At 39.7% G+C, this 60,948-nt stretch overlaps 7 protein-coding genes, 3 non-coding genes and 1 pseudogene across 14 annotated transcripts in view; 4 read left to right on the top strand and 7 right to left on the bottom strand.

Annotated features, from left to right (window-relative positions):
* The first annotated feature begins 1,280 nt into the window (after nt 1–1,280).
* On the top strand, nt 1,281–6,801 carry LOC130134897 (ethylene response sensor 1-like). Of its 5 annotated transcripts, none has more exons than XM_056302783.1 (7): nt 1,281–1,794; nt 1,883–2,348; nt 2,580–2,757; nt 3,754–3,845; nt 4,847–4,964; nt 5,501–5,628; nt 6,081–6,801. In XM_056302783.1, the coding sequence occupies exons 3-7, from the start codon at nt 2,743–2,745 to the stop codon at nt 6,274–6,276; spliced, it is 549 nt and encodes a 182-aa protein (XP_056158758.1). In that variant the 5' UTR covers nt 1,281–1,794; nt 1,883–2,348; nt 2,580–2,742; the 3' UTR covers nt 6,277–6,801. The 5 variants fall into 5 exon arrangements, 1 of the variants encoding a protein (XP_056158758.1); XR_008814426.1 differs by adding an exon at nt 4,253–4,307 and having other exon boundaries at nt 1,285–2,348; nt 3,791–3,845; nt 5,423–5,628; XR_008814424.1 differs by adding an exon at nt 4,253–4,307 and having other exon boundaries at nt 1,283–2,348; nt 3,791–3,845; nt 4,847–5,628.
* A 4,324-nt stretch (nt 6,802–11,125) lies between these two features.
* On the bottom strand, nt 11,126–12,990 carry LOC130134955 (protein FAR1-RELATED SEQUENCE 5-like). Its single transcript, XM_056303012.1, has 2 exons — nt 12,379–12,990; nt 11,126–12,286 (listed from the first exon to the last, which is right to left on the bottom strand). The coding sequence occupies exons 1-2, from the start codon at nt 12,391–12,393 to the stop codon at nt 11,126–11,128; spliced, it is 1,176 nt and encodes a 391-aa protein (XP_056158987.1). The 5' UTR covers nt 12,394–12,990.
* Nucleotides 12,991–15,498: 2,508 nt separating this feature from the next.
* Nucleotides 15,499–17,705, bottom strand: LOC130134954 (proline-rich receptor-like protein kinase PERK14). The gene is made up of 3 exons (XM_056303011.1): nt 17,651–17,705; nt 15,978–16,484; nt 15,499–15,891 (listed from the first exon to the last, which is right to left on the bottom strand). The coding sequence occupies exons 1-3, from the start codon at nt 17,703–17,705 to the stop codon at nt 15,764–15,766; spliced, it is 690 nt and encodes a 229-aa protein (XP_056158986.1). The 3' UTR covers nt 15,499–15,763.
* A 1,141-nt stretch (nt 17,706–18,846) lies between these two features.
* On the top strand, nt 18,847–20,341 carry LOC115671468 (1-aminocyclopropane-1-carboxylate oxidase homolog 4-like; annotated as a pseudogene).
* Nucleotides 20,342–27,984: 7,643 nt separating this feature from the next.
* On the top strand, nt 27,985–29,658 carry LOC115671470 (1-aminocyclopropane-1-carboxylate oxidase homolog 4-like). Its single transcript, XM_030593040.2, has 2 exons — nt 27,985–28,877; nt 29,272–29,658. The coding sequence occupies exons 1-2, from the start codon at nt 28,032–28,034 to the stop codon at nt 29,530–29,532; spliced, it is 1,107 nt and encodes a 368-aa protein (XP_030448900.1). The 5' UTR covers nt 27,985–28,031; the 3' UTR covers nt 29,533–29,658.
* A 7,249-nt stretch (nt 29,659–36,907) lies between these two features.
* Nucleotides 36,908–40,303, bottom strand: LOC115665457 (40S ribosomal protein S14). Its single transcript, XM_030587340.2, has 6 exons — nt 40,170–40,303; nt 39,880–39,999; nt 39,733–39,778; nt 39,153–39,238; nt 38,842–38,971; nt 36,908–37,223 (listed from the first exon to the last, which is right to left on the bottom strand). Exons 1-6 carry the CDS (start codon nt 40,170–40,172, stop codon nt 37,156–37,158), a joined length of 453 nt encoding a protein of 150 aa, XP_030443200.1. The 5' UTR covers nt 40,173–40,303; the 3' UTR covers nt 36,908–37,155.
* Nucleotides 37,636–37,730, bottom strand: LOC115665458 (small nucleolar RNA Z266). Its single transcript, XR_004003756.1, has one exon. It is a non-coding gene; the product is annotated as a small nucleolar RNA Z266 (small nucleolar RNA).
* A 1,424-nt stretch (nt 40,304–41,727) lies between the features above and the next one.
* On the bottom strand, nt 41,728–41,807 carry TRNAL-UAG (transfer RNA leucine (anticodon UAG)). Its single transcript has one exon. It is a non-coding gene; the product is annotated as a tRNA-Leu (tRNA).
* Nucleotides 41,808–42,077: 270 nt separating this feature from the next.
* On the bottom strand, nt 42,078–42,151 carry TRNAN-GUU (transfer RNA asparagine (anticodon GUU)). The gene has a single exon. It is a non-coding gene; the product is annotated as a tRNA-Asn (tRNA).
* Nucleotides 42,152–43,090: 939 nt separating this feature from the next.
* On the bottom strand, nt 43,091–49,601 carry LOC115671471 (sorting nexin 1). The gene is made up of 10 exons (XM_056303047.1): nt 49,180–49,601; nt 48,603–48,738; nt 47,754–47,887; nt 45,829–45,900; nt 45,502–45,661; nt 45,242–45,375; nt 45,032–45,100; nt 44,775–44,854; nt 43,397–43,457; nt 43,091–43,316 (listed from the first exon to the last, which is right to left on the bottom strand). Exons 1-10 carry the CDS (start codon nt 49,573–49,575, stop codon nt 43,110–43,112), a joined length of 1,449 nt encoding a protein of 482 aa, XP_056159022.1. The 5' UTR covers nt 49,576–49,601; the 3' UTR covers nt 43,091–43,109.
* Nucleotides 49,602–60,318: 10,717 nt separating this feature from the next.
* LOC115671568 (NAC domain-containing protein 90-like) overlaps nt 60,319–60,948 on the top strand; it is a 2,353-nt gene continuing 1,723 nt past the window's right edge. Inside the window, exon 1 of the mRNA XM_056302967.1 lies at nt 60,319–60,570. Within this exon, the coding sequence (XP_056158942.1) occupies nt 60,405–60,570 (166 nt within the window). The 5' untranslated portion in view covers nt 60,319–60,404. The remainder of the gene's footprint in view (nt 60,571–60,948) is intronic.

The raw sequence follows: 60,948 nt of genomic DNA, 5'->3' as shown, positions 1-60,948 counted from the left end.
CTCTGAAGCGTTGCGACCGTGAGATCCACACAAACTCCATGATGCTTCCTTTTGGAAAGGAAGCTTTTCTTCTTGGTGTTGTGGAAAGCAACATTGGAGAGATACAAGGATGTTGGGACCTAATAAAACAAGGAACCAGTGTTACCTGTGCCAGATTCAAATCCTGAGAATTAAGCAACGAGGGAAAAATGTTGTCTTTGTCTTTGCTCTCCGGTCAACAATCAAAACGAGACAAGAACGTCGATGGTGAGCACGAAGAGGAATCACTTTTGGACGACATGGAGTTATTATAAGAGAAGAAAGTTACCCAAAATTCAAAGCAAACAAAAGGTTGAAGATGATGGAATTGTAATCTGAGATAAAAATGGGGTTAATTCCAAAAAAAAACACCAACTTTAGGTCGAAGGACAATTCTAGCCCGAATTTTTTTTTGTTCCATAAAAAAGCACCAACTTTAGGTCGATGGACAATTCTGGCCCGAACTTTTTTTTGTTTCGTAAAAAAACACCAACTTTCATTTAAATCCCAAATTTGGCCCCCCATTGACTTTCTGTCTTAAGTTACCCTTATTTGAGAAAAAAAGTTATGGTGGTGAGCCTGGCGAATCTCTTCCATGGCGTCTGTCGACGGGCGGTGATTTACAGCTTCAGATTACGACAAAACGATGAAATTTGGCTAGAAAGATTCAATCTGGAGATATTTTTTACTTGCCAGTGAAGTGAAGAAGACGAACAGTTTCACCGTTATTCTTCAAGTTGTGGTTCGAAGAATAAAACAATGAATAATGCTTTAAATCCAGTCAACAAGTCATGTGGATTTATTGCTAAGGTGGAATAGTCAAATTGGAAAATCAATAGTTTTAAGTCAATATGGGTCAGATTTGAGATTTAAGTGAAAGTTGGTACTTTTTTACAAGACAAAAAAAAGTTCGGGCCAGAATTGTCTCTCGACCTAAAGTTGGTGCTTTATTGCGGGACAAAAAAAAGTTCAGGCCATAATTATCCCTCGACCTAAAGTTGATGTTTTTTTATAGAACAAAAAAAATTTCGGGTCAAAATTGTCTCTCGACCTAAAATTGATATATTTTTTTTAAATTAACCCGATAAAAATGCAGTCTTCGACACAGCGCAAAAAAATAAGGTGAATCCCGAGAAAATATTGCGTGAGTGGAATACTCCACGTCAGCAATACACAACTCCATTGGCTGCGTGACACGTGGCAAGCGGGCCCACAAATCAGATTTATTTAAAAATCTGACTCTTTCCCTTCTTTCTTCCGTCCTCCGTTAGCCCTCCGTCATCTCGCCTCCTCTGCTGCTCAAATATACGCTTTTCCCCCGGTTTCTCTCTCCCTCGCTCGTCCCGCTCAAAATTCCTCCCGCTTGCGACCTCCTCTTACTTCCTCTGCGACTTCGCCTCCTTTGATCGTGAACCCACCGCGCCCGCCGGTTGCCTCCGCCTTCCCTTCCAGAAAACCCATCTGCTCTCTCTCTCTCCTCCGCGAAGCGCCGCTCTTTTTGTGAACCGCGCCTCCGACCTCTGCCGCTTGCCTTCGCCGTCGCCTCCCGGAGCCCGTCGGTGGCTCAGATCCCGACCACGCGGCCGCCTCCCCCTACGTCGTCGCCTCCGAAGCCCCCATTGGCGATTCGTCCTCTGCCCTCTCTCTCTGTCCCAAGAAACGGCACCGCTTGGCTCTCTGTGACGAACCGCGCCTCCGCCGTTGCCTCCCGAAGCCCCTTTGGCGATCTCGGGCTCCGACTCGGCCTCTGCGTTGCCTCCGAAGCCCCATTCTCAGGTTAGGGTTTTATATGACTTGAACTTATTCTCGTCGTTTTTGCCCTAATTTTGAAGATCGTCCTCTGCCCCTCTCTCTCTGTCCAGAGAAATGGCTCTGCTCGGCTCTCGAAGCTGGCGCTGGTGGTGGTGATGGTGGGGTTGAGGTGTGCAAGTGCGACAATCGCGGCGCGGGCCAAAGCTCCATGCCCGCCAACAAGTCGAAGTACACATGAGTTCGATCTACGCATACCGTGAGCTTTCTAGTTCGTTTGAGTGTGTGCTGCTTCGTGGAGTTTCTTGAATCAGGAGCGTATTCACAGGAGAATGGTTGCCAGATGGTGCAAAGCTGAAATGCTGCTTCAGCTTTCCTTGGACTAATCGTGCACATTGGATGGCTTTCTTAGTCTTTTAGTTTGATGATAATTTGGTGTTGTTCCAAAAACATTTTAATGAAAATTGACTTTGACTTTCGATGTGATTTCTGGAGCAGGACAAAGATTATGGCGAAAGATGTGATTGCTGTACTCAATCACCTGGGATGGGAAAGAGCCCATGTCATTGGCCATCCAATAGGTGAGTTTTGAATGACCCAAATTTCATGGATGCTTATTTGGCTCTGTGGTTCATATGAGAAATTGAAATAACCATTCTGATTGCAATTTCTAGATGCCTGGATTTATCGGGCCATTTTTTAAACTTAATAATGAACTAAAAATCACATCCATGACATGTTTGCCTGTGAGTCCAGATCGGGTTCCTGTTTGTTTCAGGGTGACTAACTGCCCTCTTTGGCTGTCAAAACAGGAGCTATGATCGCTTGCAAGTTGGCTGCCATGGTGCCCAACAGAGTTTTATCTTTAGGATTGCTCAACGTGACTAGTGGAGGCTATGAATGTTTCCCAAAGCTATTGCATCCATTTCAGTATGCGATGGTCCTTCCTTTGAATAGAGATTGACATTTTTCTCCATGCAAACTAAAAGGGTAAAGAATGTTCTTCCCAGTTTCCTTTAACATTAAAAGAACTATTCGTTTGTATAGGTGTTCGTTGTTCAGTACTTTACAGACAGGTTGTTCATTTATTGCATGTTGAGCCTGTTTTATGCCCCTATCCTTTGCTTTAAACACATGAACAAGAGGAAATGGATTTTTTTTACTAATATACTGCTTAGAAAGGAGCCGTTATGAACTGTTACTGGTTGGTTACTTACGGATTTTAATCCATGTCAAGAATGTTCCTTATTAATGTTTGCGCGTAGTAGCAGAAGTTGCTTTCACAGTTTGCATCTCTCGAATGTCCTAGTCATAGCTACCATACAAAATCATTCAAATGGAAAAATCTTCAAAAGATGTCATTGCATCACTTGAATATCCCAGCCATAGCTACCGCACAAAATCATAGAGATGGTTATTTTTCAAAAGATCTCTCGTTGATTAGCTACAAGAGTCCTTTTCCTTGTGAAAATGAGAAGCAATGCAGAGACATAGGACTTAACCTTGGATATTGTGCGCGAACAACGATTTTTTGAAATAGAGATTCTAAGAAAGATCAATATCTAGCGAGAGCCTTTCTGCATCGCAGTTGCAGTCTTCCTGAGATGATTTCGTGTTTCATCTAGGCAAAAAAGGGTCCTCTCACAGTTTACCTTTTAATGGTGAAACTGCTTATTGTTCACATGAATCCATTCATATTCATATTCTGTATCTTGACCTCACCATATGATGGAACATTGTTATCGGGGGAGTCGAAAGCTGTTTTGACTTTCCTCAAGAAAATTGGTTTCATTTTTACTTTCCCAAAGAAATTCCCATACTTGTTTTAAGTAGCTACTTGTGCTATTTACCATGTGAATTAAATTAGTTTTGATGATGCAATTGCATTGTCACTTAAAACCAAATAAAAGTTGAATCCAGTCCTCATATTGCACTTGAGCCACTATTTGAGTGGTCTAACAATGATCTTTGATTTGCGTATACAAGACCGGCGAACCATCTCAATTGCAATCCGCTTTTTTAGGGCTAAAACTCCGGAACAAAGGGCTGCTGTTGATTTGGATACCCACTACTCAAAGGTAGGCAATACTTATGTACTTAAACCATCATTGTAAAATACACTGCCTCCCCCTTTCATCTCTGTCAAAGGATAAATACTTGATCTTTCTCCATCCCAAAAGAAATAAGGATTTCAGGAGAACAATCAGTGGTTCTGTGATAGTATGAATTAAGGACTCCAAGTAAATTCATTTGTGTTCTTATGATTGGAGTCTTTCTTGTGGGACATGCAAGTGCGTCGATGTATTAGGCTTCCACGGACAGAGGTTTCAGATAATCTGTGTGAGTGTGTGTGTGTGTGTGTGTGTGTGTGTGTGTGTGTGAGAGAGAGAGAGAGAGAGAGAGAGAGAGAGAGAGAGCAATCCACGGGGTAAAGCCGTCGGTCTATTTTTCTTTCTCTTATGGAAGCGTAATGTATTATGTGCAGGAATATCTTGAGGAATATGTTGGATGTAGCACCCAGAGGGGCAGTACTCCACAAAGTAAGAAATCTTGAAAAATCTCAAGTTTCTTTGGTCTAGCATTAACATAATGGAGCAAACTCTACATGGCCTTAGTAACTCTTGTGTTATTTAGAGACTTCCTGAGGGCTTTTTAAGGTTTAGTAAATGTTTATGTCTACGAGTGTTTTTTAGGTTTAAATGCACAACAATGCCATATAAACAAGTGCCAAACTATCATTGAGTTTTCCTATCCTTAGGATATCCAGAGATGCATTTTACTTTGGTGTTCACAGTTAAATGGACCTACCTTTGAATAACCATGGTGCAATATGGTATTTTACCTTGACAACTTTTTTTCACTTATGACTATACACCTTTGCTTTCAACCAGTTGCTTTCATCACATTTTCACGAGGACCAACCAAGATATATAGGTAATTTGAAAGAAGCAGTTATCACTGTAAAGAAGTATTAGTTCCTGATTTAGTGGAATGGTTTGAGTGGCGTTCTTTCAACTCTAAATATGCCATTTGGCAGAATGTTGGCGATTTTGCTGTATGTTTACCTTGTTGTATGCAGGCATGACGTTGTTGCTCAAATATGCCATGCAAGGAGTCTGGCAGAGAAATTAAAGCCTGTTGCTAGAATGATGAAGCTTGATGGAGGGCACCTAGTGAGTCATGAGAGGACTAAAGAGGTACTTTATTTGAACAATAATTGGAAAGCTAGATACTGTTTTTTTAGAGGGCAGTTTTTCTGGCACTACTACATGCTTGCTCCATGATAATTTATAGAGGGCAATTAGGTTTTCGGAGTGCACTGGACAAACATGTGAATAAGTTGGATGAAATCATTCTAGACGGTTAGGTTAGTGCTTATAGGTTTTGTGCTAATTACAATGAAATGGATATACTTTAATTCTTTCAATTGACTTCTTGTGTGTATGAATTGAGATCAAAAGGAATGTGTAAAGTTTATTCAGACTTGAGAGGTTTTTAGATGTGGCTTTTGAACATATTATTGCAGTCCAGAGTTTCTCAAAAATGAGGGAATCACATCAAACTGTTTCGGTATTTTGGTCATACAAGTTGATTTAATTGTTTGGGCTTGATTGTTGAACGGCAAAAGATGGATTGAAGCTATGCTCATGTTCAGGTTAATCAAGCTTCTCGAGCTGATCAAGGTATCAGAAATGAAGGTTGTCTAGCATGATTGGACTGACTTGCTTAACAGGTGAAGGACTCTGGCTGTGGCATACAGTCACAAGATATTTCTCAAATATTTACCAGATTTATTCATCCTCGAAGTGGATCTAATCGAGGTAGTGGCGGTGTAGGACTTGGACTTGCCATTTGCAAAAGGTAGATTGCACACTGCCTAATGCTTTTGCTCAAATTGCAATTTTCTTTTCTTGTGTAAGCATATATGGTCCTTTGGACGCTTTACTGATTGCCAGTTCCTCAAGCATATGAAGCCCTACTGTCTCATGGACGCTGAACCGTGAGTCAGAATGTCCAACCTTGGGAGGGCTTCAAATGAGTTCAGTTCAGTCAGGAAAGATCTATGGATCTTTGAACCTTAAATTTTATGCTTCTTTAAGCATAATATCAAATAGCAGCCCTTGAGGTTGTGGATTGATTTATTTGCAGTGGTTACTATTTTAGTTTTCTGACCCCTTTTGGACACTCATGATATCTCAGAGATAATTTTCTCGACCCTTTCGTCTACTAAAGTTTGCAAGCCACCGGATGAAATTGCATTATCTTGGTTTTTTGATTTGACATCTCGCCTACTCTCCTTTTGATGATTTTAGATTTATAAATCTCATGGGAGGTCACATATCCATCGAGAGTGAAGGCCATGACAAGGGCACCGACAACACTTTTGTCGGCAAACTACAGAAACGCAGCAATGCAAATGACTCGGCAGCACACAAGATTACAGCTAGAGCTCAGTCTAGTCATGGTTTGTGCCGATTTTGCTCAGCACAAACCTCACAGAGATACTGACAGAACGGTCCCCTCCAACTCCCAGTATCAAAGAAGTTTTTGAAGTCTCGAATGCAAGTTGGCGTATCCCAACGAGGTCTTCCCAAGATATCTTTCAGATGAAAAATGGGTACTAACTGCGTAATCCCTCTTCATCTTGGAGGCCTACACATCTGATACTTGAGTGATACTTCAAAGCATCAACTTTATGTCTTGATTAGAAAGGTCTCGAGGTTGTGAGTAAGAAGTTATGTAGGGAGGCCTTCTATTTTTTTGTAAGTAAAAGAGTTTTTGTATGATCCAGTAAATGTCATATACTACCGTAGGCGGATTGGGATGAATTCGCTAGAATGCGAGGGACCCGATTCAAGTGTCTAAGCAGTCTTGTGAGTATAACTTTTGATTGTTCCACTAGAATAATTGTTGATCCCTGCACTCAGTTTTCTTGCGTCTGCACTTAGCCCTACATAGTCCTAGGAACCAGGTCCATGATGCACTCTTGTATAGTTTGGGATGATTCTCAATGATGGAAATTCACATTCTCTATGTGCGGAGCACTGACTAACATGCGCTTTAAGAGTTATTAGCAAAATGTATTACCAAATCACTCTCCTTCTGCAAATTTGTTAGTATTATAATAGCAATAACTATTATTATTGTTGTTGTTCTTTGCCTTTTTCTTTCCGAGCGGTGGCACGAGCTAACTCTTGGAATTAATTGCCTTTTTCTTTCAAAACATGAGTTTGTAAACTCAAAGAAGAGATAGCATTACTCGCCCAGAATTCCCACAATCAAATAATGAATTTCAATCGAATCGACAATCTCGTCATCCTAACAATTAAATGAGAATTGACGTCAAAATCAAGTAAAATACTATGATAATTATGTAACGGCTAAATGATGCTTAAGCACTAACAAGACAACTCAAAAGCGACCATAAATTATTCATCCAAAGCGATTATCCAAACCATCCGCAACGCGGAGTTTGAGTGCGAAATTTGATTGAGCTATAACTTTCTCCACCGAATTTCGATCCTCGCAAACTTACAGTCAAAAGAAAGCCTATTCTGAGTATTACAAAAGCCCCAACTTGGCCGTCCCAAAATCGAGCCAAAAACCAACGAAAATCGGTCTAAAGCCCGCTGGTCGCGCACTGTTCACCTTGTGCGGCCAACTTCAAAAATTCATATTGCGCAAACCATAGGTCCAAATCACAATCCGTAAAATCCCACGGCTTCACGACACCCTAAACTACCAATTCTGCAAAATTTCCCAGCTCAACGACTCAAAAATCGGATTTCGCAGCGAAATATGGCCTGAAGGCTGCCGGACGTGCACTGTTCGCTTAGCGCGGAAAATTTCAAAAATTTGTTTCGGGCAAACGGTAAGTCCAAATCAAGATCTGTAAAGTCTCACGGCTCCACGACACCTTAAACTACCAATTTTACAAAAATTCCCAGCTCAACGACTCAAAAATAGGACTTCGCGGCGAAATATGGCCTGAAGGCTGCCGGACGCGTACTGTTCCCTTCGCACGTAAAACTTCAAAAATTCGTTTCGGGCAAATGGTAAGTCCAAATCAAGATCCGTAAAATCCCACGGCTCCAAGACACCCTAAACTACCAATTCCACAAAATTACTTAGTTCAACGACTCAAAAATCTGACTTCGCGGCGAAATATGACCTGAAGGCTGTCGGACGTGTACTGTTCCCTTCGCACGTAAAACTTCAAAAATTCGTTTCGGGCAAACGGCAAGTCCAAATCAAGATCCGTAAAATTCCACGGCTCCACGACACCCTAATCTACCAATTCTACAAAAATTCGCAGCTCAACGACTCAAAAATCGGATTTCCCAAAATCGATCCTATCAATTCTATTTATATACGCAGTTCAACGACTCAAAAATCTGACTTCGCCGCTCAAGTAACATTAACTCCGAAATATGAGCCCTAACCCGGAAAGTTTTTCCGATTGGACGAATGAGAGGCGCGAGCACTTAATTGACGTTGCGTTACGAAGTCGAATTGGCTAGCCGAGGGAGCTCTCGGTCTCCCCTTTTTAACTAATCGTCCACTGTAGCTTCTTTTGACTTTATGACCCTTTTAAAAAAAACATCCCAAATATTACAATTACAACCTTTGTTCATGTGACCTTATTCAAAACTAAGATTTCAACTATGCCAGAGATTAGGCGCGACGATGCTTTAACTTGTGGAAACATACCTTATTCCAAACATTAAACTAAAATTTTCATCCAGCTGGTCATTTTGTTAAGTCCCAACGGAGAATTCCCCATCTTCCACTTCAGAAGTAGACCTTAATTCAAAACATAATCGTTTTTCGGGTCAATTTTCTGGATAGACAAAATTAACACACGGTGCTTGCCTGTTTTAAGCAACATAACGCTTTTTACCTGAAGTATGCCAAACAATATCAGCTTTGCTTTTTCTGACGCAAGATAAACCCCCACATGGTCATAAAACGCCACGAATTGTGATAATTTTTTACTCTGGTCACGACAAATGTAACTACTATAGGTAATGCACCCTTCTACGACGTATGGGTGTGCCAGTTTTCAATGCTACCACTCTCTCTTTTTTAGAAGAGAAACTTCATTCATGCAAATTGATAATGCGCACGGATGGATCTAACGAAGTGATTAAGGATGAATCAGAGAAAAACAGCCACACCCAAGTTTTCAAATTAAGTGCAACACTAAAAGAATGAAATCCATGGTAATAATTGGAAAGACAAGGATCTAAATATAACTTTGAAAATCATCGGACTTCGTCTTTCTACCATATGAAACATTAAGTTCAAGAATAAACAGAAACAAGTAGTCAAAAATAATATAACATAGTTACTAAAGACAAAAGGAACACCAAAATTTGTGTAATCTTCAGCATTCTTGATCACAGGTCTCACTTCTTTGCCTTCTTTGGTACCCTGAAAGCCAAATAAAATTCTCTCATATAAATCCAACTGTGGATAAAGAGAAATATGCCCATTTTGTTGCATATACTTACTCGGCTGCAAGTGCTATAGCTGGTGGTGGTGGTGCTGGCTTCTCATCAGGTCCCTGTTCAATTTAGACAAGGGAATCAATTTAGAATCCATCTATGATACATTTTTAGTCTAGTATAATAGAGCTTGTAATTTTGCTAGCTTGAAACAAAACTTCATTCATGTTCAATAAATGCATGAGTTGATGCATTCTGGACCCAAATACTAAATTGTGAGACGATGCCATACGAACTTGTTCCTTTATATCATTCTTGAAACTTGACACTAATACTTCATATTAGTTGATAGCTGATCATTCTTCATCTGCACATCACTGAACAAATATTATAGATGAATGAGCCTCCAATCACCAAATGGTAAGTCAAAATACCAATGATTTCATTATAAGTAGTAGCCCAAAACAAATGGTAAGTCGAAATACCTTCAATCATAAATGAGCCTCTGATCACCAAGGCTACATATTGGATATTTTCTGAAGGCTTAAGAAGGCAATGACCTTATATATCAAGAACAACTTTGCCCATTTTATGAACTGGCTAAAACTTGAGAAGAATGATAAAGGATAAGACAAAAAAAGAAGATTACGTGTGCAATCCACAAGCTTTGAATTCCATTAATTGTAGCACCAGATTGAAGACAAAAAAATGCCAACAACGGATATCAGAGCCCAAAAAATCTTTCTTTAGAATACCCATAACTGCAAAAAATGAAAGAACATAGTGAATACTCAGAAGAAGAATGAATCTCTGCATATGGGCGAAGCTCTCGGTAAGTTTGATAAGATCATAACTTACATAAAACTAAATCTTTACTACTCTAACAATCCTTTTCTAATGTGTATTGAAACAATGCTCCCAGTTAATCACTACAGCACGTCAAATGAATATCGAACTTGGTTCCTGCTGGATTTGAAGCCCAACTAACAAAATTGGAAATATAAAAATATTTCTTCCAAGTAACAGCCAAGGAAATACAAAGGAAGATCTTTTCATATAAAAGGCACATATGCAAATCCCAAGTCACACTGAACTCATACTACAATAGTTATCATATCAGAGAAGGACGCAAAAAATATTTTATTCAGTGAAGGGATTTATTACGAGGGTTCCTCCCGACTATTTATGTTGCGACTGTGCATTGTCTATGCTTTCAAAAGGGGATTCGGATTCATTCATCCCAGGATGCTGAAAAGAGTTTGATGACCCCTGTATAAGAGAATAACAAATATATTTACATTTTACTAAACAATATGCCTAGATCAATATGTTTCAAGTAATCCCGCATCAACAAAAGGCAAGTTGTACCTGGCTCAAAATGGTTCCATGGGATTGATTATGGTACTCCAACATCTATCCAGAAGAAATCATTAATAAATATTACAATAGTAATAAAAAGTTCAAATAAGACTAGATTCTAAAATGATTTCATAATAAGTACTTGACTAGTGAATGGGGAAAATCCACTCCTTGGCGGCATGACGTACGGTGATTGCATCTACATCAAATAAATTACCTCATTAGCGTAAAGAGGCACAGTAACTTGAATAACATACAAACAAACTAATTGATCACCAAACTATTAAATACCTGATTAGGGACCGCGCAAAATCCACTCATAATCCTCGACGGCATGATGAATGGTGGCTGCTGCATTCATATAAAAAAATGACCAATCAGTAAAACATAAATACAAATTGAGGACAAAGAGCAATATACCTGATTATGAAAATTTAGATTTACAGTAGGACCACCAATGTTGCTAGGATAAAAGACACTTTGAAATTGATTTGAATTACTCGAACAGTCTGGGAAATGAGCTTCATTAGGTGTCGCTTGGACAACCAACTCTACATTACAAAGTAATAAATATAAGTACCCCACACCTCTTCCATTTCCCTCCATGTAGCTTCAAATTCATCCTCTGATTTGCATCTATATATAAGTGCTAAGAAATATTTATCCTTAAAACCCGGCTTATGGTAAAGATGCGGAATGTTTTGATTGGCATTTTTCCCAATGTGCCACGTGCATAAACGGTGATGTGTATTCGGAAACACCATTCTAATGGCTTTTGCCATGGCTTGGTCTTGATCAGTGAATATGGTTTTCGGAGCCTTATTTCCCATAGACTTCAAAAACACCTCAAATAACCAAATAAATGATTCTGCAGTCTCGTCCAACAAAAATGCACAACCAAACAGAGTATTCTTCCAATGGTGATTAACCCCAACAAAAGGTGCACATATCATGTTATATTTGTTGGTACGGTATGTGGTATCAAACACTGGCACATCACCAAAACAGTCGTAATCAAATTTGGATAAACTATCTCTCCAAAATAAATTGGTCAATCTACCATCCTGATCTACTTGAATAGCATAGAAAAACATTGGGTTGTGCATTTGCATGCAATGAAAATGGTTCAAAAGACTTTGACAATCTCCGCCACTAATAAACTTGGATCTTTCTGTTTGCAAAAAATTTTGACAATCACGCAGGATCAAACCTAAGTTTTTGCTTCCTCCGGCTTCGTTTGCTAAAAACTTATATGCTGAAGTCCCCCCAATGCCCGCTTTAATCATGTCAACCAAAACACCCTTGCACGTGTCAGATATCATTCTTCCACATCTAATCAAATGCTTTTGATCTTCCGGTACAAATGCATGATTATGCTCAGAAACATAGTCCATAACTTCATAGACACCATCATCAACCTTAAATTTGATATGAGCAAGACACCCACATCTAACTTCAAATCTCTCATATTTCTTTTCTTGATCAAATGACCCAACTGAATGCCCCTCACAATTACACAAAAAAGTACGCCGGGTTATTTCCCCTTTTCTATTTTTAACAGTATTACCCTTTCTCACTCCAAATCCTTTGCCGATTGCATAAGCCACATACTTATGATATGCTTCAAGTTCATTTGAGAAAACCATCCCTATTACAAACTCAAAATCTTTTTCCATATCACGCATCACATGTGCAAGATGGGAAGTTTCATGCTGCAACCAAATGAACAAAAAATAACTCAAGAAAAATAACATCTCATCCTTTACTTAAGAAAGCAAATTATGTTTTATGAGTAAAGAATTACCTCAAAGTCAGCCATTTGATATCTTTACAAGTGCAAAATAACTGAGGTGATGAGAGACTATAAAATTCCCTCCTAATGAAATACAAAACAAACATTTTTAGAACACAATCACTCACACAAACATTTTTAGAGCACAATCAAACACAATCAGTAGAATATACAAGCAGAGATTTATTTAGGGACCCAATGTAATTACTAAACTCCACATCATCATCAATAACGAATGGGAAAAATCATCTCAATGGGGTTTAACCGTTATTGGGTTTTGTCTCTTACTTACTGCCAAACAGAAAAAATCATCTCAATGGGTATCATGGACTTATGTCTTTCCCTCATTGGTTAGATAGTTTTATGTCTAGAGAAAAAAGATTCAAAGAAAGTTCATATCTTGTGCATTAATCCATTGTGTCTAAATGAAGTATCCAGACAAGCTATTAAAAAACCAGCAAATCAATCACCATGTGTACCACAGAATGCCACATTCTATACACAATTTTCAGGATCAACTATACTTTTACGGACATTGTTGTCATTCCAAAATCCCTAACATTCACATATCACATTAACTCCAAATGAGACAAAAAACCACTTCCGTGAAGACGAAACAAACCGACCATCCTTTCAACAAAATAAGATGTCTATTACCTGTATGCCAGGACACATGCAGAAGAAGTAGCAAGCACGGTTTGTCCCTAAACTTGGGGAAGAATCAACATCCTCACCCCTGACATGCTTGGCAATCTTGTAATCTGCCACTAGTACTTTTCCACCTCCACCATGGACTTCCAATGCCAATTTTGAGTACTAGAAAGTATAAAATCAACCCCATGATAACCTTGAGAAAAAGAATTATTTCACTAGAAATACTAAATTATGCAAGGAATACAATTTACTCCTATGAATATTGTGAAAAATCAAAATGAAATCTACTACCACCAGCATAAAGTTAGATATGATGGAAAAATCATACTAACATTGTGCGGCGTGACAAAAGTACCAACGTGGTGCATTAGTAACTCCACACAGTTAACCACACTCAATACCAAAGCCTTTATAATTTTCAAAATTGTTGCCACCACATATAGTCAAATTGACAGCACCATCCTCCCAGATTTGTCCCATTCATCCCACATTTGATCTACTTTTAACAACTGAGACCAAAATGAGCATCCTTCAAGAAGCATGCACCATCTCCCTCATTTCTTCTCTCTTTGTGTTATTTTTCTCCAATTAGTTTCCCGTTTGAGCAATCTCTGAGACATAAATCAAGGATGAAAGATTCCTGAACATAGATTTACTCTCCCATCTCTCCACTGTCACTTTCTGTACACCTATCCATTTGTGGTATGGTCATCTTGCTTCATCTCCCTATCACTCACTATGGTCAGAATCTCCTTCCCACAAACAACTCTTCCTTAAGTAGAAAAACCTCCAATCTCACAATCTTCTATTGATTCAAACTCCATTCCTCATTCTTCCCAATAACTCCAGCCCAAGCCTAAACATCCCCTGCTGAAGTCAAAGGTTTAGCAGCACCATAGCATGGGCTGGAAAATGACAGTGGCAAATGGACCAATTTCAGGGAAGCAGATGTGGAAAGTGGAGGGATGGCTGGCCTAACAAATTTTGAGAGGTAACTGATTCCATAACATTGCTTGGAGAACAAAGAAAGGGAAGACAGAATGAGAGAAGAGGACATGCGGATACCATTCTGCTCTAGGCATGATAGGATATTTTTTCCCAAGCAAAAAAACACAGGTTTTTTTTAAGAGTCTCTCGTGGATTTACCTAGAGAACCTCAATTGGAAACTTTTAACTTCATCGATAACCTAATTGAACTATCAAAACTAAAGAGCTGACTCGACATTGTGTAAAAAAAGCTCATTTGTGATGCAGTTATCCCTTCTAACAAATATAAAGGGTGACAGGAGATTTTTTCCCATTTTCAATGGTATTAGGATATCATAATCCTAGAAAATCAAGAGAACTTCCATAAATTTACCCTAACCACGACTGATCTAGTCACAACAGAGTGATTGATTGGTGGTACAGTATGAAACTATTAGAAATTACCATAATGGGAGCTGATTGTTTTTATAATCCTTTTTCCACTTTTATTAGGAAACCAATTCCAAGTCCTCTCCAAGGACCAAGGAATATGCTTGAGTTATTTATCCATAATAACTTTCAGCAGCTGAAAATGGCAGAATTAGTCACTTTTCAATGTCAATGAGATCAGTACAAGCAGTCTAGATTTTGCTGTTCCTATCTAAACCATTATATTACTTCCATGACAAATTAGAGTACCAACTTAAGCTGATAAGTACTTACTTCCATGACACTATTATATATTGCAATCTCCAATTAAAAGGAGAATTTGGAAATACAATTGCTCGGTTTCAGGAATTTTTTTTGCGATAAATGGTTTCTAAATTCAATCTGCTCTACCATCCAACAAATGTTAAAGACCATGTAAGTTGAGAAAACAAACTCACCTCATGCTCTGGAATATAAACAACGATTGGCTACTTGCATAATTTTGAAATTACCTGTAATGAATTTATGATTGGAACTGGTTAGTAGCTCAAGAAGAAATAAAGTGAGTGCTGCTAGCAAATTAAACTGTTAAAATGTAGAGAATAAGAAGACACCACCAGCTCCAATTAGCGCTAGAGAAACCTAGAAGAATTTACAGAAACAAAAGATACGTTTGTCCCTAGATGATCCATCATACTGCTCGATTTGAAACCATAGTCAACTCTTAATTCTACCCGAGAGATAAGGAAGAAAAGAAGCCAACCCCTATTATTTCTGTCTTTACCAAGGGCTTCATATAAACCACGATTGATCTAGTCCCAGAAAATCAAGAGAACTTCCATAAATTTACACTAGCAAAGGGAAGTGCATCACCAACCTGTATGCTATTTATTAGCTCTTGAGGATGTTCAACCCTCGAACCTACCTGCAAGACAATAGAACGAAAACCAACAGTTAATAGTTTCATTTATATTGCCAGTATCCATACATTTGGAATGATCTTACTATGCATACAGCTCAAGTTGCCAAACAAGGCATTTCCAAAGATGCCAAACATTTTAGTAACCGGACTATATATTTGAGAGGATCAAGGGCCGCAAGTTGAAACAAGGTCGAAGTAGCAATCAAGATCACAATGCAAGAATATAACATTTCATAATTGTGGCTATAAAGAAGATGAGAGGATAATATTAGCATAACAGCTGAGAAATTCATTGCCAAATTGCTTCTTTTGCACTTTCACGCAATCAATCAAATTCTCCTGTGAATACGCTCTTGATTCAAGAAACTCCACGAAGCAGCACACACTCAAACGAACTAGAAAGCTCACGGTATGCGTCGATCGAACTCATGTGTACTTCGACTTGTTGGCGGGCATGGAGATTCGGCCCGCGCCGCGATTGTCACACTTGCACACCTCAACCCCACCATCACCACCACCAGCGCCAGCTTCGAGAGCCGAGCAGAGCCATTTCTCTGGACAGAGAGAGAGGGGCAGAGGACGATCTTCAAAATTAGGGCAAAAACGACGAGAATAAGTTCAAGTCATATAAAACCCTAACCTGAGAATGGGGCTTCGGAGGCAACGCAGAGGCCGAGTCGGAGCCCGAGATCGCCAAAGGGGCTTCGAGAGGCAACGGCGGAGGCGTGGTTCGTCACAGAGAGCCAAGCGGTGCCATTTCTTGGGACAGAGAGAGAGGGCAGAGGACGAATCGCCAATGGGGGCTTCGGAGGCGACGACGTAGGCGGAGGCGGCCGCGTGGTCGGGATCTGAGCCACCGACGGGCTCCGGGAGGCGACGGCGAAGGCAAGCGGCAGAGGGCGGAGGCGCGGTTCACAAAAAGAGCGGCGCTTCGCGGAGGAGAGAGAGAGAGAGCAGATGGCTTTTCTGGAAGGGAAGGCGGAGGCAACCGGCGAGCGCGGCGGGTTCACGATCAAAGGAGGCAAAGTCGCGGAGGACGGAAGAGGAGGTCGCGAGCGGAAGGAATTTTGAGCGGGACGAGCGAGGGAGAGAGAAACCGGGGGAAAAGCGTATATTTGAACAGCAGAGGAGGCGAGATGACGGAGGGCTAACGGAGGACGGAAGAAAGAAGGGAAAGAGTCAGATTTTTAAATAAATCTGATTTGTGGGCCCGCTTGCCACGTGTCACGCAGCCAATGGAGTTGTGTATTGCTGACGTGGAGTATTCCACTCACGCAATATTTTCTCGTGAATCCCAACGCACAGTTTTACAGACTGACAGAAAATCAGGGTGACAGAAAAGTCATGCCGATCAAAGCTACGTGTCCAATCAAAACGGGGAAGAGGAAACAATTGTCAGAGTAATAGAGTAGTTCCAACCTACGTTTTGTTCAAAATCCCAAAGATAAACCCTGGCATAATGATGCATTTAATAGATTTAAAATATTTCAAAAGATCGCATATATTGACACCCAAAATTATCAGAATCATAATTCAGAGAAAATACACAATGTATTGTCGACAAGTCGGCGTCAGACTATTGCAATTGATCGATGGCAAAGATGGGCAACTATCATTAAGAAGAATTGATAACGATTGAAAATCGACAAAGCTAGCCGATTGTAAACTCGATCAAAAAAGGGCAAAGTAGAGACTGAGCTAGTCAATAGCCGCTAATGGATAAGATTGCACAATTATCAGCAAATGAAGTCAAGACTTAGAATCCCAGATAGAGTTGGAATTTGAGCTATAAACGCTTTTGACAATTATCTTATGTATGAGCCTATAAAAGGCCAAGGCAAATCAATTGTAAAGGATCCACGATCAAGTACACTTTACAATTCTTTTGGCAATTTATCTTGTCAATTTACTTGACTTGCATTCCTTGTTGTTTAGTCTAGTTCGTAGAATAGACATACCAATTGTTTCCTGTCCGAAATTATCAAAGAACTCGATTCATACAAAAAGCCAAGGATCTAACGTTCGGTGAAAGATATTTCGCCGAGGATCGTATCTGGCGAAACAGCTAATTATTTCGAGTCATACAAGTAATCATTTTTTAAAAAATATTTTTCACATCATTCATATTTCGTGAACCAAACGGACCTAAGGTAAGTAAATTTGGGACATACAATACCTCACTAATTCATAGATTTGGTGAGATGCTCGGTGCAAATGTGAATTATTTGCGCTTTAAGCGGTGGCGTGTCGGAAGGATGGTCTTGAAGGGGGGCTTGATAAGAGAGCCTCTGGTGGGAGGTGAGTGAGAGATGCCTTCTTCCCCTCGATATACCCCACTGCCTACTTCTGAAACGCCGTCGGAATCCATTCCTTTTTCTTTGTGAATACTTTTCTCTCTCTCTCTCTCTCTCTCTCTCTCTCTCTCTCTCTCTCTATATATATATATATATTATCTTAGTGCTGGTCGGTAGCTCTATTATTGTTCTCGATTTGCCACTAAAGTCTAGTATGTAAATACTTTTCGCGACAACTTAGTCGTGGAGAGATCCAAACTTTCTAAGATAAAGTCGGTCTATCTTGCTTATATTTTTCCATGGTCTCATAATAATTTTCCTGTGGGGGCAGTTCTCACGTCCTTTTAGAGTATTTGAGCCCGCTTGACCATTGTATTGAGTGCGGCTCACGTAATCTAATAGCTAAGATCAAGTGAGATTACGAGATTTAGGTGCACGCAAGTATGTACAACCAACAGCCATTCATCCTTTAGTAAGCTTCCATATGAAAAGGAAATAAAAGAAATCTACGCAAAACTTCTTGCCCTCTCTACTTCGTCATTTTTGGACGCTCATCTCATGCTAAAAGTGCATCGAGACAGGTGTTACTTGTAAAGCATTGCTCCTTGTGCTACATGGTGACATGAGATGATGTCAATAATCCACAGGATTATGGTAATTTGATAGCAACTTCTTTTTGTTTTCATCATTTGGTTTAGATATGGAGATCATTTAAGGAGCCAAATGCATGTAATCAGGTGGTACATGACTTTTACGTATCATGGGCCGACACTTGAGATTGTGATTGCGGCACTTAAACAGTTGTCCCTGAACTTAAATTAATGTAAGTACAACGTTGAATATTTTCACCGCATTGAACAAATTAAAATTTTAAAAATCACACTACACATTAGATCAAAGTTCAGGTATTATTTGTGTCATTATCCCTTTAAATTATTTCAAGATGTAGAAGTGAATCCTAGTTATAAAAAGGGTCTGGACTCTGTAGGCCAATAATCTGGTTGTGCTTGATGAACCTCCCGTCCCGTGACCTACATGTGCACCGATACTTCCGATATTATATCACATGTAACATGACGTGCGCTAACAAAGAAATTATATTCACAAGTGAACGTTTTCAATTAAATAATAGGATTTACATTTCTCTTTTCAATTTGACCAACCGCGCAACACGGTATAAAGTCCTTGCACGCTTATGTCTTCATGGAGTAAAGCAAAAATATTAGAGTTACAAGCACATCTCATCAAGCCGATCATAAAAGCTCGACGTCAATGGCGGCCGCCACCACTGACACGACTGCCCCGGTCTACGACCGAATGAAGGCGGTGAAGGAGTTCGACTAGTCCAAATCAGGCGTCAAGGGCCTCTCTGACTCAGGCATCACCTCCATACTCGAATTCTTCGTCCACTCTCCAGACACTCTCTCCGAGCTCAAGCCTTCCTCAAACGCGGCCACCTTCTCGATCCCCGTCATCGACCTCTCCGGCCTAAACTCCACCGACCGTCGGCCCGCGATCATCGCTCAAATCAAGGAAGCGGCCCGAACTTGGGGCTTCTTCCAGCTCATCAACCACGGTGTACCCGTCTCAGCAATCGACGAAACCCTAGAGGCCATCAAGGCCTTCCACGAGCAGTCGCAGGAGGAGAAGTCCAAGTACTACAGGCGTCAGGATTGGCGTGGAGTCATGTACTTGAGCAACCACGACCTGTACCGGTCGAAGACTGCGACGTGGCATGACGCGCTGCAAGTGTGGATGGGACCGGATCCACTGGAGGCGGAGGAGATACCGGAGGTATGCCGGGGGGAGGTGGTGGCGTGGGACCACCACGCGAAGGAGGTGGTGGAGAATGTGATGGAACTTCTGGGCGAGGGCTTGGGGCTGGAGGGAGGGAGGTTCAAGGAACTGACGTTCTCGGAGAAGAGGCTGTTCGTGGGGACATGTTAACCGCCGTGCCCGGAGCCAGAGCGGACTGTGGGGCTGACGCCGCATAGCGACTCAACGTTCTTGACGGTGCTGGTGCAGAACCAGGTGAAAGGTTTGAGAGTGAAGCACGGCGGCGAGTGGGTGGAGGTGAGCCCCGTGCGTGGAGGGCTGATCGTCAACGTTGGTGATTTCCTCCAGGTGCACTGCTCTTTCGGTTTTTGTTCTTCCTTTTCTTATATCTCCAGTTTGGTGAGTAAACATCAATCTTGCCTACTGAAACCAGTGCGTTTTGCTTTGTTCACTTGACAGATTGTGTCGAATGGGGAGTACCAAAGCGTAGAGCACTACGTGGCCGCGAACTCGGCCAAAGAGCCAAGAATCTCAATCGTCATGTTCTTCAACCTGGCGAAGTGGCGGAGCGGATCGAGCAATTACTGTGGACCATTGCCCGAGTTGCTGAGTCCTGAGAGACCCGCCATTTACAGGGACTTCACCAAGCAGGGGTTCCTCCAAAACTTCCTCAGCAAGGGCTTCGAGAGCAAGTCCATGATCGAAAAGATCAAGATCCCAAATTGAATGCGCTTGCGTCCGCACAGATAATAAAACTTCTTCTTGTGGATGGAGGTGTGCGCCGGCATGGGACATGGATAAGAGTAGATGCATCACGAGGTTTCTCAACCTCTTGTTCTAAACTACTGGATTTCGCTAATTTAGCACTGCCACTTTAGTCTCTCTTGATCGACCTTTGCTTTTTGGTTTTGCTTGGTTTAGATTTCGTGCCTCATCGTGCTTTGCCTTTTTCAAATCTGAAATTTCCAGGACACTCAAATATCGACACTTAATTCTATGTATGCTTTTTCCATAATTTTTCGAAATTTAAATAATAATTTAAGTTCAAATAAATAGACGCTTAATGATTGAGATATCTGAAAGTTTGGACACACGCACGTCTCACCACACAAGAAGGTATTTTTGAGTGAGTCGTCGTATGGAGGCATTACCCTCTCCTAGCTAATAACTCCCCAGTTGATATTTCTAGATATGAGAACTTACGTACGAAGCTTGAATTGCCTTGGGCTATGCAAACCTATCGTTGGAAGGTTTTATGGTACCGTTAATCGTGTTAACCTGCTCAATGAAAAATAATTTAATCAAAACATGGAGTATTAGGACTTAATTATACTTTCGTGATATATTTTAGGACTTGATTGTATTTCTTGAAAATTTTCGGATTCAATTGTATTTTCGTGATAAGTTTTAGGACTTCCAATGCACTTATCCCTATTTTTAAATGTGAGAACTTATATATGCGGCCTGAAGTGCCTTGGGCTATGTTAAACTTACTGTTGAAAATTTTTATGGTACCACTAATCATGTTAACCTATTCCACACAAAATATTTTAACTCCCAATATGACTTAGAAATATTTAAAGTTACAGTGATTTCCATATTTGATTAGTTAATGTGCACCACCCGACACTTTTCAATAGAATTCTTCAGCAATAATTGTTGTTCAAGATAATTAGAATTTGAAGAGTAAGAAGGAAGAGAAATAATAAATTATGTGTCTCCTCAGCCAAGGGAGCGTCATGAAAATAAATGGTAGAGATATTCGTACCGACTCATAAATTACTCTAGAAAACTATTAGTTAGATTTCTATTGGGTGCTTGAATATGTTCAGTGTAACGGTTCAAATCCTCATCGGTTATATTTGTCACGTGTCACAATCCTCTCTCAATATTTGGGAGCGCTACTTTTGAAAAGATAATCTGGCCAGAATATTTTCATTTCAGTGGGAGAGAGTGTGATGTGCGTGGAGGCTTTTAGCTTTCTTTCTTCTTCTTCTTTTTTTCATTTTGAATAAATAAATGAAATCTTTTTTTTTTGGGAAAATGTATTGCCCTTTTGTACAGTATGGTGAGATTTGATTTGCTTTCTCTTTTTTATTTGTTTTTTAGTTTGAGGAATGGAGAGGCACGCGTGGATTGAGCCACTCGTGGAAAAGGCAGGGGATTTTGGGCAGGGCACACCGTACACGTGGGAACGATGGATTGGGATACGAGAAAATTACCAAAACAGTCCTAAATTTATTGCAATCGTATCAATTCAGTCCTAAATATTTTTTTTTGACCAATTTAGTCCTAAATTTTTTGTATTTAGGCCAATTTAGTCCATTCGGCCAATTTTGGCCAGCCGACCGGCACTGACGTGGCAATTTTTATAAATATTTTTTATTTTTTTCGAATTTGTTTAGTTTTTTTCCTTTCTTTTTCCTTCTTTTTTTTTTCTTTCCTTCTTCCCCTAGCCGATCACCAAACTGGCAAGAGGCTAGGTCCGGCGAGGGCGAGGTTGTCGCGGGCCACTGCGAAGCTAGCTCTTGCCCAGCCACGGCGAGGGCAAGCTTAACCTTGCCTAGATCTAGCGAGGGCGAGCTCGACCTCATCCTCGCCAGTGGCCGGCAGGGTCAACCTTGCTAACCCTAACCTCTCGCTAGGGAAAGGATGAAAGAAAAAAAAAAAAGGAAGAGAAAAGAAAAAATATATAAAAAATTATTTAAAAAATTTTCATGTTAGCGTCGGTTGGCCAGTCGGCGTCCAATATTATTTACTTATTTGACTTTTGATGACAATGGTGGACAGATAGTGAGCCCTTTTGGCTCGATTTTTTAAATGCTATTTAAAAAAATGCAAATATTTTTAGGTGAAAGTCATTTAGGAAAATTAAAGTGGCATTTGATAAAAAAAAATTTGTGAAACTATTTTGGCCTAAGTAGTGTTTGGCAAATTTTTTTTTGCAAAGGACTTTAGCAACTTTTGTTTTTAATATTCCTGATTTGCCATTGTTATTGTTCATCTTCTTCACCAAAATGTGACCGACGAGGGCCGATCTAGCCGGCAAAGGGCCGGCGAGGGGCCAGCGAGGTCGCTCGACCCAGGCAAAGGCCACCTGGGGTAGGGCGACCGCCCAGGCGCCTTCGCTTGAGGTCGCGCGACCCAGGCGACGGCGCCTGGGCAGTCGCTCGATCCCAGGTGGCCTTCGCCTGCCGGCCCCTCGCCGGCCCTTCGCTGGCCAAATCCGCCCTCACCGGCCCTTCGTCGACCACCCTCGCGAGCCACCCTCGCGGTGAAGAAAATGAACAGTAACAGGGGCAAAATCGGAATATTGAAATTTGAGTGAGGGCAATTTGGAAAGAGAAAAAAAGACTTCAGCATTTGTGGAATGCCGAAAGCCCAAAGCTGGTCCGGACCAGCTTTGGGCTTTCGGCATTCCAAATGCTAGCTTTCGGCTTTTCGGACTCAAAAAGCTGAACCAAACGGTTCAACATTTTGGGAAAGGGCTTTCGGACCAGCTTTCGGCTTTCGGCATTCCACAAATGCTAGCTTTCGGCTTTTCGGACTCGGAAAGCTGAACCAAACGGTTCAATATTTTGGGAAGGGGCTTTCGAGGCCAAAAACCCATTCCCAAAGCTGAACCAAACGGGGCCAGTGTCCAATGGCGAGTACAAAAGCATGCAGCGTCACGTGGTGGCCAACTCGCAGAAGGAACCCAGAATCTCCATAGTCATGTTCTTCAAGCTGAGCAAGTGGAAAGGGTCCGGCCACTCCGGGCCTTTGCCCGAGCTGTTGTCGCCGGAGAGGCCGGCCATTTACCGGGACTTCACCACTCAAGAGTTCTTTGACAACTTTTACGGCAAGGGATTCGATAGCAAGTCCTTGATTGAGAAGATTAAGATTCAAGATTGAGTTGGATTTAGACCGACTATCATCATGGGTCTTCACTAGTTCTATACGGGTGCATCGTATCAATTGCATGAGTTCTTTTCGGTATTTATCACGTATGTGTTTCGCTGATGATTTGAAATGTCTCTTTTTTCTATTTGAATAAACCAACAAGCGACTATATGTATGATGTGAAGAGTCGCCATTAAATCTTCCCTATTATTTAGAGCCTTTCTATCGTACGGTGATCGCATGGCAAATTTGTCCTGCACGATTCGACTTTCAAAAATATTGATCCGATTATGGGGATTGCTATGCATCCAACGGTTGACATTAAGTTGCTTAAATCCAACGGCTGAGATGTTGCAAAACAAATTTGTCGGACGAATGGCACTCGCAACCCTTGAAAAAGACCACTTTGAAAATGACTTCCATAATGGTTATGCACAATTGTACACGGATAACTTACATTTTTTTCCTTTTGCTTGATTTAAGTCTCGTAACTCATGTACTTTGATTTTTCAAATCTAAAATTTCTTAAACTTTCGAGGGCCTCGTTTATCGACACGTAATTTGACATATGATTTTTCTCATAATCTTCAAAGATTTGCATAATAATTTATAGCGAAAATTCCAAAGAAAGACATGAATTGTCCTCATTTTCTCAAATAAAGACTTGAAGTGGCCATGGCAATTCTAAATAAGGGCTTGACCTTGTTGGCCGACTAAATATTCCGATCAATAATTTTATCCTAAAATATAGGGGAAGGGCCAGCCCCAGCCCTCCCCGCCCGGTGACCTCATTGGCCATGGCCGACACCCCACCGACGTTGGGGTGGCGGCCACAAGCAAAGGCCTTGGGTTTTTTTTTGTGTTTTTTTTTAAGTTTTAGCCTTTTTTTTTCTTTTTTGAGTTTGTCTTTTTTTGGAAAGAAAAAAACAAAAAAAGGAAAAAAAGGAAAGAAAAAAAAAAAGAGTAAAGGTCGAAAATACCCTAGACCAATTGGTGAGGTCAGGCTCTTCTTTGAGACTGACATGGCCGCCCTTATTTGAAACAAAGTTGACTTCAAGCTCTTATTTAAAATAGAGTCCACTTAAGACTATTATTTAAAAAAATGATAGCACTTCAAGCTCTTGTTTAGAATTTTTCCTAATTTATGTTTCGACAGGGTATTTTGGTTTCATTAAATCCCATGCCCCCAATGATTGAGATATATGATGCACATTGGATGAGGCGTCTTTGACACACACGTATCTAATTAATTCCCCGGTTGATATTTCTAAATTTGAGAAGTTACATATGAAGCCTGAAGTGCTTTGGGCTATGTAATCCTATCGTTGGAAGGTTTGATGGTACCATTAATCATGTTAACCTATTCAATCAAAAAGGATTACTTCTCAAAGCATCAACTAATATATGACAGGAAAAATTTTAAATTACAATAGTTTTCTTATTTTAGTAGTTAATATGTACTATGAGACACTCTTTAATAAAATCTTCAGCGATAAATTATCTAATTTTAGTGAAATAACTACCATATTAAGCATAAGAATTGGCCACCGTACAATAAGTTTATGACTTTTTGAATAATTTTCGCCTAACAAAAGGATTAAATTGTAAGAGCAAGTGAACTTTAAGTTCTCTCCTGTAATAATTTTCAATTTATGGGCCGCTTAAATTGAAACCCCCTTCAAAATGTAGAGTTTTTTTTTTCTTGTTTTCTAGTATTTTCTTCTAAAAATTCCAAAATTGATGTTCGCTTCTCTTTTTCCCCTTCTTCATCTTTATTATTAGTCTAGCTTGACATTATCCTAAAAAAATATTTTAGTATGACTTCCAAGTTGCATTTTTCGATTTCTATAGCTAAAAAAAGAATGATACAGCCTTACCAAAAAAAAAAAGAATGATACAAGATTCTTATCCATGCAAAGCCAAATTGTTATAATTGACTATCATTAAATCAGAATTACACATAATAAACATTCGCAATTATAAATCTCAAAATAAAATTTAGAGTTGCAACCCAAGAGCTGAGATTGCATAGTTGTGAGATAGCACCGTTAAAGCCCCAACTTTGGTCGTTTTATGAATATCATCCCCAACTAGGCAAATAGTTATGACTATTATTCGAAAAATGTCCAAATTAGTGATTTCCTTTTGTTATCAATTTATGCTACATTATTATTTTTTGTTTTTCTTTCTTTTTACGCTCAACCGTAATAAGTTAGCTTATGTGGGAATTAGCACAGTTAAGCATTGAAAATTACAACAACTAATTCAAAGAATCTCGAAAGAAGTAGGTGTAAATTGTTTTAAGAGTTAAAACAAGAAATTCAAACATTTTATAATAAAACTATTTAACGTATAAAATTCTATAGAAATATGGAAAAATTGTCCAAAAAGTCTTAAACTTATTGCACTTTTACCAAGTCAGTTCTAAACCTTTCAATTTTGCTAATTAAGTCATAAACCTTTTGACAATTTACCAATTAAGTCTATCCGGCCAATTTTGGCCAAAAATCGCTGACGTGGACGCCGGCGATCCTACGTGGCACGGCTCGTGCGCCCTCGCTTTGGTCGGCAAGGGCGTCGCGGCCCTCGCCTCGAGCCAACGAAGGTTGGCCGGCGACCCTCGTCGGGCCTAACTCCAAAACCAAAAAAAAATAGAGAAAAGTTAAAAAAAAAGAAGAAAAAAAACTATTAAAAATTTTAGAAAATTATTAAAATATTATTTAAAAATGTCCAGGTCAGCGCCACGTGGCCAGCTAGTGTTCACGTCGGCGGTTTCCAATCAAAATTAGCTGAATGGATTCAATTGACAAGAAGTAAAAAGCTTTAGGACTCAATTGGCAAAGTCGAAAAGTTTATGACTAAATTGGCAAAATGCGATAATTTAGGGCTTTTTGGACAATTTTCCCCTCACTCTCTTACATTCTTCATCAGTACAACAGTGACCTACGCACACAAAACGGGTAAAGGCATTCAGATTTGAGGTCTAAACAGACCCTTGAATGCTTAAGTTAGTACGTTTGAAAAAATGGCAATGTTTTTTTTTTGGTCTGAAAAAAATGTGGCAATGTTTGACCAAAGTGTTAATATCATAAAAAAACCCCAAATTGGTATATCCGTGATAAATTTACCCAAGACTAATTTTTTGATCATAAAAAATCCCAAACTGGTATACCTATAACAAATTTACCCTCCATTAATTTTCGTTAAATTTTACCATCAAAGTGTTGAGTTGGTTGACACATAGCAATTGATGGGTATACCAGTTTGGGATTTTATTATTTGCTTGTCATAGCTGTACTGGTTTATGATTTTTCGTGGTATTAATCTAATTTAACGAAAACTAATGGAGGGTAAATTTATCACAAATGTACTGATTTGAGGTTTTTGGTGGTTAAAAAATTAGTTTTTGATAAATTTATCACGGGTGTACTAGTTTGGGGTTTTTCGTGGTATTAACCATTGACCAAAAACAAAATGGCAATGTATTAAGCTTAAGAGAGAGAATGATTTTTTGGTTTTGTTTTTCCAGCTTTCAAGGGCGCGCATAATAACCATTCTATTTCTAGCTAGATCTATTTTTCTGTTCCCGTGAACAGATTTGAAAGAAAAATCCGTTTGGTAACGCAATTTTATTTTTCAATTTTCTGAATAAAATTTTAGTCCAAAAATAGGCTTGGAATAGAAATGAGAAGTAAAAATTTTCTACTTTTATGTTTCTAGGACAAAAAAGATTAATAAAAACTCTTCTCATCGTTCGCCCTCGCCTCCCGCCGCACGCGGCCGCCGCCCCCCCACCGGTCGCCGCCAACCGAAAAAGAGCTTGAGAGGGAGATATTTAAGAAAGCCTATTAAACGAATTTCTATTCTGGAAAGAGAAATTTTATATTGTTATCAAACCCGTATATTTGTTCAAGAACTCGTCCGGGGAATAAAAATAGAAAAATATATTTCTGATAAGAAATATATTCCAATAACATAATTGTTATCATTCGCACTCAAGTGACTATTTATAGGTTATTTTACTCGTTCCGTCAAGTTAGGGCCAACAGGTGGTGACCAAATTGTGACAGATATCAGTTGATAGATAGCAATATGTCACAACAAGCGCGATATGCGTCTTGGGAAGCGGCAGCTATACCCTCTACAGAGCCAAATGGCGTCTAATCCTTTATATAGTGATAACATCGATCATTTTTTCTTCTAGTGTAACATCAAACAGACCGATTTACTTTGTTGTCCAAGAGCCATTAAAGGCGCGAATGATAACCATTATATTTTCCTGTTTTTCTATTTTTTTTGTTCTCGGGAATAGGTTTGGAACAGAATTTCGTTTGATAATATAATTTTATTTTTCTATTTTCGAGATAAATTTTTAGCTAAGAAATAGATTTGGAACAAAAATGATCACTCAATCAACTCGTTGGGGGAGCCGAGGACACGTAGCTTGCACCTTGTGGCTTAGTCGAACCCATATTATCAACTCCTTTTTGATACTTGAAGAGTAATTATATAATTAAATTCAGTAAAAATTATATTGGGATCCGGTAGATCCATACGAGGTTGAAGATAGATTATGGGGGTTTTACTGTCTGAGTTACCACATCGGAAGTCTTCGTCATATGGTGGCGGGGCCTCACTCATATATTTATTAACGTAACGCCTTAACAGTAACAAGACCTCACCTGCGAATCTCCGATTACAATTCATACTTCGTGTCTCCACCTCACAACAGAAGATTGAATATGGCCACAGCAGCCGACGCAACTCCGCCGAGCTACGACCGCATGAAGGCGGTGAAGGAGTTCGACGAGTCGAAAATGGGCGTGAAAGGCCTCTCGGACTCCGGCATCACCTCCATACCCGAATTCTTCATCCACCCTCCCCACACTCTCTCCGACCTCAAACTCACCTCCAAGACCGCCAGGTCGCTACCTGTCATCGACCTCGCCGACCTGGAATCCGCCGACCGCCGCCGCACGATCGTCGACCAAGTCAAAGAAGCCGCCAAAACTTGGGGCTTCTTTCAAGTGGTCAACCACGGCGTGCCGGTCTCCGTCCTCGACGAAACGATCCGTGCCGTGAGGGCCTTCCATGACCAGCCGCGCGACGTCAAGGCCAAGTACTACAAGCGTGAGGAAGGGCGGGGCGTGATGTACGCGAGCAACAACGACCTGTACCGGGCGGAGGCGGCTAGCTGGCACGACTCGCTGCAAGCGTGGATGGGGCCGGAGCCGCTGCCGCCAGAGGAGCTTCCAGAGGCGTGCCGCTGGGAGGTGGCGGCGTGGGACGGCCACGCGAGGGGGGTGGCGGAGAAGGTGATGGAGTTGCTGAGCGAAGGGCTGGGGCTGGAGAGAGGGAGGTTCAAGGAGCTGACCTTTTCGGAGTCTAGGGCTTTCGTGGGGCACTGTTATCCGTACTGCCCCGAGCCGGACCGGACGGTCGGGATCACGGCGCACACCGATCCCGGGATCGTGACGGTGCTGCTGCAGAACGGGATCAAGGGATTGCAGGTGAAGCACGACGGCGAGTGGGTGGAGGTGAGCCCCGTGCATGGAGGGTTGATCATCAACGTCGGTGATTTTCTCCAGGTGAGAGGATCTGCCTTCAAACGTTTCTCTATGCCTGTTCTTGATTAATTTCTTCGAAGAAAAGCAAATCTTTCCAAAGTTTTCACAGGTAGCATATCCAAAAAAAAAAATTCCAGGTATTCTCAAAGTAACTTTTTCGATACACGAGCCGTGATCTGAAGAATTCGCTTTTCAATGTTGAGTCTCAGAGTATTTCCATCTTCCTATGCTTCTAATAACATGTATCCCTAATAGAAATGATGGATCTGAATATCGTATATTGGAGTTTTTCCTTCACGGTTGCAAGCTTTAGATCGTGACTAGTATGTACGTAGACAGATCTGAATATCATATAGTATTCGTTTTTTTGACTTTTGGGGTTGCCAATTGGGACTTTGGTGACAATGGCTGGCAGATAGTGTCGAACGGCGACTACAAAAGCGTGCAGCATCGCGTGGTGGCCAACTCGGAGAAGGAACCCAGGATCTCCATAGTCATGTTCTTCAACCTTAGCAAGTGGAAAGGTTCCGGCCACTACGGCCCTTTGCCCGAGCTGCTGTCGCCGGAGAGGCCAGCCATTTACCGCGACTTCACCGCGCAAGAGTTCTTCGACAACTTCTACAGCAAGGGATTGGATAGCAAGTCCTTTATTGAGAAGATTGAGATTCAAAATTGAGTCGGATTTCAGCACGACCGACATCATGGATTTTCACCATTTTCATTTTTTATGTACGGGTGCGTCATATTGACAACTGCGGGAGTTTTTTTAATGGTATCTTATCTAGAATATCGCATTTTCCTATTTGAATAAGCCAACAAGCAACCATATATACATTATATTTATCAATTTTGGGCAATAAATTTGTCGTATATATGGCACTGTGGGTGATTTTGCAAATCTTGAAAAATAGTGCTTTTGAAAATGACTTGGGCAATGGACATGTTCAAATGGTGCACGGCTGCAGTTACGTACTTTCCGTCAATGAAACCTTTTGAAGTGGGTGAAAGCGAATTCTAGATGGTCTATCTATTCTCCCATCTCTTATTGGACAGAGTTACCTCTGATTGGTAGTTTATTATAGATATCGCTCCCATAAAACTAAAATAAACTTAAGCTCCGTCTATTTCACGGAAATTAACCTTCAAAAAGACGTTTTTCGAATTTTTTAGCTTTAGGTTCGTGAAAAATAAACTAATCAAGAAAAATATTTTCCGCCAATAAAAAAAACACCATAAAAAATTCGGAAAATATTTTCCGAATTTCAGAAAGCGGAAAACATTTTCCATCCTCCTTCTTTCATCTCTAGACCAAGTACCTACTTTCACCAAACACGTTTTCCTTTTTATATATTTTTATTTTTTAAATTCGAGTTTTTAATTAATTATTTTCTTTTCTTTTCTTTCTTTTTCTTTTTCTTCTTCCTCAGACCGGCCACGGGCAAGCTCGAGTCTCGCCTGATCCAACAAGCTAGGCGAGGCTTGAGCCTCGCTCGAGGTCGCCAAGGCCTCGCCGACCTCGGGTGAGCTCAAGCTCGCCTGTGGCCGACAATCTACCAAAGAAGAAAGAAAAGAAAAAGAAAAAAATAAAAATAAAATATCATTAAAAGGAGTGTACGGAAGAAAATTAAATCAGATTTTTCATACCAAATGGCGAAGAATATTTTGTAATTCATTTTTAGAGTTCAATCAAATACCGAAAAATATTATCATTTTTCTGAAAAAGGACTTTTTAAAACGCCATGTTTTTCGCGAGATGAAAAGAGCCATGATAATGGACAATGGCCAAATTACAAAGTCGTCGGTCAGAGACGCCACTGAAGGAAATTTGTTCCATGGGAAAGGTGGCCATGAGACCAGAGTTAGACGAGGATAGATTCACTTTCTGAAAAGACGATGTTCCGCCCTTGTCCTTTATTCCTTCAATAATTGAAGTTCCAAATATCTTTCCTTCTATTTCCTTAACGACGTGACGATAATAACCTTGACCGCGCTTCGCACAAATTGGATCTTTGAGATTTTCATTAGTAGAGCTATGGGGCATTATATCAAACATCGATATATCGATGAGCTGGATATCGCTTTTTTGCGTGGGATGGATCTTGAGATTTTCAGTTGTTACGACTGAACCGAAAGTATAGTGTGTAATCGATGGCCTGTGAAACGATGTGACTTTATATTTGGTAAACCCATGTATTTATAATTGCAACACCTTAAAACTAGATTAGACAACTCTTACCTAAAGCTGCCATAAGCTGCTGTGACTAGACACCTAATAGAACCTACAGTATCTATTTTCGCAGCCGAGATTACCGTACGAAAGCTCTACCCGGACACCACCTTGAAAGATGCGAAACGAGAGGGCGGCCAACTGCATTATTTTGCCAGCATCTCTCACGTGGGTCACCTCGCCTCACCTGCTAAATTTGTCGCCACCCAAATCTCTCTCTCTCGATACAAACCACCACTCTCTTTTGGCACAGCCGCTCATTGTCACCACCCACTCTCTCTCTCTCTCTCTCTCTCTCTCGATACAAACCACCACTGTCTTTTGGCACAGCCGCTCATTGTCGGTTGTGTATCGATCCGTGGCCAATTAGGTAGCGAATGATAACCATTCTGTTCCGAAATGAGTTCCTGAACCAGAAATAGATTTTTCTATTTCTGGTTCTTAGATGAGTTTCTGAGAAAAAAAACCCGTTTGATAATGACAAAAAATTTCTATTTCTAGAACAGAAACCCGTTTGATAACAGCACAAAATTTCTATTTCCTGAAATAAAAACCCGTTTGATAAACAACAGAAAATTCTATTTCCAGGAACAAAAATCCATTTTTTTAGAAATGGAATAAAAATAATAAAAAATCCGAAAAATTCATAAAAATCTTTAAAAAAATTCAGAAAATCCCAAAAAATTGAAAAATTCCAGAAAAAATCATCAAAATGTCGAGAAAATAAAAAAAATTTAGATTTCGGGAAAATAGGAAATTTGTTGAATTTTTTCAAAAAAATCAAGAAATCAAAAATTTCAAAACTTCACAGAATTCTTAGAATACCTGTGGCCACCCACTTTTAGTGAAATTTAAATTTTTTTAGATGCCCAAAAAAAAATCAAAAAATCAAAAATTTCAAAACTTCACAGAATAGTTTAGAATACATGTGGCCACCCACTTTGAGTGAAATTTAAATTTTTTTAGGTGCAAAAAAACATAAAAAATCAAAAATTTCAAAACTTCACAGAATGACTTACAATACCTCTAGCCACCCACTTTGAGTAAAATTTAATTTTTTTTAGATGCCCAAATGGTATTTTTTATTTTTTTTATTTTTTTGGTTCCTAAAGAAAATTAAATTTCACTCAAAGTGGACGGCCACATGTATTCTAAGCCACTCTGTGAAGATTTGAAAATTTTTCTTTTTTGCATATTTTTATTTTTTTTTCGACACCTAAAAAAAATTAAATTTCACTCAAAGTGGGTGGCCACAGGTATTCTAAGCAATTATGTAAAGTTTTTTATTTTTTATTTTTTTCGGCACCTAAAAAGATTTAAATTTCGCTTAAAGTGGATGGCCACAGGTATTCTAAGCCATTTTGTGAAGTTTTTTATTTTTTATTTTTTATTTTTTTCGGCACCTAAAAAAATAAAATTTCGCTCAAAGTGAGTGGCCACAGGTATTTTAAGCCATTATGTAAAGTTTTGAAATTTTTACTTTTTTGTTTATTTTTATTTTTTTTTGGCATATAAAAAAATTTAGGGATAAGTGCACTACAAGTCCTAAAACTTGTCGCAAAAGTGCGTTTGAGTCCTAAAACTTGCAAAAAGTTCATTTGAGTCCTAAAACTTGTCAAAATGGTTCATTTGAGTCCTAAAGTTAACACCGTTAGATTTACTAACGGAAAATGCTGACGTGGCGCTGACGTGTCATTTTTAATTATTTTTCTTGAGACACGTGGCGCCACGTCAGCAAAAATAAAAATAAAATTGAAAAAACTGAAAAAAAAAAAAAAAAAAAAAAACCAAAAAAAGGAAAAAAAAAAAAAGAACCGGCGATGGCCAAGCCCAGCGGCCACCGCCGATGGCCGAAGCCCGGCGGCCGGGAAGGACCGGCGAGGGTCGCCTGGGTCTTCCCGAAGCCCGGCGACCCTCGCCGGCGCCGGGCGAAGGCCGACGAGGGTCGCGCCCTCCCCCAGATCGAGGGTCACCGGCCCTCGCCGGGGACTCGCCCGGGGCCGGCGAGGGTCGCCTGGGCCTTCCCGACGCCCGGCGACCGCTACCGGCCCCGAGCGAGTCCCCGGCGAGGGCCGGCGACCCTCGATCTGGGGGAGGGCGCGACCCTCGCCCCAGATCTGAGCGAGGGTCGCCGGCCCTCGCCGGGGACTCGCCCGGGGCCGGCGGAGGTCGCCGGGCTTCGGGAAGGCCCAGGCGACCCTCGCCGGCCCCGGGCGAGTCCCCGGCGAGGGCCGGCGACCCTCGATCTGGGGGAGGGCGCGACCCTCGCCCCAGATCTGAGCGAGGGTCGCCGGCCCTCGCCCGGGGCCGGCGAGGGTCGCCGGGCTTCGGGAAGGCCCAGGCGACCCTCGCCGGTCCTTCCCGGTGGCTGTGGCGGTGGCCACCGGCGGTGACCGCCGGGCTTGGCCACTGCCGGTCCTTTTTTTTTTTTTTTTCAATTTTTATTTTTATTTTTGCTGATGTGGCGCCACGTGTCTCAAGAAAAATAATTAAAAATAACACGTCAGCGCCACGTCAGCATTTTCCGTTAGTAAATCTAACGGTGTTAACTTTAGGACTCAAATGAACCATTTTGACAAGTTTTAGGACTCAAATGAACTTTTTGCAAGTTTTAGGACTCAAACGCACTTTTATGACAGGTTTTAGGACTTGTAGTGCACTTATCCCAAAAATTTAAATTTCACTCAAAGTGGGTGGCCACAAGTATTTTAAGCTATTCTGTGAAGTTTTGAAATTTTTTATTTTTTTTATTTTTTTCGGCACCTAAAAAAATTTAAATTTCACTCAAAGTGGATGGCCACAAGTATTCTAAGCCATTCTGTGAAGTTTTGAAATATTTGATTTTTTGCTTTTTTTTATTTTTTTCGGCACCTAAAAAAATAAAATTTCGCTCAAATTGGGTGGCCACAGATATTCTAAGATATTTTGTAAAGTTTTTAAATTTTAGAATTTTTTATTTTTTTTTGGCAACTAAAAAAATTAAATTTTGCTCAAAGTGGGTGGCCATAGGTTTTCTAAGCCATTTTGTGAAATTTTGAAATTTTTTATTTTTTTTTATTTTTTTCGGTACCTAAAAAAATTAAAATTTCACTGAAAGTGGGTAGCCACAGATTCTAAACCATTCTGTTAAATTTTAAAATTTTTGATTTTTTGCTTTTTTTTCTCATCTCAAAGATCGTGACTTCCATATGAATATATGTGTTGAAGAAAATGAATTCCTCAAAAATGGTTCTCACTTTTGTTCTAAAAATGAAAAATCAACTTTTTTTTGGTTCTCATTTCTGGTTTGAGAATCAGTTTTGGAAGCAAACTTGTCCCGGAAATAGAAAAATGAAATTGCGTTACCAAACGGGTTTCTGGTCCAAAACTGATTCTGAGAACAAAAAACCAGTTTTGGACAGAACCAGAATGATTTTCATGCAGCACCTTAGCGAACAAAAATCGCAACAAGAGAGAGAGAGAGAGAAAAGAATGAGAATATAGCAGCGCGGGAGGCGACAATGAAAGGAGATGTCAACATGGCAATGAAGGCAAGAGGAAAGGAACAGCGAAGATGGCTACAACACAAACGAGCGAGACAGAGGAGGATGATAGAGAGAGAGAGAGAGAGAGAGAGAGAGAGAGAGAAGTGGGGGTTTCTCCTTAATTATTGCAATAGATGAAGGGTGAAACATGATCCGCGTCTAATTGAAAAGAAACCAAATGAATCAACCGCTAGGGCACCCCCAGTGGCCTTCCGACAAATAGGGAGGAGTGAGATCTGTATGGAGTTTCCCTAGATGAGCCCACCAAGGGTCCGCCAAGTTAATGAGCTCCAAAATTTAGGAATACACCTGACCGGTCAAAAAGAAAAGAAAAGAAGCTAATTTTCATAAAGAAGCTAAGGAATTTCCCCAGATGAGCCCAATAGAGGCCCGCCAAGCTATGGAGCTCCAAAATCCAAGAATACACCTGACCAATCTAAAATGAAAAGAAAGGAAGTTAATCTTCATAAATTCTTGCATTTTACTTTTTATTTATAATTTTTCATAATTTTATTAAATTCGGTTAGCATTTAATATTTTGACCCCAAAACAAAAAAAAAAACATGCCTCGAGAACATTGATTAATCACAAAGAGATTGCCTACTCTTGAGTAGGGGTGAGCATCGTTTTAGAGTAAAACCTAAAACCGACCTAGAACAGAAGAATCAAACCAACCAACCTAGAACAAAAGAACCGGATCAATAAGAACTTGCCCGGTCTCCAGTTCCAAAATATGCGAGGTAAGTTCTAACGAGGGAAAACCTAGAACAAGTTTTTGCATTTTACTTAATTTATATCTTCGCGTGATCTTGCATTATTCGATAACGTCCTACAATGTGTAAAATTTGGAAACACTAATCTCAACCTCCATTTTATGACTGAGACTTTTACCTTATTAATATTTATTATTTTTCGTATTTAAATATAAGTTGTGCTCATTAAATTATAACAGATGGTCATTAAAGATGATTTATTGTAATTATTCAATTTATAATACAAGAGGAACCTGAAAGTAAGAAACCATCCTTGGGATTCGATTTCCTCATATAGACCAACCAGGATAAAAACTGCTTTCCAAAGAGATTCATGAGTTCCAACTCTTCCTTTCAAGGCGTAAGACAATGAAAAGAGAATAAAAGCACCGGAACTAACCCTAAAACCTGTGTCAAAGTAGGTTCTAGAATATGCAAGATAGATTCCAGATTCCAAAAAATAATAAACCTATTTCAACAGGTAAGTTCCGAATTCTACTTATAACCTGTACAGAACCTAAAACTGCTTATTCCTACTATGGAGCTTCTCCAAACACAACAGAGCCGCAGAGTAGCCTGCCATCAAGCAAAAGCAGCAACAACGGAGAGCTCCACACTCCATGGCTTATTTGTTTTGACATTGGTTTTCTTCTAAAGGAAAAATTTACCAATACACAAAAAAATAGGAAACCGAAAAACAAAATCTTAATCCGTGCTTCTTAATTGACAAAAAATACAATTAATCTTGACATTAATGTCGAAAATAGTGATATCCATTTTTTTCAGTTTTGAACAATGATTTTCCTAAATACATAAATACTCATAGTTATGTTAATTTAAAAACGCAAACAAACCTTGTTTTGATCAATTTCACATCTTTCTTTATTTTGAAAACAAAACGGCAACCAGCTTACAGAAACATGTCGAACATATTCTGAACTATTCACACAGGAAAATAGGAAACCTAAAACAGGGAAATATCTGCATGAAAACAAGAATTGAAAATACTTTCTCTGAGTATTAAAAGCATTACTTTGTCAATGATCCTAGAATTTACACAAAAACTGAAATCTTTCAAAAACTATTGGCTTTACAGAATTACATTTACCCGCTAGATAATGACCAACCCGCAATCCCAACACCATTACCACATCATTGTTTATTTGAACCAAGAAAAATTGTGTCATCCATGAAAATCAACTGAACTAATCGACTTCAGCAGACAAAGTTGTAGAATGACAGTTAATGTTGGGACCATTATAACCTCTTAGGCACCTAGAACCGCATAGAGGCTAAGTTGAATCCCGTGTCACGACTCAATTCATACAAAATGAGTAAGGCAAAATTTAAAAAAAAATTATAAAAGCAAAAATCAAAGCTTCTACCATGAAACTCGCCAGGTTGAACTAATCCAGTGTGGCAACAGACTATCACGCTTATCAATTAAATAAATTGGCGTGCAACTTCTTCCACCGTGTGTGCAATTCACCTCCAAAAGCTCTTCTAGATGAGTTCTTCTATAAGACAGAACTACTTCAGTTTCAGATGTGTAACAAAACGAATCACCAAGAAAGCGCCGAATCCACACAGGGAACATCCAAGAACTATGGAAGAGATCAATGGTGAGAAACTAGATCCAAAACTTGTCTTAAACCGGCTCAACAGATAATTTTAACATTCACATATAACCCCTAAGACTAGTCACAATAGCAGCAACAAAAGCGAAAACTTGCATCTAATGCAGAACATCGCAGAAAAAGCAGCAGCATAATTGCATGCCTGATGGCCAGGAGCAATCACAGCCTTCTTCCCCTTCTACCACCCTTTCTGCGAGTGCTGTCGGTTGGTATCGGTGTCACATCCTCTGATAACCAGGCAAAAGAATTACATGAGCACATGATCGAGTAAGAAGCCAAAAAGAGTAGAAAACCACATTATAAGCTTGAACCACATATCCTTTGTCAAGCTCATTAATAACTATCCGAGAGCCAAGAAAATAGAATACAGTTCCTTAACAACCACCTCATTGAATCAAGTGCTTCTTGCTCTGACACCCGCTAATAATGATTTAAAAAAATTTGTATTCAATCCCCAGCTCAGCAGATTCAGTAAAATTATGTTATTCACAGCTTACTATATATATGTCCTCCATGTTGTCTTAGAATCTTAGGGAAATATTATCTAACACAAAGGCTGAAGTAAACACCGCAAATGCAATGTTCAAATTGAACTTAGTAATAGAAAAGTATTTCACAAAACTTCAGAAGAAAAATACCGCGTAGCAGGTCAGAATATCAATAAGCCTCATAACATTGAGTTCATGAAGAAGTTGCCCTTCAAACATCTAATTCAATCATCACTCTTGCTGCCATGTTTGAAGCTAAAATCACATCTATGCATCTTCTAAGTTTGATCAAAAGTTAAAACCGACAAAGGACCCAATCACCTCAGGTTGGGTGAAGACAATCTAAAAAATGTAAACGTACGAAAGCTCAGAAACACTAGCATGCCCATATTAAACAAGAACGACAAATGGAAGTGGCGAGTCAGAATATCAATAAGCGTAAAGGAGTTAAGATCACAAGGGATTTTATCCCTTCCAGAACTTCATTTGACTCATCATTCTCACCACAGACAATTAATTAATTGTCTCCGAATTTGCAAGGAATAACAATTAAATTTAGCTAAGTTGAAGTGAGTTATAATCATCGAAGTAAAGAAAAAGCATAGTGTGGAATCAATGTCCCCTACCACAAAACAAGACATTCACAAACTTTCAGTGGACCTGAAATCTCACAAATTGAAGAAGCCATGATTTAGCAAAGGAAGCTACAATCATCGAATCCAAAGTGTGAGATCAAAGATCCTGAGCTAATGTCTTGCATAAAAAGACCGAGGCAGGAATGAAAAGGGAACTCTAGAGGAAAACCCTAAAGAGCGACCCAAAAAGTCATCTTTAATGTTGCGCAGCTATGACTCAAAACGCTTCCATCGAGTACTTTGAAAGGCGATCTTAAGGGCCGCGCTTCAAAAGAAACCAGTGAACAAAGCAGAAATATTTTTGCTAAAAAAGTTGAACTCAAGACAGACATGAGAAAACCAAAGGAAAGTGCTAAGAATGATCCAGGAGAATTTAGTGTCTAGTGCTTGACCAAGTACTCACATAGAGAGTGATGGAGAGGAGACAAAGGAAGAGAGGTGGCAGCCAAGAATGACAATATAAACCCAAGACCAATGTGCTTGAGCCTATTAAGATCCATTTACAAAAATACGCTGGGCCTAATATGTTATCCAAGAGATCTAGGGAAATATTTTAAAAAAAGGCTGGCTATAATGATAATACGGTTTAACTTAGAAGAAATGTGTTCATAAAATCAACATTTATAACTAAACAGTTTGGACAGAGAGGTATTCTAGGAGATCACTACTCGCACCACTGATCAGAACCAAATGCACTAAATATCAAACAACAAGAAATATACCTATGCGACCGATTTTCATGCCAGAACGAGCAAGGGCTCGAAGTGCTGACTGAGCACCTGGGCCTGGGGTTTTGGTCTTGTTTCCTCCAGTAGCGCGAAGCTTAATGTGAAGAGCAGTAACACCAAGTTCCTATAAAACATATCAGAGCAAATTTACAATGACAATGAATAAATCGCGTTCCACAAAAAAAAAAAAAAGCAAACAGAGGACTAAGGCAGAACCAGAAACAGATTGCACTTCGAAAAGGATCATGCATACAGACAATTTCACACAATCAGGAAAAAGGCAGTGACTAAAAAGAAGGGGAAACCTTGCATCGCTGAGCCACATCTTGGGCTGCAAGCATGGCTGCATAAGGCGATGATTCATCCCTGTCAGCTTTCACCTTCATGCCACCTGAAAATAGGACAAATTCAAATAATTAGAGAATAATATTAAGTGAAGGGGTAGAAGCAATACAACCTTTCAGCTAAACTACCTAACTATACAAGGATCTCATGACTAAACAAGCCAATACATTGACAACCATAATTAAACAACGACTTGGCACACGGAGCAGATAGACCACGCAAGCTAAGGACAGGTTAATATGAAGGAACTTCACAGGACACACCACGCCCTATCTCGAGAAGAAACTTACAACCGCTGAAGTAACTAGAAAGCATAATTACAGGAGGGAAGCACATTTCGCTTCAAAAAGATTAAGAATTTAAACTGCTACAGCTAAGAAATGAAAATTTAATAGAAGCCCATCTTCGCTTCCACACCAACTGACTAGTGGTCAGAGATTCACAATGAAAAAGCTGTACATCACACAACAGCAATAACTCGCAGAACCTTCCAACTCGCAGACGCATCTCAAAGTAAAATGAAGGAAGCACGAGACATACCAGTGATGCGAACAAGGGTTTCCCTCCCGGAGAGGTCGGTCACATGCTGCAAGCGAAAGCGAACCACGGTTCGTCAGGCTGGAATCGAGGGCACAAAAAAAAAGGCGAAGAAGAGCGGATTGAAAACCAGTCGAGCCGGATGCTTACGATGAAGGTGTCGTTGAACGAGGCGAAGATGTGGGCGACCCCGAAGACGAACTCCCCCTCGCGCACCGCCGGCCCGAGCGTGACGTTCTCCTCCTTGGGCTCCCTGACCTTTCTCTTCGACTGCGAAACAACAAATCAACCGTGAGCGAGCGCTCCCGATGACAAATCGCGCGAGCAACAGCTTCCGCACCGCCATCTGCTCCCAGCGATCGATCAACGAATCCCACGTATCGGAAGAGTTCGCCGGAAAATACAGAAGCGGCGTGAGAAGACTGATCGGAGACCCTTACCATGATGTGCGAGATCGGGGGGAGGAGGAAGAGGGAAATGCGGCGGTGGAGAGAGAGAGAGAGAGAGAGCGCTCAAGCACCGGCGGAAACTTGCGACGAGACAGCCCCCGAGCTCGAGCTTAAGAGTGTGGGAGAGAAGACGGGGAGGTTTTTATAGAGGAAGGGTATTAGGGTTTCGGAGTTCGCGGAGCATGCGAAATTACGCTCGGCACCCGCGTAGCGAGAAGAAAGAAAAGGTAAAATAGCGCAAATAATCTCAACACGTTAGCCAAATACATAATACGATCTCTGAACTTTAATCTGATGTATAATGTGATTCCTGAAAATTTTAATTTATTCAATATGATCCCTAAACTCTTGATACATGTTCGATTTAATCCCTAGACTATCTAAGGGTCGAATGCTTTAAAAAGTCCTAACCTTTAGCTCAATTCCTAATTTTACGCCAAACTTTTTTTTTGTCTCATAAAAGCCCCCAACTTTAGGTTCAATCCTAATTCTACCCTAAATTTTTTTTATCTTATAAAAAACCCTCAATTTTATGTCCAGTCTCAATTCCACCTTGATTTTATTTTTCATAAAAAAACTCTTAAATTTATGTTTAGTTCCAATTCTACCATTCGTCTCATAAAAAAAACCTCAGCTTTAGGTTTAGTTCCAATTTGACCATAAATTTTTTTTTGTCTTATAAAAAATCACAAATTTTCACTTAAATATCAAATCTGCCTTTATTAACCCTCAATCCAAAATCGCCCTTAGTGATCATCTGTGACACTTGTCAATACTTTAGTTTTTCCCCAAATTTCAGAAAAAAAAAAACGTCTTTTGGAAATGAATTTCCATATCGACCCAAACAATATCTTCTTGGGCATATGAAATTTGGATAAAAACTTGAGTAATTAGGTTAGTTTTCTTTATTTGCTCTTACTCTTAAGAGAGTCTTGCTTCCATCTCGTTCAGAAGTTTTTTATTTTGTGCTCGGTTTTCAATGTCTCGTGCCCGAGAGCCTTTCATATCTCATGATTGGAGAGCTCGCAGTCGGGACACTTGGCTCGGGAGCTCGAGCAACTCGTGCTTGGGAGCTTTTCATTTCTCGATTGTTTACGAAAAATTTTGAACAAAGGGTTAATATGAGGTAGATTTGTGACTTAAGTAAATGTTGGTAGTTTTTTATGAGCTTGAAAAAAATTTAGGGTGAAATTGGGACTAGACGATAAATCAGAACATGACATAAAGTTTAGGGTTTTTTATGGGAAAAAAAAAAAGTTAAGGGTAGAATTGAGACTTGAGCTAAAATTTTGATTTTTTTATGGTATTAGGCCAATTAATGAAAGGATAACATTGAATATTTTCATATATTTTATAGATTAAATTAAATATTTATCAAAAGTTCGGGGATCACATTATATATTAAATTAAAGTTCAAGAATCACATTGAACAAATTAAAAATTAAGAGATCACATTTCATATTTAGTTAAAGTTTATGAATCATTTGTGTATTATCCCAAAGGAAAATATAAAGAAAATTGAAAAAAAAAAAAGAGAGAGAAAAGTAATTGACAGCTGTGGGATTTGAACCCACGCCCTTTCGGACCAGAGCCTAAATCTGGCGCCTTAGACCACTCGGCCAAACTGTCATTGCAGATGTGGTTGACGAACTTTTCCTCTATTTGTCCAATTGACAATACGCTCTAAGCGATAGTTTGATGGGGGGACTTCTTCCCATTTTCTTTGGTCAAAAGGGAAAATTACTTCGTTGAGGGGAGAACTTACAACGCGCTCGTTAAATTAGGGCTGCAGGACGAGGCCTAATTAGTTTGGTGAATCGGTAAGGACACAAAGGAGGACAACAAAGGGCAAAAACATTGAAATTTCAATTTGGATTAGGAAAAAAGAAGTCGAAGAATCGCTAGAAGGAGGGCTTGAACCTCCGACCTTGTGGTTAACAGCCACACGCTCTAACCAACTGAGCTATTCCAGCTTCTGCGTAACATTAGCAAGTATTTTTATAATTATATAATAATAAACTCTAGCGCCCTTTTGACTTAACATCCATCCTCAAAGGACGCTCAGGAACGAAAGGCATAGAACTTTTTCGTTTCGTGAGCATTTCAGGACCGTTGGGATCTTGGCGAGGCTACGATGACAAACCCGTCAACCTTAGACTTTTGAAACATGAGTGGTTAGATGACAAACCCGTCAACCTTAGACTTTTGAAACATGAGTGGTTAGAAATAGCTGCGGCTCAATTCAACAATTTCATAGCGAGTATGGAACTTGAAAGAAAACTTCCATACAGGCCAAAGTTATCATTTCATATTGATTGCGAGACCTAAATATGGATAAGAAACTGATAAACCTTAGACCTGATGGCATGGCATCCAATCTCATTTGTTGTGACATGAAAAAGGGACGACAAATTCCTAAAACGTCTGCCCACGAAGCACAAGTCCTTCGACACCAAGAAGAGTCCATGACCATTTTCAAAGCAGCCGGTTTCCGTTATCTAGCTGTTGAATCCCTAAGCTCTTCCGGTGGCGAAGCCTCCATCCTGCTATCTACATCAGAACCGTTTTACGAATCATATTCGATCGAGGATAGGTGGTTTTTTGCCCTGCGCTAACAAGGGAATTCTTTGAAAAACTAGATGTCACTCCATTTCAATTTCAACAATACGGTTGACAGATAGGTATCGGAAATCCACCCCGACAAATTCAAGCTCTATCTGACAGTAATAAAGTAAAACGGTGTATTTTTCCCACTATAGTATTCCAAACGATGACAAGGTTACCGAAACATTAACTTTGCTCTGTACACATTGAGAAAGACATGAACCGAAGGTCACTCATTTCTCAGGAACAAACTCGCGGAGACTGTTCCCATAAAGCCAGGCAAAACCGCCTGGTTTTTTTACCGACGCTTGTATGATCAGTTCACCCCTAGACAGAGCAAGCTTCCAGTTTGGGAAGGAGACTTCGCCAAGCATCAGCAATTCCATTTGCCAGACGTGCCTGCCCTTTGGCAAATTCGTGAAAAGCGACTCCCATGTCTGTTGTCTTCTGTTCTTGAAAGTGTACCATCTCTTCACTCATCCGTCTCACGATTGTTTCGAATCTTCTCACTGCTTCCTCGCTTTCTCCTTTCAGCTGCATTGATTCCTATTTTATCAGCAAAATAGATATCTCGGAATCGATTTGGACAACACAAATTACGTTAAGTGACTTACCTCTCTGTATTCAATCTCCGCTTCCCTCACCTTATCAGATCGTGTCAGCATGAGTTTATCACTGAAAAGAAGCAGGAGTAGAGAACCATATCATGACCTTTAGTTAGGTTCACTAATGATGATCAGGGTATCAAAGTACATTAACCGATTGTGCTGACAAACACATCAACTTCATTAGCTGAAGGGCTCTCTATCATAAGCGCACATCCTTACTATACATCTTTGGGTAGTTTAATTAAAGGCAAAAGGACACAAGAAGTGCCACAACTTGTGTACGGAGATCACTTTGGTGCCATAACTTTTTTTCGGATCACTTTGGTGTCAACTTTTTTGAAAAACGATCATTTTAGTGCCAATGCTGACGTGGCTCGCCGGAAATCCGATGTGGAGATGACACGGCTCGCCGGAGAGGTCCAGTCAGCATTAAAAACCAAAAACGACGCCGTTTAGCCCGCTGACGTGTACTTTTAAAAAAAATAAAAATAAATTATATTTAAAAAAAAAGTTGCAGCAGCGGTGAGGGAGCTCTCACCGCTGCTGCCGCCAACCCACCACCGCCGGGGGCGCAGTGGTCGGCGAGGGTCGCCGGCCCTTGGTCGGGGCCCGGCGACCCTCGCCTAGCCAAGCGAGGGCCGGATCCGGCGAAGGCGAGGCGAGACTATGGGATCCTTATGCATCTCGTGAGGCCGACCTCGCCGTCGAGACTATGGGATCCTTATGCATCTCGTGAGGCGAGACTATGGGATCCTTATGGGACCCTCGCCTCGCCCAGCGAAGGTGAGGCCGACCTCGCCGTCGCCTGGGTCGCGACGGCGAGGTCTCGCCTCGCCGGATCCGGCCCTCGCTGGCCACTGCGCCCACCACCGCCGGCCCTTCCCGGCGGTGGTGGGTTGGCGGCAGCAGCGGCAAGGGCTCCCTCGCCGCTGCTGCAACTTTTTTTTTTTTTTTCTAAAAATTAAAAAATTCAAAAAAAAGCCACATAATTTCCACATGTACAAGTCGGACCATTTTTTTTTTAATATAAATGCCAGGTCAGCTTTTTGGCCGGAATTTTGGCCGGAGTCACTAAAGTGATCTATTTTCCTCCAACTTGGCACCAAAGTGATCCGAAAAAAAGTTATGGCACCAAAGTGATCTCCGTACACAAGTTGTGGCACTTCTGGTGTCCTTTTGCCTTTAATTAAAGGTTATGTACTTTCAATGCAACAAAGGAATTCTCAACTTCCAAAGACATGATATCACCTACCACGTCTTCTTAAAACCCAAAATCATGCAATCTACGTTCGTTCTTCTTTACCTAAGCAAAACCCTCTTAGAGAGAGAGAGAGAGAGAGAAAGAGAGAGAGAGAGATGAACAAGATGCTTAGCAGAACCATACAGATTTATCTCTTTCAATTTGATTGTTTCAGCCAATTCACACTGCTGTCTGAATGCGGTGCCTCGCTCTGCTATGGTGGCCTGTTTCACAACACACAAGCCACAAAATTAGCTCATGAAAGTCAGAATTACCGAGACAATGAACTCATCAGTGATTTCCAGCAGCCAAAAAAGAAGTCCCAAACCCAAAAGACTCTGTTAGAGTGTCTCTGGTAAATGTTTGGCCTTCCATAGTATAAGAAGAAATATCAAGCTTACCTTAATAGACTGCACAGCACGAACATAATCCTTCAAAGGTTCTTCAAAATGCATTAAGAGCTCAGTAGCCTGCATGTCAAATATACCAAATAAGTACCAACAAGAAGTATTCCCCAACTTTAGAAGGGCAAATACAAGCAAGCATGAAAAGACACATACACAAAACCCTATTGAAGAGTCCAAAGATTCTTAAATTCAACTACAGTCTACCTCCTTCTGCAGCTTAATTGATACTAATTCTGATTTTGCTCCAAGTTCAGAAAATGCCTTCCCAAGAGCATTTTCTTCACAGGCACCAAGAAGTTTGACTGCTTTACCAAAATCTGAGAGAGATTTCCCAAGTTCTGCAGGAATTCAGACAAAAGAATGCACCTAAATCAGTAATTTCTCCAAGGCAAAGCAGAACACGAAAGCCCAAAAGTAAAATCCAAAAGCATATTAAGATCAAGAAAAGCCTCCAGAATCACTACCCCTGTGCCTCTTCACAAGTCGATATGCCTGTTTTTGTGCTTCAGCCAAGTGGTTTTCAAGCTCAAAGATATAGTGTTTCATCTTTTCATAATCAGGATGCGACTCTTCCACTGGTTTCTCCTTTCCTAAAACCACATCGCTCACTTTGGATTGTACGTCCTGTCAGCAACAGAGACCAGGTCATCAAAGGTCAAATAGCTACAGCCCTCATTGGAATGGTAACTCTCAATATCAATGTATTATCAGCTTCAAGTGCATCTCTTATACACTGACTCTGTAAAGCATATGCTGAAGAAGTTCAATGTTGATCTTTGTCAAATGATTACCTTAAATATCTGCATAAGATCTGCTGGCTTCTTAAATAGACCAGTTTCATAAGACCTTAATCTCTCCATTACCTGAATAGAGGTAACAAGACACATTTAGAAGCATACTTCCAACATTCCAAAAACGAAAAAGAGTTTTCTTCGAACTAGGATTTGCAATCAACTGGGAGATTAACTAAAGTGAGATAAATAATTGATAACATGGTATGAATGAACCAATCCATTAGCAGAAGGAAACTAATTAATGATTTAACAAAGTAAGCCTTATCTCACTAACCTGGGCTGTAATGACCCGAAATTTTCATTGCCAACTACTCATGTGGACTTACTACACCTCCGGATTAGTAAGGTCATAAGATCTGACTTCTGAACTTTTGCTTATGAACTTTGATCAGTGAATCTTTTCAAATTGAAATTAAGAATTTGACTATCTCATACGATGATCTATTCATTGAAAGTTTGAAACTCTCGTCTTGATCATTGTTTTTTTTAATTCGAACTTACATGTTATTGATCTTTGAGGTATTGGATTCCTTGTTTACTAATACTGAACTATTTTTCTGACCAAAAAAACAAAATATTGAACTATTCCTTGAAGGTTTTCTGAATATGTATTGGGGATTAGATTTAGTAATATTGAATATTAAGTTCAATTCTGCTTAATATTAGGAGGGATTGCCTATACCTAAGGGTGTAATTAATTCACTGAGCGTGCAAGTCACCACGTCGTTTCTTTTGGTACACACGACTTAAGGTTGACAATATTGTAATGGTGGCTACTGGCATCTCAAACTACACTGATGACGATATGCATAAGGATCCCATACTAGAGTACTTGCCTTGCCTTTCCAATTGAAAACGAAAATCACGGTTGAAAAAATAGGCGTAGTTGAAATGGATTTCAAGTTCTATTGGGCTCAAGTGCATCATATGTGGATTTGTCTCTGATAGTTGGAGCTTTGGTAATTGCTTATTTAATTTACTTTTGAATGTTTACATATTTGATAATACCAAGGATTTCTTTAAATAAAGTTGTCAGGATTGTTTTGACTTGGGTACAATTTATAAATTTCATTTCTTATTTATCTCTTCCGCTGTAATTTGTAAATATACTGGGTAATGTAAAAAAAAAATAACCTCCTTTTGCTAAAGAATAAATGGTCTTTATTAAATAATCCCATCAGAATTTGAGAGTGTCACAAGGGTAACGGGAATGCGATACAACTAGACTACAGGTTAGAGTTACACAAATTCTTACAATATTTGAAAACAATTCTAAGGTGAAACAGTTACATATATTGCCAATGCCTTTATATGAGATCGTCACCAATGCATTAGACAAAATTAGAAATCATGAAGATTAAAAAAAGAAAAGAAAGCTACTCTATAAGATATATATCCTCATTATTCTGGCATTTACAATCACAACCACCACCAGGTTGGCTTTAGCAAAATCCTTATTTGTGTAAACACATCCTTGTAATTTCTGCAACAGAATTATTCTTTCCTTCAAAAGTATTACCACAACAAATGTGGAAACCTCCTCTCGCAAGCACACTGATTCCTATAATTACTTAGTTTGATGGGATCTACAGGGAGGACTAGCGATAATTTATAGAAAGCAGCTCCCAAACATCAAAGAGGGACTGCAAGATTTGGTTGAAGCCTCCATCTAAAGGCAAAGCACCTCAGCAGGAAGACTAGTGCATGCTTGCATATTTGTTATTTGTGTCACGACATGAATACATGGATGAGTGCAACATTATGTGTACGTTTTGGCCAACACGAGCAGCCAAAAACAGAAACCCCACCTTGTTTGATATTTCAAAATATGGCAAAAACTAGAGATATTTATGCTACATTTATCTCAGGGAGAAAAGGAAATAAATCGATCATCACATGACATCGAACAGTGGATAACTCACCTCTTCATCAACCTGTAAGAAGGTTCTTAGATCGTCACTTTGCCGCAGCTCGTGATGTGAAGCTATCCGGTTAACAAATATATCTAATGCTTGACGTCTCATTTCAATAAATTCAGCACTAAACCGGAATTTTTCTGCATCAAATATAATTGCATAAGAATATTAATCAAGATGCTTCTGCTGCATAATTATGCTATGATCCTCAGAAATAATCATGAGACAGAAGCAAACTGCTCTAAAACTCCAAAAGGTTTTAAGTGAGGGTTTGCTCTAATTTAATTTGACTCATTAGTCAGGATTAAATGCTTGAATCTAACAGATAGAACTATGCTTACAAGTTCTGATGTTTGAGAGAGAGAGAGAGAGAGAGAGAGAGAGAGAGAGAGAGAGAGAGAGAGAGAGAGAGAGAGATATATGAGAAGGGTGGGGGGAAAGAGACGAATGCCATTGCTTATTCCCCTTTATTCGAGTACAATGAACTGAAATTTGACACATGAGCTACTCAAACTCAGATAAAACCAAGTCATGCTCCAGTTGCAAGTAGCCTGGCCCATTGCACACCTAAAGCCAGCTCCGTGATCATTATAGTTGATGATTCAGTCAAGATAGGGCGCCAACATGCGTATGGGGACACTGGACATGCAATAGCGATCAAGGCAAAGGCCAATGTAACCTTAAAAGGAGGCAGAAAAACAGATGATCCAGCCTACACAATCTCCAAGAGAATATGGGTATCATAAAATCACCAAGAAACGTTTGCTATTCAACTTAACAGAATGCAATCCAAATAATCCCACTAGGTGCTACATATATTAACAGCAAATACAGAGGTGTATATTGACTTGTTACCTACGGCGCTTTTCTCCGGCAGAGGAGGTATAAAAATGCCCTTGTAACTCTCAAAAAGCCGATCATGTAGCCAAACAAAATCGCTATATCTTCGAATGACAATCTTCTCTGGCCCCTGGTACTCCGGTAAGTTCGTCTGCGCAAGGGTATTTCTCAAATTACACCAAGCAACAAATCATAATTCGCCAAACTCTTAAACCTCCAACCCAGTCAAGATAAACTAACACAGATCACACTCCTTACCAAAAAAAAAAAAACTAACACAGATCACACGCGCATAAATTATGAGATAGAATTCGGATACACGAATCGATCAAAGCAAGCCGGATCACAACGAATCCAATTTCAAAACTTTCCACCAATACACGCATCTTTCTTCTAATTCCGACACTGATGCGCATGCATTGACCGCTCTCTCTTCCTCTAAAGCCCCTTTCGCCGGCGAAAGCCGACCAATTCCCTCTTCAGGTCCCACCGTAACAACAAGAACAGCTCGACAGCTCTCCGCAGACAGGCCAAGACACGGCACGCGCGCGCCCACAAAAACCCTAAACCAGGCGATCCCGATCGACGTTACCTTGGCGATGACGCGGTAGGAGATATAGGCCTGGACGCCGTTCCCGAGCTTCACGGGATCGGTGACGGAGACCGAGAGGTACGGCTGGGCCGGCGGAGATCGGGGGCTCTGCGACGACCCCGAGGGGCTCCGCTGCTGCTCCGTCCACATCCGGTCGGCGCGGGATCCGCTCCGATTCGGCGTCGTTCCGGGCGGAGATTCGGAGCAAGCCGGGGAAGGAGGCGGCTGTGGGCAGAAGCGATGGCGGAGAGATTGCTCGTGGGGGAGAGTCAAAAGGAGGGATTGAAGTTCAGTTAGCTCGACGCTCCTTTGGTAGTTTGAAAGAGAAGAAGAAGATGTTGGAATTTGCGCAGAGAAAGAGAGAGAGAGAAAAAGTGGGTGGGTCGGATAGTCCATGGGGCGGGCGACGGCGTGGATCCGGTTCGGGCCGACCCGGTTCGGACGGGTCGGATTGTCCCATGGACCCATTGGCCATCAATCCGATTTAGGGGTGGAGCATGGTTCAAGGGTTTTTACCCTGGAACTTAAGAACCTAACCAGTGGGAACCTGTAGGTTCTAGGTTCCAAGTATGCAGGGTAGGTTCTAGGTTCTAAAAATTAGGAAACCTGTTTCGACGAGTAAGTTTCAGGTTCTAGGTAGGTGGAACCTGAAACATGGAACCTAAACAAGTTTTTTGTATTTTTTTCTTGGTCTATATTTTCACGTGATCTTACGGTGTTTCATGGCGTTAGATGATAAGTGCATAATCTGAAACCACTAGTCCGAACTTTCATTTTATATTTGTTTCGGCTAAGTGTATCTTCACGTGGACCCATTGGCAATCGATCCGATTGATCCCTCTATATTTGTTTCGGCTTCTTTTAAGACAAAACATATGTGGTGTCATTTGAGCTTCAAGAATTATGGAAATTGATTGGTGATTTTGTGTGTGTTGTATTTATATGTTTTGTAAGGTTTTGGACTTATGTTTTTTAGGTCTTTTGAGCCGAAGATAATCTATCGACGACATTAACTTATGGCTTCCCACCAAAAAAGATCGAAAACTTATGAAAGATGCGTTCAAAAAATCGCCGGGTATGACATTTTGTATTTTTTTCGCTCATTTGGAAACGGAAATAATCTACCGGTTACGTTTATTTATCACTTTTCATCCCAAATTCGAGAAAACGGGAAAAAAAGATCAAATTGAAAATATCTTGGAAAAAACTACATGTAAACCTAAATGTCAATACTTACATATGCTAAAATGTTTCTAAATACTCTCAGCAAAAACATTCGTTTCAAGTGTTTCGAGTTATGTAAAATTCAAAGTGTGAAAATTACAAAATTTACATAAGATAACTGGTAGAAGCAAGAATCCCTCGAACAGACCCAATACATTAGAGAGGAAAGGCATTTTGAAGACATCAAGCAACTCTTAGCTCCTGGTCCATGAATTCTATGTTGGCTAAATAGAGAAACCTCAAAATTAGTTCACCACTAATTGGATTTATATGTCCTGAATATCTAAATTCAGGGACATTGAACAAAAGAGTCTCAACTGCTCAGTATAATGCTGAACTCTTGAGCTATCTAGAATATCTAGAATCCTAAAGAGAATCATCAATGCAAGCACCTGGAATGAGTTTGCAATATTTACTCCCAGCATTACAAATTAACTATATAACTTACAAAGACTTGCAATCTGTTACGCAAAAAGACATGTTTGAGTGATTGTTTCCATCTATGGAGCAAACTGTGACGAGATGTGGAATGGGAGCGATAACCATTGGCTCATAAAATGCAAGAAACCGAAGATCCGGAGCAACAACCCCAAAAAAACAGTCCGTCGTTGATGTTGTGCAGACATGACTCAGAAACGTTTCCATGGAGTAAAGGGGCAAGTTCATTTCGAAAGGAGTCTCAAGAACTGCGCTTGACGATGGAAAAACAAAGGCAGTGAAGACAATGCTGGAAAGTTGCAGGAGAATTGCTTGAGGCTTGAGAGACTAACAAGGAAGAGGGGCCAAGGGTTGGATGGGCCTAGGATGTGATCATAGGGCCCAATAACATCTCATGTCCACTGGGCCTGTCCAACATACAAGATGGGCCCAAGAAAAAGGTTTATCATGTTTTTGTTTCCCTTGTATCCCTCCCCATACATCTAGGGGTGTCAGAACCGAACCGAAAAACCGAACCGAGATACGAACCGAATCGAATCGAATCGAAAATTTCGTGCATTTCGGTTCGGTTTCGATTTCGATTTCGGTTAGGATCATCAAAATAAACCAATTTTTCTTTTCGGTTCGGTTTATTTCGATTCGGTTCGGATCGGTTTGGATCGAACCGAACTAAAATAAACACTTCGGTTTAGGGCTATTTTGCTCTTCTCTCTCCTCTCTCCTCTCTCTCTCTGCTTAATGAACTTGAAACCGAAAACTGATCCGAACCAAATCGAACCAAATCGATTTTTCGGTTCGGTTCCAATTCGGTTCGGTTCAAGGGGGCACCCTTAATGGTTCGGTTCGGTTCGATTTTCTTGAAAAATCGAACCGAACCGAACCATTTACACCCCTACATATATCGGCCGTCACCGTAGATGACCCGATGCGACCGACCAATTATAATGTTCGTGTGATATTTATTTCGACTGATTTTGTATCGACCTATGAAAATCCGATCCTTTGTTGGTTGGCTTCTCGATCCGTCATTGTTATTTAGTATGACCGACGTGCAAAACACCGCCTCTCCGCAACAACAATTCAACTTTTTTCCTAGCAACTCTAATATCAAATTAAAAATTTATTTTAACCTCTAATATCGAAACTCCTCATCCCCATTCTCCTATAGAAGCTTCCTCAAAAGATCAATGGCGACCGCTGCGACGGTGGTCTTAAGAGCCAACACGGTGGTCGGCCACCTACAAAACCGGGGGTGGGGTTGGTCGGGCAACCCCGTCCCCGTTATTGATGTTGCTTACAGCAAAAGGATTTATGCCTCTTTCTTGCTTCTATCTTTCATTTTGCCGATTTTGTTTTGTTCTATCTAGGTGGGATAAAATTATCTCGGATAAGTTATCGACCATTTTATGTGGATATCTAGGCTTATCTCAACACAAAGATGTCTTCAAAAACACCAAATGAGATAATTTCTATTCTATTCGGGTGACCAAACACGTGCAATTTCAGTTGATATATCACCAAAAGTTGGTCGATGTCCTTATATTTCCAAAACACTAAGCAATAAATCCTCGCAGCTAAAGTATAGAGACTTAAATACAATCTAACCAAACGCAGTAAGGATTAGATGCATAACTTAACTATGCAAACAAAAGGGAGATAAGATAGCATATATTTTTGAAGCTTAGGTTAAATGGTGCCGGACCGAATTAGTTGGAAATTACATACCATATATATAGAGCCGGTCTCGAGCCCACTACCCCCGAAAGTCCAACTAGGTCGCGGGCCGGATTGTCAAAGCCCAAAAAATGAAGACCTTTCCCCAAAATTGGTTGTTAACACCATATTTATCTCTATGGAATCACTTATGTATAGAAACCTACAATCTATGATGTTACTCATGTTTAATGAGCGAAATACTCCGTTTACTATCAAAATATATATCTATATGTTATAGAGGTCGGTACATAGTATGTAGAGGCAATGAAGTTGTGGAAGTGCTTGTGATGAATCTTATACGTAAATGTTACGTCCCATTCTTGAAAAAAAATTGAGAAAGAGCGAGAAAATCGACCTGATTAGCAGACTTTCCACGAAAATTTCGTCTGGCCCGGTCAAGAAATTCAACCTCCTGTCCCGACAAAAAGGGCAAATTCGCGGTACAGAATTGACAGTACTTATCAAAGAAAAATCTAATAAAGTAAACCTATGTAGGTTTTGTTCAGCAAACCTATATTAACAAAGACAACTTCAGCAGGGCAATGACCCCGAAGTTCCATGGATGTGAAAAGTTGGAGCAATGACACGACAGGTTAAGCAATTGCCCCGACGACATCGTCCTGCCAACAGCGCCATTGTCCCTACTTCTTGAACCTCTGGAAAGGAACACGTTTTGAGTCAATTCAAATGCATTGATTTTGGCCTTGTTTTATGGTGTGGAATCATGAAAAGGTTGAAGTCGTCCACCAAGACAGAGAAATAGAAATAGATGACTTCCTTCCTATTGCTTCGAAGGAGGCTTTCAATTGGGGGTTGTGATCTTTTTAATTCGGGGATAAACTAGCATTTGAAAATTTATTCCAACTAGTTGAAATGACATTCAAGGAAAGCATCGAGTTTAAGCGACGCGGGTCATTCGAACCAACTTTATAAAAAATTATACCTACTTTGGAAAAAAATCGCACCCGTACACAAAGTAAACCCTAATATGGAAATCTCTCCCCTCTTCTTACCTAACACCGAGCACCACCTACATGTGGTGCCGCCATCTTCACGATGCTCATCCATACATCTTTGTCTGTGTACGAGCACTCAATCGTTGCAAGGTCGAGACGCCTTAGGTTTGTTCTGATATGCTCTGACAGTGTGGATCATTGATAGGGCGAAATTCACCCTTCACCAACATGAGCGAAGATATGGCAATGAATTCTGTTGTCATCGTTGTAGGATATCAATGGCGATGGGATTATTTGCCTCGTCAAAAGTTTCATCACCATAGCCTGATTTCTCGAAGCATTGAAGCATTGCACTTGTTCTGCTTTAACAACCAAATTATAATCAATTAAAAACAGCTTGACCATAGTCATGCCATTGCCAGACAAAGCCCTTGAGCTCAAGTCGTCCACGTAATTCTTCACCCGGTCCGACCGTCGGTTTCAGAATTTAGAGCATTCACACCTTGGGAAATACTTACATTCCTTGATAGCTTTGCTTCTCGTTTTCTTTCTATATCTGTCCTATCACACTTCCCATCCATGGAAGGTTGCATGAAACCTACAAAACCGCGTGAGCTCTCTCCAACTCGAGTAAGACTGTTCAAAAAGTTATAACTTATTACATTTTTGTCAATTGAGTCTATTTGGCCAATTTTGACAAGAAATTGCTGATGTGGACACAGATCGTCCTACATAACACGATTGACGTTGACATGGATAATTTTCAATAATACTTTAATATTTTTTTTTTCGAATTTTTGTATTAATTTTTGTATTTTCCCTTTTTTTTCTTTCCTTCTCTTTTCCTTCTTTTCTTTTTTTCTTTTGTTTTCCTTTTCTCTTCTTTTCTTTTTACGTTTTCCCTTTTTCCCTCCGGCAGCCATTGCCAGGCCTCGTTGATGACCGGAGGCGAGGGTCACCCTTGCCTGTTGATGACCTTTGCCAGCCATTGACGAGGCTCGCTGATGACTAGCGGAGGGAAAAAGAAAAAAGAAAAGAAGACAAAAGGAAAAAAAAAAGAAGAAAAAAAGTAAAAATGGAAAAGAGAAGAAAAGAAAAAAGGAAAAATAAAAAAAGGTATTAAAAATTTTGAAAAAATTACTAAAGTATTATTAAATACTGTCCACGCCAATATCGGCCGTGCCATGTAGAACGGCTAGTGTCCATGTGAATGAATTCAATTGATAAAACGTGAAAAATGTTTATGACTCAATTGGTATAATTGAAAAGTTTATGATGCAGTATGTTTATAGCTTTTTCGACCATTTTCTCCTTCAAGTTGTCTTGTCTCACTCGTCACTAAAACCAATCCTGACTTTTTTCACTAATTTAAATTTAAAGATCCTTGAGAAAATGGGAAGTCAAGGTAAGTCAATTCTAAAGCTTGACCCTATGCTCTGCATGATTACATTCCGGTGGAATGTCGAGCAGATTTGACGCGTTAATGGACGAGAAAAGAGCATTGCCACGTTGTTTCCAGGACTGCGCCAAAGGTTAAAAGAGATTTTGACATAGACAGAGAGAGAGAGAATCATAGTATGACTTCAGTCGAGCCCTTGTAGCTCACATGCACCACCAAATCAAGTAGGACCTCTCTCATTTTAATGATCTTCGGCACTCTTCAAATATGAAGACTGATTCCATGAATGATGTTGGGCTGTCGCCACCGTCCTATATGAGTGACGTATATTTAAATATTAAATCACGTATTCATCTAATAACTTAAATTTTTAAAATAGTTGATAATAGTTTCACAAAATTTTACATGGTATTAAAGAAGTAGATCGTGAGTTCTAATCTTTTCAAACCCCTATTTATCTACCAAATGGAATATTTTCATGCTTTGTACTAGGCAAAAAATCAAACTAAGCGTGAGGGAGAGTGATAAAATATCATCTAATAGACACTTTATGTATGTCAATGAACATTGGTTGAGTCAAAGAGTTTAGATACCTGAGTCATAAAAAAAATAAATATGTGAATAGAAATTTGCGAATTTCTGCATAATGACTTTTCGAATTAGACACAATCGGTTAAAGTTATAGTTCTATTTACGAAAGCATAGTTTATTTTCCTATAATGCCCCTACCACAATTATAAATCTCATGTCAATACCAGAACTCCTAAATCGAAAAATCCTACCTCTTACTGTCCTAGCCTACCTTCTACCATCATGAGAGGACCCTATCTTGTAAGAGCGCCGGGATGCTGCGTTTTTGGTGGGTTAACAAGTGTGGCGGCCACGGCAAAATGACTTGATGGGTGCCGATGGCGGGAGAGGAGATTAGGGTTAAGGATTTTTGGGTGCCTTTTTGCACGAATGGTAGTTTAACGTTTGTTTTGAGTGATTTTTACATTTCACTTTTTGTTTTTTGAACTTTCAAACCTTTCACCCACACGCACTTGACTTTTCTTAATCTTTTGATCTTAAAGACTCGAAACTTTCACAATGAATAAATGTTGACACGTAAATCTAAATTTAAACAAATGCTTGATCTAAATATAATATTTTTTAATAGATTGATCTAAATATAGTATTGTTTTAATAGATTTAAATAATACTTTAGATTTTAATGGGAAGCCAAAAAGCTACTTTTGACAGTTCACAATAGGTGGCAATAAACAAATGCATGGTCCTTTCGCTCATGCAAATTTGTCCTAAAATACAAAATAATATGTGAGGAGAATCCTCGCTGTCATCACTATATCTATTTTGCCATATGTTTTGTTGCAAAAGGGTTTATTTGTAACTTCGTGTAGTAATTCACGATAAGAGCTCTCAAGTATATGGTTGGCTTTTATTCTAAAGATATATTCATTTGATAAAAGATATTAAAAAAGTGCAAGATATGTTGAAAGCAAGAAACATAAAAAGTGATTCGGAAATTACTTATAATAAAGAGAATTGCTAAACTTATTAAGACTGGTTTGTAACAACATTTTATTAAAATATGTGTTAGATTGTTATTAGTTATTGAATATGGTCCTTCCATTTAAAAGATCGGTTACAATTCGACACACGTTCAGCATTTCCTAGACCAGTTTTGAACGCATTGCTGTTTATTAAAGCCTGAATAATCTTGAATGTTGCCCATTGTCTGGCAGAAATTGGAAGTGGAGACAAATGGGCTGAGTAAGATCTGGGCAAATCCTCTGACCAAAAGAAAAAACATCTGTGCAAATCTTCATGACGGAGCATCCAAAATAGCACCAAAATAGCACTCATCACAATGTCTTTTCGAGTCATAAACTAAACAGTGATTCATCATAGCCAAGTCAACTCCATCGGACCACGCACTCCGGAGTCTGGACTCAACGTCAAGACTGGTGAAGAAGATACAAAGACCTGAGAGATTCAATCCCAACCTAACTGCAATATACGAGATATCATTTCTATGATGAACAAGGTCCACTCGAACCATTCTTTGGGAAAAGGGGAGGCAGAGGTTTTACACCATTTTATTTTTACTCAAAGACTCTTGCACGTGAATCCAATTAATCTATAAAATATAATGAAACAATTACTTCCAAAATGAACTTTATTAAAAAAAGAGACCATTTTTTTCTCATGATTTCTTCACGTAATTAATTCAGTGTTAGACGTATCAGTCATGTGATGTGTTTCTTAAAACAGTAAGCTTCCTCATTTCCACCCCACTTCATGATCTTTTTATTAGCTAAAAATAAAAAGACATGTTTCTAAAGCCCTTCTGCAGGTCTATTAATTGACTGACTAGCCACCATTTTAATATATGATAAATGTATGAGTGGGTGGTCAGTTTCGGCGGTCTATTGCGTTACCATAAGATTTCCACAACCTTGACGGAATGTTGGCCAACAAGCCACTTGACTAACCAAAGGTCGTGTAGATTACAATACCAGAAAAAACATCTTCCTTTGGGTTCTTGGCAAGTACATACAACTTTGTCAATTTAAAGTAGGTTTTTCTTTTTGGTATGAAAAAGTTTAGGAGGAGAGGAGATTACTCCATACCAAGGTCGAGGCATCCCACAGGCAACAGGATTCGAACTTAGGTATGGTGTGTGGAGTGTTCGAATCTTACCAACTGAGACCACCCACTTTGGCTTCACAAATAAAATGTTAGTTTTTATGTCTAGAAAAAATATTTTTTGATATATTTTGTGTGTAAAATTTAATGCGATCACAATTTAATGTTATTGTGATTCCGCCAGCCCAAATTTAGAGCTTTTTCTATATTGCGAAGAGGGTCAAGTCAAAATATGGAGAAAAATTCCAGTAAAATTCTAAATTGATGTTTGACAATTGCTTAGATTACAAGACAGACATGATGTACATCGATGTCTTGTATAATATAGCATAGAGACAAATCTGATGTTGAATTTAAGACGTCTAAATCGGTTAGTCAATAAATACACGCTTCTTCAGTGAAGTACAATTTACTTGGAAATGGTCAAACATTTTCGTTGTAAGCGCGAAACTTCGGCCTGCATGCATGCGTGCACAAGACATGTATAGCAAATATGTGTCTGCTGCAGTTAGACTATATTATTTATAATCTAAGTTATCCGAGAGAAATTAAAAGGAAAAAAAAGTAGAGAGAGAAAGATAATTGGAGAAAAAATTGAGGCCATAATTGCAATTTTCCCAACTTGTTTTGAGGATACCTTTTAATAGCAAAACCATTAATTGGATGGACTTTTACCGATTACCTTTAACTTAATCAAATCTTGCGGCAAACGCATTTTGATTTTCTTCTTTTCAACTCGAAATACGTAAATATTGACACTTAAATTATTATATAATTTTTCTGTTTTTTTTTCAAAATTCGGATGTCACATTAAATTTTATGGTTTGTATAAATTAAAATTCAGTAATGTTGACTCAAATGGCAGGAGATCTGAACTTCACAATATTCATGAATTGTTATTGTACAGGGAATGGTATTGTCTTACCCACATTGCTTAGTATTGGAATTTAATTTGCCTCGTAAAGTATTTCCTTTTAACCCTACTTTCACTCCATCACAAATTTTGTTTTCTTGTGGCTTTAGTGACCTTTTAGCAAAGCGTGGGAGTGTTTATATGTTGATTAATACTTCTGACTTTTACAATATGATCAGCTTTAGATGGATTTAAGGGGTTCACTAATTGCTCCATGATATTAGTTTTAATGAGTGTTATGACATGTATAAACCATGCAACTTTTGTTTGCTAACAAAGTTTAGAAGCATTGGCAGCATTTTAACCGATAAAAAAAAGTGACTTTATAGTTTATATCACGTAACCTTATCTTATTATTTATGAGTTATGCAATTGCAGTTTCACTTTTTATGTAAATCATTTCCTAATCGATGCGTATGTCGAAATAATGGCTCACAAATAAAATATGAAAAATTTAACGATATGTTAGTTTAATCACATACAGATGTCAAGAGGGTTTGGCTTTGGTTTTTCAATAATTTTTTCATCACGTTCGCACGATAGTACCATATATACATAATTGCTTTGATATGCGAGCTCACCTTTTGTTTTTCTTTATTCGATTTTTATTTAATGCAAAACAAATGAAATTATTCAAATAATGTAAACATCAATTTGCAAATTAATAGAATCTAGAATATCTTATAGATGGTCAAACCTTAGAATATATATTTTACAGTTTTAGAGGGAAATCATGGTTTGTTTTTTATGTAGCCAAAAGAGGATTTTCTAAATTTTGTTGCTAAGTTTCTTTTTAATTTTACTAGCATAAGAGAGTGCGAATAGACAATAGATGTAGCTGCAACTTTTTGATGAGACTTTCATTTCATTACGGAATGACCGTTCGAACTTAAGATTACAAAGAGATGTTCACTCGATATCGCTTACGTTCCATCAGTCATAGACATGAGTGAGCTTCAATATTGTCAAAGTCCCATCTAGACATTAGAAGTGATTATGGGGTCACAGTTCTTATATCTTTGATCTCCAAATTGTCCCCATTTGATGGATCGTTAAATTTGTGCCACAATTTCATTAGACACCTAGCCAACAAGAAAATCTCTCTCTCTCTCTCTCTCTCTCTCCCTCTTTGCATGGGAAGAGAGAGAGAGAGAGAGGACCTAAGGGAGAAGGAGGAAGCTCAATAGTGCCATCGCACTTAGTGTTTAGCTTTGAGATTGCCGGAGCATGTTGGGGGCGAGTGGTGCTAGCAGCGCGGGCCAACTAGAGTCAAGACAAGGAGCGACGAGTAGGGGAAGGGAAAGATAGAAGCTTAGTTTTTATCAAAAGACGCAGTGGAAACCCGATATCCTCATTTGAAAAGATTGATAATGAGTAATCAAATCGATTGACTCTATTGTTGCAACAGTTTTTTTTTCTAGTAATTGTTGGATTGCCACGTGGCTCAAATCTAATGGTGAATAGTGTAGTGACTGATAAGTGGAAATAGTACTTAACGACCTTTCTCCCACCCGCATAAAGCAAAGTAACAAAAGCCGGCCCAATGAGTTTGGAGTGTTAAGTAAAGTGCAACCTACGTCTAACATGACGACTCCCGTCAAAGAGCAAAGCAAAATACAACCCTTGGAAAATCTTACTGTATTCCTGTACGGAGATATAGGACAAGAAGTTTTTTTTCCAACACAAGCGCGTGGAAATTTGCCACCGAAACCCAGGTCTCTCTCCGTCATTTCACTACTAGTCCATCTCTCTCTTCTTCTCTCAATATTTCCACGAGAATTTGATCTCTTCGGTTATTTATATGTGTGATGATCTCAACTCGTTCTTCTTGTACATAACTACAGACGAGCAAAAAGATACAAAAGCCAAAAGCAAGTTGTTTTGAGAGAGAGAGAGAGAGAGAGAGAGAGAGAGAGAGAGAGAGAGAGAGATGGAGGATTTGCCACCAGGGTTTCGGTTCTTCCCCACCGAAGAAGAGTTGGTGTCGTTCTATTTACGAAACAAGCTCGACGGAACAAGACAGGCTCTACACGGGCTTATTCACCGGGTCATACCCGTTCTTGATATCTACGAGTTCAATCCATGGGACCTTCCACGTACGTCGCAATCCTTGCTGCTGCTGCACTCCTTCTCTTCTTCTTCTTCTTGATGATCATCTCTTGTTTTCATGTTGCAAAGCCTTTTCCAATTGAAAGATATGCCTGCAGAGATAGAAGATAAAGCATTGTGATTTCTAATTTAATTAATCTCGGAGCAATCATTCTCGATCCAGCTTTTTTTTTTTTCCATGCGGATGGACTAGGCATTTCTAAATGTATTTGCTGTTTGCCCAATTTCAACTTTGGTGAAAAAATGGTCTAAGATGCTTCTCTTTTAAGATTTCTTGCATTTCTACAAATCGTAAAATGGATTCTCCTTCGAAACGCAGTCTCGTGTTAAGTGCGAAAAGAAAAGAATCAACGAGAATTTGGAGA

This window comes from Syzygium oleosum, unplaced genomic scaffold (assembly GCF_021117445.2).
Source record: "Syzygium oleosum isolate NSW1041296 unplaced genomic scaffold, Sole_v2.1 Sole_v2.25, whole genome shotgun sequence".
Taxonomy (NCBI): domain Eukaryota; kingdom Viridiplantae; phylum Streptophyta; class Magnoliopsida; order Myrtales; family Myrtaceae; genus Syzygium; species Syzygium oleosum.
Note: the sequence above shows the minus strand (reverse complement) of the source record. Positions and strands in the feature narration are given on the sequence as shown.

Bases quoted from the DNA above. Each gene is read 5' to 3' on its own strand.
- LOC115671471 (XM_056303047.1), bottom strand. From the start codon at position 49,575: ATGGACTATCCGACCCACCCACTTTTTCTCTCTCTCTCTTTCTCTGCG. The intron at 45,901-47,753 runs GTGAGTTATCCA...ACCTCTATTCAG, and splicing joins TCTTACAGGTTGATGAAGAG to GTAATGGAGAGATTAAGGTC. The intron at 45,376-45,501 runs GTAGTGATTCTG...GAATTCCTGCAG, and splicing joins ACTTGTGAAGAGGCACAGGG to AACTTGGGAAATCTCTCTCA.
- LOC130134897 (XM_056302783.1), top strand. The intron at 3,846-4,846 runs GTAGGCAATACT...TGTTGTATGCAG, and splicing joins TGGATACCCACTACTCAAAG to GCATGACGTTGTTGCTCAAA. The intron at 4,965-5,500 runs GTACTTTATTTG...CTTGCTTAACAG, and splicing joins GTCATGAGAGGACTAAAGAG to GTGAAGGACTCTGGCTGTGG.
- LOC130134954 (XM_056303011.1), bottom strand. From the start codon at position 17,705: ATGGATTCCGACGGCGTTTCAGAAGTAGGCAGTGGGGTATATCGAGGG. The intron at 16,485-17,650 runs GCATCTCTCACT...GTCCTCCGTTAG, and splicing joins GGTATATCGAGGGGAAGAAG to CCCTCCGTCATCTCGCCTCC. The intron at 15,892-15,977 runs GTTAGGGTTTTA...CTCTCTGTCCAG, and splicing joins CTCCGAAGCCCCATTCTCAG to AGAAATGGCTCTGCTCGGCT.
- LOC115671470 (XM_030593040.2), top strand. From the start codon at position 28,032: ATGGCCACAGCAGCCGACGCAACTCCGCCGAGCTACGACCGCATGAAG. The intron at 28,878-29,271 runs GTGAGAGGATCT...AATGGCTGGCAG, and splicing joins ACGTCGGTGATTTTCTCCAG to ATAGTGTCGAACGGCGACTA.
- LOC115665457 (XM_030587340.2), bottom strand. The intron at 39,239-39,732 runs GTATGTCTCGTG...TCCTATTTTCAG, and splicing joins AACCCTTGTTCGCATCACTG to GTGGCATGAAGGTGAAAGCT. The intron at 38,972-39,152 runs GTTTCCCCTTCT...TATGTTTTATAG, and splicing joins ATGTGGCTCAGCGATGCAAG to GAACTTGGTGTTACTGCTCT.